General features: G+C 33.3%; 3 protein-coding genes and 2 long non-coding RNA genes across 6 annotated transcripts in view; all 5 read left to right on the top strand.

Annotated features, from left to right (window-relative positions):
- Positions 1 to 7,672: 7,672 nt before the first annotated feature.
- On the top strand, positions 7,673 to 9,458 carry LOC106409595. The gene is made up of 3 exons (XR_001282116.3): positions 7,673 to 8,419; positions 8,534 to 8,729; positions 8,815 to 9,458. It is a non-coding gene; the product is annotated as an uncharacterized LOC106409595 (long non-coding RNA).
- Positions 9,459 to 16,946: 7,488 nt separating this feature from the next.
- LOC106410433 (cytochrome P450 85A2) lies at positions 16,947 to 21,091 on the top strand. Its single transcript, XM_048762171.1, has 9 exons — positions 16,947 to 17,268; positions 17,368 to 17,692; positions 18,041 to 18,190; positions 18,265 to 18,510; positions 18,599 to 18,685; positions 18,779 to 18,857; positions 20,414 to 20,520; positions 20,622 to 20,746; positions 20,855 to 21,091. The coding sequence occupies exons 1-9, from the start codon at positions 17,078 to 17,080 to the stop codon at positions 20,940 to 20,942; spliced, it is 1,398 nt and encodes a 465-aa protein (XP_048618128.1). The 5' UTR covers positions 16,947 to 17,077; the 3' UTR covers positions 20,943 to 21,091.
- Positions 21,092 to 37,179: 16,088 nt separating this feature from the next.
- LOC106409783 (MYB-like transcription factor EOBII) lies at positions 37,180 to 39,361 on the top strand. The gene is given in 4 exon segments (XM_048762172.1): positions 37,180 to 37,679; positions 38,218 to 38,331; positions 38,334 to 38,346; positions 38,628 to 39,361. Coding segments are annotated over 4 exon segments (810 nt in total). The 5' UTR covers positions 37,180 to 37,504; the 3' UTR covers positions 39,136 to 39,361.
- A 206-nt stretch (positions 39,362 to 39,567) lies between these two features.
- On the top strand, positions 39,568 to 43,415 carry LOC106409193. 2 transcript variants are annotated; one of them, XR_001281965.3, is made up of 9 exons: positions 39,571 to 40,632; positions 40,753 to 40,861; positions 40,927 to 41,005; positions 41,095 to 41,212; positions 41,296 to 41,368; positions 41,476 to 41,600; positions 41,726 to 41,763; positions 41,835 to 41,977; positions 42,089 to 43,415. It is a non-coding gene; the product is annotated as an uncharacterized LOC106409193 (long non-coding RNA). The 2 variants fall into 2 exon arrangements; XR_007325934.1 differs by lacking the exon at positions 41,726 to 41,763 and having other exon boundaries at positions 39,568 to 40,632.
- Positions 43,416 to 67,270: 23,855 nt separating this feature from the next.
- The window catches only part of LOC106409590 (truncated transcription factor CAULIFLOWER A-like), a 5,664-nt gene continuing 845 nt past the window's right edge, over positions 67,271 to 72,089 (top strand). Inside the window, exons 1-7 of the mRNA XM_048762173.1 lie at positions 67,271 to 67,618; positions 67,796 to 67,982; positions 70,836 to 70,914; positions 71,036 to 71,100; positions 71,538 to 71,637; positions 71,807 to 71,848; positions 72,065 to 72,089. The exon at positions 72,065 to 72,089 is cut by the window's right edge and continues 17 nt beyond it. Of these exons, the coding sequence (XP_048618130.1) occupies positions 67,585 to 67,618; positions 67,796 to 67,982; positions 70,836 to 70,914; positions 71,036 to 71,100; positions 71,538 to 71,637; positions 71,807 to 71,848; positions 72,065 to 72,089 (532 nt within the window). The 5' untranslated portion in view covers positions 67,271 to 67,584. The remainder of the gene's footprint in view (positions 67,619 to 67,795; positions 67,983 to 70,835; positions 70,915 to 71,035; positions 71,101 to 71,537; positions 71,638 to 71,806; positions 71,849 to 72,064) is intronic.

A 72,089-nucleotide genomic window follows, 5' to 3' on the forward strand; every position in this document is an offset into this window, starting at 1 on the left:
TTTTTTTTTTGTCGGCTAACCAACTGTAGATAATAAAATAAAGTAAATTTTATTTTAGTTATTTACAACTACTATTTTATATTAAAATAATGGGAGAGATAGTATTTTGGTGGAATTACTGGTAACATATTAAGCCGTAAACTGTCAACTTGAATCTCTGATAGTTTTCTCGTGGATTTATAAAGTCTACGTACTTGCTTATAATTTAAAACAGAGACTAGTAAATTATTTAACATGCACACAGATGCATGAACAACACGAACACAACCAAAAGAACCAACCAATCAACAACAGACTTGGATGCGGAATATACATATAAATAGTTGAAGTTGGCCTTTTTTATGAAATCTTATTATGTACTTATAATAATAATACACGAACATAAATACTTTGAGAAATAATTTGAGAGAGAGAGAAAGCGATGGAGCATAAGGGGACAAAAAAAGAGGCCCTCGTGCAACTGGAGGATGGAGATTTTCAATGTACTATAGTCATCGCACTTTGGATTTAGTGACTCCATAAAATAATTTCCGAGTTCTTGAAAATAAGAATATTAATAATCCATTAATTCTCCTACTTCGATTTTCAGTGATGTGCAGATAAAAGCATATAGTATTTAAGGTGCGCGTGTGGGTGGACGTTCTTCCTCTGGTCTCCATCAATGCACACGTTCTTATAACTACTCACTCCGTTCCCGAAAATAAAATGTTTTAAATTTTTTACTTGTTTCACAAAGGTAAATTTTTTATATGTTTAAGCTATTTTTTTATGCTTTTAAGAAATATTAAATGAAAATATTTGAATTGATTAAATTTCATTGTTGAAAAATTATTGAAAAGTGTATAATAAAGTAAAAATAAAAATAAATTATAAATATTTATTGAATTCTTAATAAACTTGAACACTTTACAAAATCTTACTTTTGGAAACAGAGGTAGTATTTATTACTTTTATATGTTTTTTCTTGGTTCACTATTACTTGTATATGTATATATACTACTACTATTTCAGCTTCCATTGTCCAGGGGTATACATCAGTTTATCATGTCGAAGTCATTTGCATTCATTTACCTCCTCTCATTGGCTTGTATAGCCACCCTTTGTTACGTTCCTAGACGATATCCAGTAGTACACAAAAAATTATTTTATATTTTACTCTAAAATAGAATAATTTTATTATAGAGTTGAATTTGTTTCAATGGTTCATTCTATAATAGAATAAAATATAGAGTAATGTTGTCTTTTTACTCCAAATATAAAGTGAAAAAGTAATATTACTCTATATTTCACTCTATTATAGAGTGAACCATTAGAGCATATTCAGTTATATAATAGAATTACTCTATTTTAGCGTGAAATATAGAGAAATTTTTTGTGTCCCATTGGAGATGCTCTTAGCTTGTTAGGACTGTTACTTTCTTTTATTATGAAAATACTCATGTTAATTCTCAAGGAAAATTAAGAAGGGCTTGTATCCCAGTGGTTCCACTTCTCACAGACGACTACCAGAAGTCGCAGGTTCGATTCTCTGTCGGCGCGGTGGTACTATGACTCTCCAAAAAAATTCTAAGAGATTTTTCTGGATTTGGAACACTCCTTACGGTGGGATCTAGTCACTATAAAAAATTTATCCAAAACAGTTTCTCTTTAACATTTACACAAAAAAAAAAAAAATTCAAGGAAAAAATGCATTTTACATATGATCTCTTTTTCGGTATTCGAATTAAAGACACATAACATGATTTCATATCCTTATTGCCACACATACTGAATGTCGTGGGATTATCATGAAATGAATCATTTTAACTCTTCAAAGTCCGTCTAAACCACCAGTCTGATATTATTATTTGTAGAAAAATTAAATGTATGTGTCACCGCTCTTTGAAAATATATAATAATCAAAGAAAATAGTGGTATTATTGTTTTATCAATTTCGGATTAATTTTAGTTTTTCAATAAAAAATAAATCTTTTTCATATTCTCTTTAATTTTACTCTGCCTTGATCCTTGTTTCGTCTTGTTTTTCAAAACTGACTTTGGCCAATGCGAGACGATTCGCTCCTTTGTCTTAGAAGATCTCCAAAAGACACTCTATAACTTCAAATATGAAATTTTTTATTCTCAAAAAAAAAATTTCAAAACTTCAATTCAAATTGAAGTTTTGAAGAGTGAAACTCTATATTTGAAGTTTCACTACTGAAATTTGAAGTTTCATATTTTTATTTGCATTTTGGTCCCTATAATCACACATCACCTTTATGATTCATAAATATTTTTTCGTTTATTGTTTTAATCCTTAAAAAAGTTATATCTCATAAATATTTTAAATTTTATTTACAGATTTTAAATTTTACACATAAAATTAAATAAAATTTTAAAATAAGATTTAAAATATTTTAAGCTAAATTTAGACAACAATAATATACAAAAAAAAAACTTAACAAAAAGATTTTTAAAAATTACATGAAGACATAACAATTACACAAATTTAAATATTACAACAACACTAATAGTCAGGTAAGTTTGATCCGGAACTTTCAAATTTTCAAATATTGTCCAATTTTTTTGTGTAACTAAGATGGTTGTTGTTGTTGTTGTTTTTGATGTCTTTTTCGTACAATTATTTCTTGTTCATATCGAATATATTCACGAGTATTAATATCATCGTAAAGAAATTAGTCTTTTAGCAATATTTTATTTTCTCTTTTACTTTTTTGTTCTGATCTAATGTATTTAAAAGTATCAATATAACCCGATTTCAAAAACTTTTAGCTCGTAATCTACAAAGTAAAAATGAAGAGAGTCATTTTTACTTCGAAATGCACTAATAGATCATATATGCATTAGGAAAATCATTTTATGAAATAATAAGGTATTTTGTTTGAAGTTTAATATTAATTAAGTTTTTTTTATTTAAATTTTTATATTTAATAGAATATTTTATTAATTAATATTATTGTAATATGTTTATATTTGTGCTAATTATTTACAAAAATTTTATGAATTTAAATTAGTTATGACAAATATAAGGACTATATTATAAAATATAAATAGTTTTGAAGCTGAGTTTGAATATGTTTTGCTTTTAGAAAATAACATTTTTAAACTTTAAATATAGAGTTTTGAAAACTTAAAAATAAAGTTCATTTTTGGAAATGATCTTAGGGTATGCTTGAGCCATCGTCCATGACTTTCTTTTCCTTGTCGTTCTCTTTTCGCATGTTTGACTTCATATGTTCCTTGTTTAATATTCGACTTCGTCAGTCCTGGATGATTTTTATGGAATTATTTGTTATGTTTTTCGGGCTTTGAAGATGTACTTTTTGCTTAATCCGACTGCGCTATTCACTATGATAGGTATTTATTTTGAGTTTTCATTACCAGAGATCCGCTTGAAGTTTGGACTCATTGTTGCTTCGGAAATTTTATCATTGTGATTATCTATGTATGCTAGTTTTTTATCTTTTCAGTTTATACTTCTCAATAGTCATGTATTATGTCTTCAACGATCAACTCCAATTGGAAGTTGTTAATATGAGGTTTCAAACATACATATATATGTGTATATATATAAATATTTTAAAACTACGAGAAATCCAACCGAAAATATTTCTTTTAAAATATTTTCAGTTAGATTTTCCGTAATTTAGAAATACTATAATTAAAAAAGAAAGTAAGAAACTAAGAAAATAAGAGTAGATCAAAACGCTCCCAGACACGGGGCTCGAGGCACTCCATAAATCAATGTTCTCCGGCGCCGGCGATGCGTTTTCCCGTCGGCGCTGGCTACTCGTGGCGACGTCATCATCGACCTGTATCTCTCTACTCTCCTTTCGCTCCAGCTCTCGTGTTCTTTGCTGCTCAAGGTCACGTTATTTATCCATCGGGGCTCCGATGGTCTCCTCTAGGCCGAAGGTTTCTTCGACGCCGTTGTTCTACGGGGACTCCCGTTCTGTGAATTTATGTAGATCCTTTACCCGCCGTCTCACCCTTTACCGCCCGTCTCATCGTGGTCTCAGATCTGTAAGCTCAAACCGCAGATCCGTGTATTTCATCCTCCTCCTCTCGATGTCACTGCAGCTAGAAGATCCTCACCGACGTTCGCCTTCCATCTCTTCGCAAGCTCATTCTCAGACAACAACTTCTGATGTCTTGGCCGTTGTTAGTGGGATTCCACATAAAACGCGGTTTCTAGATCCGAAACTGTTCTAGTTTAGAGTCATGGGCTCGCCGTCCCTCATCTCCCTTACCACCGTCGCCGGTCACTCCCGGGAAATCGAAGAGACCTTCTCCACCGATGATATTGTTGCTGCTGTTCTTCCACAAGCACTCCACTCTTCCATAACCTTCGGCGATCTGATGTATTGTATTGGTGGGGTTCCACCTTTCTCTTGGCGACCAGATCTTAAAACTAAACAATGCATAAGGTTGAGCTCGCTTCATAACGCCCCCTCCATCTCCGTTCCGACGATACCTTTCCGCTCAGCCTCCTTTCTGGTAGCTGCTCTCGGGTTGAAATCAGACTCCTCACATCCGCCCCTCCAAGCTTCAAGAGCACCGGCAAGAAATAGAAAGATCTTTCATCATCAGGGTGTGCCTCCATCTGGTGCGACCCTCTCAGCTGTGCCGGTGACCCGCATCCCTCCCAACTCCGCCGCCAGTCACCGTGCTTCCTCCGCATCACTTTTCCATCAAGGTCACGATTCTACTTTTCTTAAGCTAGGCCTTCAGGTATTGAATTTCGGCTTGGTTAGCCCAATTGCTTTTAATTATAAATGGTCCAGTCCATTGCTTTCACAGCCCACAGTCTTGTGGGGGTTTTTAATCTCTTTGATTAATTGCCTGAAGACTTCCGATGGGTTCAACAGAGTTTTTACCGAAGCAGATTTACATACAACGCCCTATTTCTCTCGTGCGAAGAGTTTACTCTCTAATCATTTACCGGTGGGCTCACCAGGATCGCCTTCACCACCACTTGCATCAGTCCTCGTGAAGAAGTGAACCGTGCTATCCAATACCTCTTTGTTAAAGAGTGTTTCCCTTCCAAACATTAAATGGAAGTCTCCATCCATATCTATAACCGACTTGCTATCTTGTGGAGCGGTCCGTTCGGGGCCTGAAGATGCAGCGGACTTCGTCTCGACGATACTCCGAGGTGCGGATTGGGTGCTAACGTCACCTTTTCATGTGACTATCTCTCAGCTATCCAACTGTGTTGTGAAAGCCTTATCGACGCATTTAAGCTTGGTCTTGAATTCGCTGAAATCTTCTCATGAAAAACTATCTATTTTATCTGCTTTTGGCATTGTAGTTTATCTTTTTAATCAAAGAGGATGTTACATTCCCTCTTGTTATTGTAACCAAAACAATTGAGTTTGAATGAAAGTAAGCTGTGTTTCAAAAAAAAAAATACTATAATTAAATAAATATATATACATTTTTTTTTTGAAAATTTTATGTTGAGAAATCACCATTAAAATCGCTTTTATCTCATCGATTCATACATTGATCGGCAAAGATTAAAATTTTATGTAAGTTCTAATTAAATAAATATATATATATTTTTTCGAAAACTTTATGTCAAGAAATCACCATTAAAATTGATTTTATCTCGTCGATTCAAATTTTATGTAAGTTTTTTATACAGAAAACATAAAAAAACTTATTTGAATATTGTCGATATAATGATTCATTTCGAAGGATGACCAAGAAAAAAGACGGAAAGATGCTCAAGTTGCCACATCTCTCTAAAATGGAACGTACGTACGTGTTTTGAACTCCCACGCATTTGTTGGCTCTTGTGCAATAATTTCATTTCCTCACGTCAAATATATTTTGAAAACTACCAAATCAACCGACATATATATATTTCTTCTATATCAAACACAGACACTATTACGGATTATTCGAGTTTATACAATAATAACGGAATCAGTTAATACCACAAACAATTAAACAATAGACACACAAGCAAACAGCCCTATAAGATTCAAATTAATGTATTTGCCTTTAAAACTAAAGATAAATTAAAATATAAAATTATGAGTGATGAAACTAAAAAATAATAATCAAAATAGTGTATTAGTTTTTTTCTTAATACGTGTGAGAAACCTTAAACATCAAACATTTAAAAGAGACCATGATTTAACTCTTGGCTCTTTCAATAGGATTTGAAACCCCAAATCTATAAACGTATATTTTTTAGTGAAATTACATATTTTGTTCGTCGCAAAACCTGAAGGATTTAAATAATCAGCACATAATCAACATGCCGTAAAGTGAATTAATTTTGAAGAAATAAAGAAAAACTTAAAATATCAAAACACTAAAATGATGTGACATTTTAGTTGTGTAAAGAAATTTAATTTATTTTCAAAATCATCATCACATATAAGATAAAAATTAATATTATACAAATTGTATAATATAAACGAACTATAGACATAAATTATGCGGTAAGAATTATACGTACATGCAAATCGGTAAAGGTATGCGAGTGCCATGTCGTTTTCTAAGGATCTAACTTGGATACACGCTTGGTAAAGGATTTGAGTCGATAAGGACTTTATATAGAATACAGATACCGTGATTAGACGTATCATTTATCATAACAGACTTGGTGTTCACTTCGATCAAAAAAAAAAAGACTTGGTGTTCACTGATAATGTGTACGGACCCGCTCATGAGACCTAGTTGGCCACTTTTATTGTATTTTCCTAAATACCCCTTATATATAACTTAAAAATATATATATTTAAATAGTAACTTAAATATATATAACTTAAATAGTATTTCAAGAAGATGAAACCGACCGACAAGTAACTTAAACTCCAGTTTTTTTTTTTTTTTTAAATGAAATATAAACAAGATCTCATTTTTATATAAATGATAACTTAAAACATCTCTAAAATAAACTCTATAATTTCTATATTTGAATTTTAACAACTCAAAACTTTAAATTTGAAGTTTCGTATTTTTATCTGCATTTTGGTCTTTACAATTATATATCATATTTATAATTCTTAAATATTTTGTGTTTACCGTTCTAATCTTTAAAAATTTTATATCTCACAAATATTAATTTATTTTTATAAATCTAAGTTTTACACATAAAATTAAATAAAAAACTTTAAAAATATTTTAAACTATATTTAAAAAATAAAATATTACAGAAGAAACTTAATGAAATAAATTTAGAACGTACATGAAGACATAATTGATCATATGTTGAATAATGAGAATAATTGATTATATGTTGAATAATGAGAATACTCGATTTCAAAAAAATTTAGCTCATAATCTACAAATTAAAAATATAATATTTTTTTTATCTCGAAATGCACTAGTTGATCATATATGAGAGCATTATGAAGATTATTTATGAAATAATGTGATATATTGCCCGTTGGTTAATATATAATATTGTATTTCTATTTATAATTTTATATATTAATGTGACATTCTATTAATATTGAAGTAATATTTTATATATGTGCTAATTATTTATAATTGTTTTTACAAATTTAAGTTAATTGTGATATATATAAGGACCATAATATAAAATAAAAATAATTTTGGATTTTGATTTGGAGAAGAGCACATCTAAACTTCGAATATAAAAATTTGAAAACCTTAAAATAAGTTTTTAGAGATGCTCCTAGTTCCTCGTATGATTTGAACTCGAGACCGGTTTTACTTCAAGTTTTCTCTTATCACTAAAGTACTACTGTTTGATTCGTATTGTAAAATAAAATAATCCAAAACAATAACAAAAAAACAAAATTTTGACTAAGAAATATAAAAAGAATCACAGTTTTAAGTTTCTATCTATACTCTAACTAAAAGCATGTAACCAATAGAATCGAAGTTTTAAGTTTCTATCTATATTTTTAACTACAGTTGGATGTTCTGATATTCATTCGGGATCGGATCGGGTATTTCAAATTTTTGGTATCTCGGTGTAGGGGTATAGAACCCATTCAAGTATTTTTATATATTGGTCGGATTTGGATATATATAACTCGGGTTTGGGTAATTCGAGTTGGATTTGGTTATTTAAATTTACATAAAAATATGTGGGATAAACATAGCTCATGAATCAAAACAAAAAAATCTGAATCAAATAGTAATATGTAAATGGTAAGATAAAACAATATAATATTAAACAAACAATGACAAAATAGGTTATTAACCAAAGAACAAGACATCAAATACTCAAAGATCAATAGTAGTGCTTCACCAAATCAATCTTTTTTTTAAAAAGAATGTATCTTCCAGTAAAATGGAAAAGTGTGGAAAAAGTAAAGACGGAAGTACTAAATCTTTGGTATATATGGGATTGGGTTTAGACAAAACTATGAAAAAAATGAGTCTAAACTATTAAAGGTTTGGGTTATTATATGTATTTCAGATATTTCAGGTATATTGAGTATTATCCGAACGGGTTTCGGTATCCGATCTCCTCTAATACAATATTCATTCAGATATTTTTATAGATTTGGATTGGATTTGAATTTGTGTTTTTTTGGATAAGGTTTCGGGATCGTTTTTATCCTTGTTCAAAAAATCAGCCGCGGAGGCGATTACTCGACCGGTTAAACGTGATGCGGGTGGGCTCCGTGGCGAATTGAGTCACTTCGGTTGCATTACGCGGTGGGCCATGGAATTGACGTGGACGGCGTAGAATTAGAAAACGCGTTGCGTAATGGTGAAGAAACTTCCTCCAATTCGTATGTTTCCTTGCTATGATATTATCAACAACTTTTTCATTTTTCCAAACAGAACAAAGATTGGCTTTTTGTGGTTGCTTTGTAGAAATGGGTTGTCGAAAGGTTGAACCCTCGTTACAGATACATGGTGGTTGTGTTGGTGTAGCGAGAACAAATCAAAAGGCACGCCAAGTTCAAAGCACGCCAACTGTTCGATGAAATTCCTAAGAGAAGGTTCATATGATTGTAAACTGTAAAGATTATAATGCTTTGATGATCATGAGATGCGGAGACGTTAGTGGTGCGTTACCACAAAATCAAGTGAAGGTGTTTGGTTCCAAAGACATTGTTATTATGCTCATGAAGCTCTTCTTTGAGAATGGTGAAGTCAATTTAGAACTAAACCTGAGGAAATATATGATGGAGAAAGGGTATTGCCCTCATGGCCACGCATTGGAACTCTTTACCAGTGCATAGTGTGTTTGAAGAAAACACAATGATACTTTTAAGTGCTCAACGCAGACAATGGAGAGAGGAAGGTGAGTGAGTAAACCAGACTATTGTTCAAGTTGTATACATAATATTTGACTAAATATTGACAATATTGTAGTTTGCTCCTATATTTATAAATACGTGAATTTTAGTATCAATAATGTTTTATGCACAGGCATCTATTATACATAAAATTTTGTATTATACGTATAAATAGAGTATTATACATACAAAAATACAAAAAAATTTCCTCGCGTATTCTCCGATTTTTTTTCGATTTTTCAATAAATCGCTAGGTCGGAGTGAACCGCACGCGTAGCGCCTAGCAAGTTTCCGAACAAGGGTTTTTATATATCGCATGAACAGCCCAGACCTACTTCTAACTAGAAGCATGTAGCCCTACTGCTACTGACCGCTATCCGTTATGCACACACGTCGATGCCTCTACACCAGTTGTTTGTTTCTTTAATTAAAATCATTCATCGGTCCGAGACTCCAAGGTTTTAAGTGATGGAGAAAATGATTTTTCTTAAAATAGTACATCAAGCATATTGTTCCCAACCACTAGCTATTTAAAAAAAGAACCACTAAGCTATTTTCTTTTTAAAACGAATATCAATAAAATAATCCAATACAAAGTTATAGTAGTTTTGTACTTGGTTTTAAAAGCTACTGCCAAGATTAAAGTTTTGCACTTGTAAGTCGTTATGTTCCGATGAGAAGACGAAACAAAATCCTCAATCTGGTTTTGTTGTTATAGCGTGAAAACGTATTTTTATTGTTTTGGTGGAAAAATGTGATTATGCGGTTTTAGCGTGAAAACACGTTTTTGCGGTTTTGGCGCGAAAATACGGTTTTGCGGTTTTACCGTGAAAATACGTTTTTGCGGTTTTGGCGGGAAAGTGCGGATTTGCAATTTTGACAGAAAAATTCATTTTTTTTTGTTTTCGGCGTGAAAATGTTTTCGGTGTGAAAATGCGTTTTTGCAGTTTTGGTGGAAAATTTGTTTTTGCGATTTTTGCAGGAAAATGTGTTTTTACGGTTTTGTTATTTTCTAGTGAGTGACAATGATATTAGGTTTACGTTTGTAATTTGTATATTATATCAGGGGTATACTAAACATTTTATCTCCATGTTTTAGGTCTAAAACTATTTATAATAGCTTAAAACTCAAACCGAGTTGACCCGAAAAACCCGTATTTTACCAAAAAAACGAATGGGTAAAGTGATCTTGGTGTCGATCGCGGACGAGACCAGTCCGCGGCCAAACACGTTCCAAATGGTCACTCTCGGGCCGTAATCTGCGGACAATCTTCGCCCGCACCCATTGCCCGCGGTCTGTCCACTTCAGAATCGACCTCTCGGGTTGAAATTCACGGACTGCTCCTGTCCGCGGTTGACGTCCCTGGTTCATCCAGTCTTCAGCCAACCATGTCTACCGCCGACGGGATTGATCTGCGGCCATAGTCTGTGGTTGACCCATTTCTTTGGTCTTGGTCATTTTTCTTTTGCCCATAGTTCAATCTTCACTTCTTTTGATCTAAGATGGATCCAAACATCTCCAATAATTTCAAAAAGGATACTCCAACACCACTAGTAAAGACATATGCATAGAAATGCAATCTTATGATGCCTAAATGCTAAAATAAATGATAAATCTCTTATATATTAATTGAGAAAGATTACAACTTGTTTTTGTAGCCATGTGTCTATCACTTGGATGATTCTTAGGATCATTAGAAAATAAGTTGGTTCATCTATTATATGATAAGCTTTTTATTAAAATAACCATAAATTCATTATTCTTTATTATTTCCTTAAATAAAAGTTACGGACTTGTGTAATGTGGCTAAAATATATATGGCGATTAATCATTTTGAGTAATAAAGATTTGATAAAAATTAGTGTATCTTCTATCATATTTATTTAATTTTTAACCTATTAAAATAAATTAAACAGCCACAATAACCATATAATAAAAATTTAGATTTTTCTGTATATTTTATATTTTGAATTTTTTAAAAATGACTATAAATTACTAAAACTGTTAAAAGTCTCACATTCAAATTTTCTGATCCATGGTTTAAAATTTTTGTTATGACAAAATACAAAAAATTACAAAATTATATAATTAAAAAGCATAATTTAATTAATTATAAAGATTAATATATATATATATATACATCGTTTTAAACTAAACTATAAACTATATATAAAATACATAAATATTTTATTTTCGAAATTTATTTTGAAAAATGTTTTTGATAAAAGTTTTGAACGAACATTGACAACTTAAAATTTTAAAAATTATCAATTATTAAAACTATTGATCCCACAAATTTTTTTTGTTATGAGTTATTCAAAATTTTTGCTATAAAAAATACAAATGATCAGTAAAACCATATGAGTAGAAAACATCATTTAATAGACATTAATTTTAAAAATATACTATGTATGTTAATATCATTTAAATTTAATTACATATTCTATCATATTGAAAAATAAATTATTATTTGGATTAATAAAATTGATTTATATGTTTGCACCAATTTAATTATATATGTAATAGTTAATTACTTTTAATTATTCAATATATATTTATTATTTTATAATACGTAAAAATATATAATATATAATATAATTTATATATATAATATTCGTAATTTACTATGCATACTAAATGGATGGTTAGTTCAATGAAAAACACGAGATATCAAGTAATATGTTATAAATTTTAACGGTAGATTCCTTCATTGTGAAATTAAAGATTCCCATATTTATCAAACGTCATGGATGGACGATGACGTTGCATACACATGACTCTACATACAGTACTTTTTAAATAGATATGTGTATATTTACATCTTCATGATTTCAAGGCGGACCAAAATTCAAACCTGCAGTTAGAACAGTAGCAGGAATGTTGTAAAACCAATGCTCTCCCTCTCTGCTATTTTTTTTTTTTTTTTTTTTTTTTTTTTCCATCTGAAATTTTATTAAAAGGCAAAAGCCCAACTTCTAAAAGCCCAAAGCAATGGACTAACCAAAAAAAAACCCAACAACTAAAAACATGGTCTGCGGCCCACATCACCGATTCGGACAAACCGACGAAAACACGCGCAAACACGTGTTGAAGTTAGCGAAAGAAAGAGACACGTGTCAACCTCTAACAATTAGAGAAGACACGCGTCTCGCAACCACGCCGGACCACGCCGGAATCAGAGCCACCACTCGGAATTCAACCAGGACCTTAACCAGAGGCACCGAATCCATCTCCAACGACAGTATTGGAAGATTGCCGGAATCAGTTTCTTCAAGCGAACGTTTTGGAGAGTTCAATCGAAATCGAAAACGAAATCGAGATCGAGATCTCATCCAAGGTAAGGCCCACGCACACCACAAACTCGTCACTCACCTCGATCACACTCGAGGAGAACAAACGGAACCCAGACAAGGCCGGCTACACGCCGTCGAGAAGACCACCGTGTACCAGAGAAAGCCAGCCGCCATCGCCGGAGAAGAAGGCAAAGACGCTGGAGACAAAAGCCGGACGACCATCGAGAGTAACGACGCGACGCCGGAGACAGAACCGGCCGACCACCGAAGAAAAGGTGCGTCGCCGGAAACAAAAACCGATCTGGAAACTCTCTTATCTCTACTCCTTGTGAAAAATTAAATTTGGGAACAAGGAAAGTAATGAGAAAATCCTCTCTCTAAAAGAGAGGAGAGAGAGCCCCAAACTGAAATGGACTCCTCTGCTATTTTATTTATTTCACATATATATGAATACATATTATTTGTGTATATATAATATTCACGTGACTCGTGTCAAGAAAAGCAAAAAAATTACAGAAAATGGCATGAAATTTATCAATATATTTAATATACGGTAGAATACCCATTCAAATGATTTTCTTCCACGAAACTTTTATCCACAAAATCATATGTACAGTACAACTTTAAAAAAATACATTGAGTTATAATAAAACTATTTCATTTAAAGTAAAATTTTGATTTACACTATTTCATTTTAAGTAAATTTCTGATTTAGTTAATTTCAATAAATCAATAAAATATCATAATTTTGATATTATTATTTTATAACTTTTAATCGTAGATTTATTTTGTGATGATAACCATAATTTTAATGTTATTAATTATTCATTTGTTTTTTTCTAAATGAAGTTTTAGAATTTTTTATTTTATTTTGTTTTACTTGATATTTACAGAAATCGAGACACGCGATAATAAAAAATAATTTCTTTTATCTTTTTAGTTTGATCGGTCGTAATAAAGATATAGAATAAACTAATTAAATACAAAAGGTTAGAAAATGTGTTGTGTTAGTCTTCTATACATGTGCGTAAAGTTCTAAAGCGTCATCTAAATTAGAACAGATCACGTATCAATTTATATTTTTGGTGTCATGTAAATCAATTTTAAACAGTAAGAGTAACCATTAGCAAAAAGAGATATCAGTTTGCAAACAACATCAACGTTTTTATTTAAAACAATGGTATATATAATTATATACGTTAAATATATTTATATTCTCTACACAATAGTTATTTTATCACTAATAATTTATGACGTTTATGCTTTTTTGGGTAGTATAATTATTTATCAGAAACGAGACATCTGTGTATGTATGCATTTAACGTGACAGTAGTCATTTGAATATTTAACTAGTTGAGAAAATGTCGCTTGAATCTTCTTTTCTATTTTCTTATACTGATACTTTATTTGTTTGTCGATAAAAATTCTTGTATCAGTACCAGTCCTGATCAGTACTTCATTTTACATTACACTTCATTCCACATTCTGTACGGCGAGATAACTCAGTATGCTTGTGTAGTTGTGTTAATATAGGTACGAGCAATTAATTATAAGCGATTGGTTATATATCATCCATCACATTTCCATGTATAGGTGCTCTCAAAACTATTTAGTTTCTTTTGCATACTCTTTTATTCACATGGAGGAATGACAGTTGAAATGTGTCTCAGAGCGAGTAATTAATGTAAACTTCCATACGAAAACATAAGAACATACACGTGAACTTCTTGCAAGTTCTTTTAAGGAATAAATAGAATAAAATTGTTTTAGGTATTTTTTTTATTGTAGTGCTTTTGGTGTAAATTTGAATTTGAGTGGTGCCCATGTGCCTGTCCTCATCTCCCCCGAGTACCCTTTCATTCAGTTCTTCCTTTCTTTTATTTATTATCAACGGATAACAGAGTTTTTGATAAAAAAAAATTTCTCAAAAATATATTAATAAATAAGTACTACTTTTCTTCTACCATCATTTTTTACTCAACCCTACAACAATGTCGTATAATAAACATACTTATTAACTTAATCAAGAATGTGATACTAAAATCTTTAGAGTGTGGAGATAAAAATAATTTGACTTTCATTAGTTCAAGTGTCGACATAAATTACTATTATTTAAATTTACGATGGCATGTGAACCGTAGGTACATAATACCTATACCTTTTCATCCAAACTATATCGAAATCATTAACGTTTTTATTTATAATAAAACCCATAAAGATGCAACAATAAAGTAATAAACTACTCCCTCTGTTCCTGAAAGTAAGATTTTATAGAGTATACACACTTATTAAGAATTTAATAAATGTTTATAATTTAATTTATTTTTTACTTTATTATACACTTTGCAATAACTTTTCACCAATGAAATTTAATCAATTCAAATATTCTCAATTAATGTTCCTCAAAAGTATAAAAAAGTACCTTAAAAATATAGAAAATCTATCTTTGTGGAACAAGAAAAAAATCTAAAACATCTTAATTTCAGGAACGGAGGTAGTATAATTTACCTGAGAAGAAGAATCTTCCCTCACCCACTACCAAACAAGCATTCATGTCTGAGATCTTGAAGAATGAGTTGGTTGGTTAAGTTCTACTCTGTCTACAACCCTTTTTCCTAATCTAGACAATTCTTTAATGATCACCTTTTGATATTCAGCCAATAGGCTCTTAATCCTTACTCCGGCTACTTGAATAGCCTCTTTTAAGTCTAACGTCGTATTCGAAAACATGATTAAAAATAGAACTGGTGCAGAGTAAACTAATACGTATTTCAGAGGGAGAAATGCTATGTTATTCTTGTTTCTACATTCTAAGTGAAATTGGAAAAAAAAAAGAAGTTAAATTGGATCTTCTTTCATCAAATGTTACGCATGTGATAGCAGCAAGACCAAGATCTGATGGCGCTGAGTTAAAATTTTATAATTCTACTGTTGGTAGCATCCTCCTTAGCCCGAATAATATCTCCCTACAATCCTAGATGATAATTCTTTTGGATCATGAATATCTGATGATCGGCGGTAAGATTATATGGTGTTGTGAAGTATCTCTACTTGAGCTTTGTTTGGATCTACTTTTCTGAGGAGTATATATTTTTCCAAGAGAAGCTAGTTGGATTTTGTTGTTTGTGAAGCTTTTACCAGAATTTCGATTTGACGAAATTAAAATTTGGATGCAAAGTCAGTAATGGCTTAAACAAAAAAAAAGTGAAAAGAAAAATTAAGATTAACTAATAACAAAGAGTAGCCATATTTTAACTACTTCTAATATTAAAAAAAAAAAAAAAATTCGTGTTTACCACTTTTATGATGTCATTATTCATTTTTATGAAATATTTTCAAAACTATCTTCTTTATTAAGTGGCAAATACCATTGTTCTATATATATAAAATAAATAATTATTTAAAGAAATAAAAATAATAAAAAAATTATGTTTTCGAATTATACTTTTCAAATTCGAACTTTTTTATAATTTTTTTTTGAATTTTTTTTCAAAATTTCATTTTAAAAATCAAAAATTATGTTTGAAACTATTTTTTAAAAATTTATATATATTTTTATATATTTATTAAAATCCTAAATTTCACATTTCAAAAATCCTATCCCACCTTTCAACTCTAAATCCTAAGTATAGATTAGTTAATTCTAGGGATATAAATGTTTTTTACCCTTCATTAAATGTGAATGTAAAAGTGGTTAGCGTCAACATGAAAACTGGTAATATGAATGTGGTATTTGTGGCAATTTCTCAAAAGAAAATAATTATTATCTTTTTGATCTATTAACTATTATCATCATTATTATTATTGCAATAATATTTTTTTATTATCCCCATACTAGTAGTTGCTTACATATAATCTTACATAAATATTATTCAATTTATATTTTTAATAAAAAATTCTCTACTGATAGAAATATTTCAGTCATAAAATATAATTATTTACATATTTGAAATATATACACTAATATTATTATTTATTTGTAAAAATATCTTTATCACTAAATTTTGGATTTAATAGTCAATAAGAGTTTAAATTACTTAAGAAAAAGAAATTAAGCTCAACTAAATAAGAAAGAGTGACCTACTCTTTCCATTTTAAAAAAAGAATCATCTAATCAATTTTTTTGTAGTAGTAAAAATATCCCAGTCATAAACATAAATATTTGCTGTATTTTAAATTTCATGGTGATTTGCTAAATTATACCCAATATCATAAATATAAATATTTTCTATATTTTAATTTTCATGGTGATTTGCTTAAATTATACCCAATATTAATCCCAAAACAATAGTGATATCGTCTTCGGACCAACTTCTTAAACTAAGAAATCTTACAGTGTTAGTTAAAAATTAAAAGCCAACTACACCTCTCTCCCTCCCTCGTCCCCTTTAGGTGCCTATATAAACAATGACACACAGCCATCTAGTCCCAAACAAGATACCCTTAACCATCTCTCTCTTTCTCTCTAGCTACTACTGCTTCTGTTCGAAAACAGAGCTCACAAGAAAGAAAGAAAAAAGAGGAAACAAAAGGAAGAGAAGATGGGTATAATGATGATGATGTTTGGTCTTCTTATGATCATTGTATGCATCTGCTCCGCTCTTCTCCGATGGAACCAGATGCGATATTCCAAGAAAGGCCTTCCTCCTGGTACCATGGGCTGGCCAATTTTTGGTGAAACCACTGAGTTTCTCAAACAAGGACCAAGTTTCATGAAGAACCAGAGACTCAGGTACAAGTTTTTATTTGTTTAGCTAACTCTGCTCGTGGGCCAGTTGGTCATTTAGGTTTGCGAGAAACTAAAAATCTCATTTCTTTTGGATCAAATCAGATACGGGAGTTTCTTCAAATCTCACATTCTTGGCTGCCCTACAATAGTCTCAATGGACGCAGAACTCAACAGATACATTCTAATGAACGAGTCGAAAGGACTAGTCTCTGGCTACCCACAATCTATGCTTGATATCCTCGGGACAAGCAACATCGCTGCGGTTCACGGACCGAGCCACCGGCTCATGAGAGGCTCACTGATCTCTCTAACAAGCCCGGCTATGATGAAAGAACATCTCTTGCCTAAGATTGATGCATTCATGAGAAGTTATCTTTCTGGTTGGGATGCGTTCGAAACCGTTGATATCCAAGAAAAGACCAAACATGTACGTTCTTGCCTTTCTCTCTCTTTCTTCTTTCTTTGTTTTTAGACATTGAATCTGAATCTCTGGTCCCTTCCTTTATTAGGGATTTAATGTTTTTAATATGTCAAATTTATTTACTTTTGAAAAACTAAATAAATTAATAAATTTAGTTTTACTAAAATATTAATAAATTATAATAGTTTAAAGATTAATAAATTAATTTTTAATATAAGATAAATAATAATATTTTTTTGGTGATAAGAGACATTAAATAAGTACCCCTCTCTAATCAAATTTTTTGTTGGTTCAATTTCTTAACACGTATTAAGAAATACTTTTAATGAATTCATTTGTTTCTATTTTGTGCAGATGACATTTTTATCATCGTTGTTACAAATAGCAGAGACTTTGGAAAAACCAGAGGTTGAAGAATATAGAACTGAGTTCTTCAAGCTTGTTGAGGGAACTCTTTCGGTCCCAATCGACCTCCCAGGAACGCAATATCGTTGTGGAATCCAAGTAAAATACTCAGAATCTTAATATCAAAAAAAAAAAATTGTGAAAATATACTGACCTTTTTGGTTACTTCTCAGGCAAGAAACAATTTGGATAGGTTATTGACAAAGCTGATGCGAGAACGAAGAGAGTCAGGAGAAACTTATACAGATATGTTGGGTTACTTGATGAAGAAGGAAGATAACCGATACTTGTTAACTGATAAGGAGATAAGAGATCAAGTATTAACGATCTTGTATTCGGGTTATGAGACTGTCTCTGTAACTTCCATGATGGCTCTTAAGTATCTCCATGATCACCCTAAAGCTCTTGAAGAACTTAGAGTATGTTCCTCATAAACACAACTGGATTTTTTCGGGTTTCTGACGGTTTAATCCGGTTTGGTTATTGATTACTGGCTTTTGATTACAGAAAGAACATTTGGCTGTAAGAGACAGAAAACGACCTGACGAACCGCTTAATCTCGACGACATTAAGTCCATGAAATTCACACGAGCTGTGAGTATTTTCGTACACAAATTGAACCATTAATATCTATTGCTCTTGATTTTGACAATGTAATTTATTTATCCTTTGGACCATTTTTAATAGGTGATCTTTGAGACATCAAGATTGGCAACGGTTGTTAATGGTGTCTTGAGAAAAACTACTCACGACTTGGAACTCAACGGTAAGAAACTAGTACTGTATTATCTATACTATTAAAGCAGGATCCTATTGTCATAATTACCTTAGGGGCATGTTTCCTTCACTAACATTGCATGTTTCATTAAGGGCAATTAAGTAATATTAATAACAAATCTATATTGGGTCATTATTTTTGGATCCAGCCCAAATCAAATCTCTCTTGGGCCATTTGGGCCTATTAAAAAATCAGATTCAATTCTCACCTTTTTTTTTCCTTTGGACCATTGAGTCCAAGTTCAAATAATTTTTTTTCAACTATTCTTAATTATTATTTTTTTCTTTTCTTAATATAATTTAAGCATTCATAAAAATAATTGAATTTTTTTATTGAAAAGTATAAATCTTTATTAAAAGTATATAATTTTTTAATTAAAATATTAACCCCATAATAAAATTAATTTATCAGAGTTATACCAACTTAATTCATTAAAAAAATAAAGTTTAATTTTTTTAACATAAATAGTCATTTAAAATGAAATACGATAAATAAAGATAAAAATTTTAAGTCTTTTATAAAATAAAACACAAATATATGAAAATGTGACATTTACTAAATATTTGTCAATTGAAAAAAAAAAACAAAAATAAACCCGCGCTTTGAAAGCGCGGGTCAAAATCTAGTCTATACTATTAAAGCAAGATCCTATTGTCTTTTTTACCTTAGCATGCTCTTTCTTTATTAACATTGCATGTTTCATTAAGGGCAATCAAGTAATATTAATAACACATCTATATTAGGCCATTATTTTTGGATCCAGTCCACTATCCACATCAGATCTCTCTTGGGCCATTTGGGCCGATTAAGAAATCAGATCCAATTCTCACATTTTTTTTCCTTTGGGCCATTGAGTCCAAGTTCAAATAATTTTTTTTTTCAACCATTCTTAATTAATTTTTTTTCTTTTCTTAATATAATTTAAGCATTCATAAAAAAAATTGATTTTTTCATTGAAAAGTATAAATCTTTATTAAAAGTATATAATTATTTTTATTAAATATATTAACCACATAATAAAATTAATTCATCAGAGTTATACCAACTTAATTCATTAAAAAAATAAAGTTTAATTTTTTAAACATAAATAGTCATTTAAAATGAAACACGATAAAGAAAGATAAAAAGTTTAAGTCTTTTATAAAATAAAACACAAATATATGAAATATGACGCTAAATATTTGTCAATTGAAAAAAAAGGAAAATAAATCCGCGCTGGTCAAAATCTAGTAATTCAGTTGAAACTGAAGATTTTTTTTTATCATTATTAGTTTTCTTTATGTGCGTGTGTGTGTGAGAGAGAAAAATGTGGTCATGTGGACCTTACACTACATCAATTATTTACAAATATAAACCATAAACCAACCAGTCCAGCAAAGCAATCATCTCCCCGTGACCCCCCCCCCCCCCCCCCCCCCCCCCCCCCCCCCCCCATGGTTTTAGTTCAATTATTTTGACAGAGGAGAAGATCAACCTTTAATTTTGCAATCTTGATGAAATATATGTATTAGTACTTAATAGGTGTCATTTAAATATATTTGCAGGGTATTTAATCCCAAAAGGTTGGAGAATTTACGTCTACACAAGAGAGATTAATTATGATACATCTCTGTATGAAGATCCAATGATCTTTAACCCATGGAGATGGATGGTTAGTATTTGCAACTCTGTTTCTTTTTGGTACTCTTGTGTTTTGTTATTTAGAAACTTGAGGCTCACATAGAGGGTTTCTTTGGGTATTTAAATATGCAGGAAAAAAAAATGGAATCAATGAGCTATTTCTTACTCTTTGGAGGTGGAGCAAGACATTGCCCTGGAAAGGAACTAGGAATTTCTGAAGTCTCGAGCTTCATTCACTACTTTGTTACGAGATACAAGTATGTTCTTAATTAATCCATGTCTCTTTAATGTGCAAAGATCTGATTTGTTTGTTGTTGTCGTGATTGATGATTTGAGATCTTAATGTTTTGATTTTCCTTGTGCAGATGGGAGGAGAAAGGAGGAGAGAAACTAGTGGTATTTCCCAGAGTTTCTGCACCAAAAGGATACCATCTTAGGGTTTCACCTTACTGACTTTTGTTTGACCTAATATTCAAGTTATGTATATATAATCAGTTAAGTCTTTTTGTTAGGGTTAATTAGCCTATTTTTACCTCTCAAGAGATGGACTGTGTACAGAGAGAGAGAAAGGGAGAAAAATGGAATATATAGAAAATAATACTCTCTCTGTTTTTTAATATAAGTCGTTTAGAGAGATTTTTTTGTTCTAAATTATATGACATTTTTAGTTTTCTATGTAAAATTATTAACGCTTAATGTCATACGACCAATGATAATATACTTTATATTTTATTATTGGTTGATTTATGGTTAGGTAAATAATTAATGATGTTTTTGTTTAGAAAATATAAAAACTTAATGATTTCTTAATCTATGTGCATAATTCTAAAACGAATTATATTAAAAAACGGAAGGAGTATATTTTTAAAATGTTGAGCTCAGTCTCTAATCTTGTAATTAAGTTTTTGCATTTCATAAATATTGTCTGAATAACTGAATCATGATCAGTTTTATTATAATAACAATTATTGCTTTACTATTTTTCTGATGTTCAACTAGTGTTTTCAAAATCTGAACCTCACTTGTTCTTGGAAGTTGGAACACGATAAGTGCCGGCCCTGATGAGAAGCACACCAAGCACCAACTTCCAGTCCATCCAAAAAACTTGAAAAAATCAGCTTTTTTAAAATTTTATATATATATGGTACTTTAGTAAAAAAATATACAAAATAGGCCAAATTTTAGAAAAATGTTTGTGGTCTTTCCCATGTTAGGAATATACTTATGATTTACAAACGGTAAAAATAACAGAGACATTGTTGATGAAGAAAGTATACATAATTAGGACTTCGAAATTTCTTTGCTGACAAAAAACAAAATTAGGACCTCGAAAGGTTTTGATAATGACAACTAGATATATAATTATTTAATCAGTTATTGAACATATGAAATTAGTAATCATTTATTTATAAGAATACGATGATCTAAGGAAAATGTTAAGGGGATTAACATTTAGGATTATGTAAATCTAACTGGCTAGTAATTTTATGCACATGTTTAAGCCCAACATAGCCCACAATAGTTATTGACGAAATTTCAACATGAGAATTTATATTTATTAAAAAGCCTACAACCCAGGTTAGTCAACTACATAAGATGACCCAACTAACGATATGAAGTCAGCCTACTTAAGTTTCACAGTATATGAGCAGTCACTAATTCGTTAGGTCCGATCCTTCTTTTCTCAGAAGCTCCAATTTTCACTATGAAATAACGTGAACCCCGTATATCCGTGTAAAGAGAGAGAGAGATAGAGAGAGAGAGAGAGAGAGAGAGAGAGAGAGAGAGTCAAGTGATGAGTTCAAAGTTCTATTTATTTATAAAACCTAGAGAGCATTGATCGATGTCTCACTCCATATGCCTAGAACCAAGTATATTTGAGAATATTTTTCCTAGATATTTATTCAATTCTTGAGACGTTCTTGATCAGATGCATATTTAAGTGATGTGCACACTTTAACTTGCGCATCGATTGCTCTCAATCTCACTTATTTAGTAATCGAAAGAAAGAAAATCAATACATGATTTACGAGTTCCCTAGACTGAGGTACATCTGGGAAAATCTCAATTGATCCACGATGCTGTTACTAATACTTAACAACAAAAGATTACAAAATTTAAATGCATGCATATTGAATGCTTATTATAGTTTGTAATCATACGTAGCTCTGGAAAAAGATGGTTCTTTTGTCAGCTCATTAGCTCGGATGTCTCTCATGCTGATAGGTGCCACAAGGTGTTTGTGAGGAAGAACAAAGGAAGAGTTGAGAAACAGAGTAGGGATGACATGGCTAGAAGTGTTGGCGCGGAAGGTTTTAAATCAAAAGAGTAAAGTGAACCTTTTATTTCGGAGGGAGGCTTTGCCGTTAGAGGTTGCGAGGGAGCTAAGAGAAGCTGAAGTTGTTTAAATAAAAATTGTTCATGAATCATTTCTTTTATGCTTTGATTGTTGTAAGTTCATAGACGCTATGAGTCTTGAGCTCTCGATCATTATGAGATCGATGATCTGAGTTTGTATTCGTCATGAGAGTACTTGCTTAGTTCATACATCAAAGTGTAATTTGATTTAATTGATTCTTAATACCAAGGAGCTCTTATTCTATGAGTTTCGTAGATTTAAACTCTATCAGTGGTGCTGTGAAAAGTTTGAGCATAGCGACGACGATGACACTGAAACCAACAACGTTACAAGCAGGGTATGTTGACGATTCCGATGATGCGGAGATGGAGTGGAAGACGCAAGTCTACGATTTAGCTAAGACTGTTAGTCGATTGACGAAGGAGAATGCGACAACAAATTCGACGGTAGCTTCGCTACAATCGACGATGACGGAGCTGAATTCATCGGTACAAGCGATGATGAAATCGATGGGAAAGATGCCGCTTCAAGAGACGGTTCCACAGTCCACATTGATGAATGATACACCTCAGGTACATCCTTCTTTTGTGAACAACATGGAAGTATTCCGCTAGGTTATCGAACTGAGTGATTGAATCCAGCAAATCGTGAGACTATGTTAAAGAAAGTTGAGATGCCGTGTTGTGATGGTTCTGATTGGATTGGGGATATCAAATATTTCTATGCTCTGGGAAGATACAGTGATGAGGCAAAGATGGATTTAGTTCCATTATGCTTGCAAGGAGCTTTGAAGAAGTGGTTTGGCTGGGTGAGACGTCGGGGAAGATTTCGTAGTTGGACGGATTTTAAGCAGCAACTGATGATCAGATTCTCCGAATCCATTGATGAGGAACCTGAGAAGAGATTGTTTGCTCTTAAACAAACATGAAGCGTAACGAAGTATGTTTTAGAGTTTGGAACACTTTCAGCTCAAGTACCAGGATTATCTGATCACTTGTTGGAGCGCATATTCTATAATGGGTTGGGTACAGAGATGAAGGAGGTGATAAGGATGAAGGATCCTCAAGGGTTACAAAACTATATCTCAGCTGTCTTACGGATGGAGACAAGTATGTTTTGCAAGGTGGTCAGTTAGGCAGCTACGCCAGAGAGTAGGAATCAAAAACGCCATAACACAGGCGAGAGATCTGTGAGAACAGTGACGAAGTGGAAAAACAATGACAAGACTAAAGGCGATCACTTACATAATAAGGAGAACATTACACCGGGTCAAGCATATAAGAGGCCGAGGCAGAAACATTCTGATGTTGAATTGGATGCGATGAGACGAGATAAAGTTTATTTCAAATGCAAGGCGCCATGGTCAAGAGCTCACGCAAGTGTCTTCCCTAATAAAGAGTTACAGATCTTATCTTTGCTCAATGTTGGGAAGTTGAAGTTTTGGATCAAGAAGACGAAGCAATGTTAGCTGAGAACGAACAAGAATTGATGACTTTGTCTTATAATTATTTTCTTAGGATTTCTTCTCCAAAGACAACTAAAATGAGAGGGAGAATTAATCAAAAGGAGATAATTGTCATGCTCGATAGCGGAGTCTCACAACTTTATTTCACCATCAGTTGTAGAAAAGCTACATTTGAAAGTTTCTGCAGCTTGTAGCTTAGATGTGCTGTTAGGGAATGGAGTTACTGTGAAAGCTTTTGGAGTGTGCCTAGCAGGTAACTTTGTTCTCAATGATTCAATTTTCACATCAGATTTTATGTCCTTAGAACTGGGAAGTGTTGATGTCATTTTAGGTGTGCAATGGCTGGAAACGTTAGGCAGATGTGAGGTTGACTGAGAGAGCAGGAACTCACATTTGTTTATCGGGGGAAAATGGTGACTTTGCTAGGCGATCATGGGTTGCATAACACCAAGTTTTCTCTAAAGTCATTGTCTCCTACTTACTGCGGTAGTGATACTAGAAGAGAAGTGCAGTTCTCTACTGCGGTAGTGACATCTGTAGTACCAGAGATTACTGAAGAACTCCAAAGGCTCTTGGAGAAGTTTGTTGATATTTTTGCTATACCAGAAGTCTTACCTCTTGTTAGAGGTCAAGAACTCCAAAGGCTCTTGTACAAGGGGTATCTGCGGTTTCAGTTCATCCGTATAGGTATCCTCATGCAAGAAAGTGGTGATGGAACAGATGGTCAGCGAGATGTTACAAACTGGCATTATACGTCCAAGCGTCAGCCAATTTTCAAACTATGTGTTGCTAGTTAAGAAGAAAGATGGAGGGTTTCAATTTTGAGTTGACTACAGAGCTTTAAACAGATCAACGGTACCAAATAAGTATCATATACCAATCATACATCAATTACTTGATGAGTTGCATGGAGCAGCTGTATTTTCAAAGCTGGATTGGAGGTCGGGTAATCATCAAATCAGAATGAAGGAGGAAGACATTGAGAAGGCAGCTTTTAGAACAGTGGAGGGCCATTACGAATTTTTAGTTATGCCGTTTGGCTTAACTAATGCTCCAGCCACATTTCAAGCTCTTATGAACAAGATCTTTACACCATTCTTGCGAGACTTTGTATTGGTTTTCTTTGATGATATACTGGTGTATAGCTAAACGATGGAGTTGCATTTACTACATTTGGCACAAGTGTTAACAGTTTTGCGAGATCATAAGTTGTTTGCCAACAAAAAGAAATGCACTTTTGGAGTGAAGCAAGTTGAATATCTCAGCCATAGCATTTCTTAAGAAGGAGTAGGAACATATACTCACAAGACAGAAACAATGGATAGGTGGCCAATTTCTAAATTGGTTAAACAGTTGCGAGGGTTCCTTGGTTTAACATGATATTATAGGCGGTTTGTGAAGAATTATGGTGTTATTGCTAGAGCCTTAACTTCATTACCGAATAAGGATCAATCCATTTGGTCTGCAGAGGCACTAAAATCGTTTCTGGAGTTGAAGAAAGCGATGAAATCTGCTCATATTTAGGTCTTACCAGATTTTCAGAAGATATTTGTAGTGGAGACATATGCATCAGGTTACGGTGTGGGTGCGGTACTGATGTAGGACAGAAGACCAACCACATTTTCTAGTCATGCATTGACTGACAGAGAACGTTTGAAACCAGGTTATGAAAAAGAGTTAATGGTTGTGGTTATGGCAGTGAGAAAATGGAAGCATTATCTCTTGGGAAAACGATTTCAGGTTCACACAGATCAAAGGAGTATAAAATATCTTTTGGAACATAAAGAAGTCAACATGGAGTATTAACGGTGGCTAACAAGATTGTTGGGTTTTGATTTTGAGATATTTTATAAACCAGGCTATGAAAATAAAGTAGCTGATGGCTTGTCGAGGAGTATGATCAACGCATCTATGTTATTCGCATTGACAGTTCCTATGGTATTACAGTGGGAGGATTTGTACAAGGAGATAGCTGAAGAGAAAGAGATTCAAGAAGTTCTTCTTCAATTGCAGAATAAGACATTATCTTCTTCGAAGTTTACAGTTATTGATGGAAGACTATGGTCAAAACAAAGATTGGTTATTTCTCAGCATTCGAAGTTCATTCCATTAATTTTGAGCGAATGTCATGACAACAAGATTGGTGGTCATTCAGGTGTTTTGAAGACAATTCATAGAGTTCAATGATCATTTACTTGGAAGGGGATTAAACAGAGGATTCAAGATTATGTAGCTGCATGTGATGTGTGTCAAACACATAAACATTCTACGTTGTCACCGGCTGGTTTACTTCAACCACTTCCTATTCCAAATCGAGTATGGGAGGATATTAATATGGACTTTATAGAAGGATTGATAGGTTGAGTAAATCAGCTCACTTTTTGATTCTTAGACATCCTTTTAATTACTTCCGCTGATGTAGCCAAGAAGTTTGTGTCTGAAATTGTGCGTCTTCATAGCTATCCGGAAAGTATTTTGTCGGACCGAGACAGGTTGTTCTTAAGTAATTTGTGGAAGGAATGCTTCAAGTTAGCAGGTACTAAGCTCAAGTACATTACATCTTTCCATCCTCAAACTGATGGACAATCAGAAGTCCTGAATCGTTGTCTCGAAACATATCTTCGTTGCTTTGTTTCATTGCATCCACGGACATGGTCTCAGTTTCTTTGTTGGGCAGAATTTTGGTATAATACCTCCTATCATATAACTTTATGTGGGACGCCTTTCAAAGTGTTGTATGGTAGGGACCCTCCAAAGTTACTGAAGTATGAACATGGTTCGACGAAGAATTTTGATTTGGAGGAATCTTTAAAGCAACGGGATGCTACTTTGCTTCAGTTGAAGAGATGTTTGGTCCGAGCTCAAGAAGTGATGAAAAGTCAAGCTGATAAACACAAACAAGATGTTGAACTGCAGGTGGGAGAGATGGTTTATCTGAAATTGCGACCTTATAGACAGCAATCAGTCGTTACAAGGTTTTGTCAAAAGTTGGCAGCGAAATTCTATGGACCTTACATGATTTTGGAACGTATTGGGAAAGCGGCTTACCGTTTGGAGTTACCACAAGGTTCTAAAATCCATCCGGTTTTTCATATATCTCAGACCAAGAAGGTCGTGGGCCAGCATTTTTAGGCTACTCATTTACCACCAGTTTGTTTGGATGAGGCGTCTGTTGACTTGATTCCAAAGGAGGTGTTAGCAAAACGTATTACATTGGATGGTGATACTGAATTTTTGGTTCACTGGAAAGGGAAACCAGAGATAGATGATTCATGGATGTCTTTAGTGGAGTTTGAAGAGCGTTTTCCTTATTACAAGCTTGAGGGCAAGCTTGGTTTCGATAGGCGAGGTATCGATAGGTGCCACAAGGTGTTTGTGAGGAAGAACAAAGGAAAAGTTGAGAAACATAGTAGGGATGACGTGGCTAGAAGTGTTGGCGCGGAAGGTTTTAAATCAAAAGAGTAAAGTGAACCTTTTATCTCGGAGGGAGGCTTTGCCGTTAGAGGTTGCGAGGGAGCTAAGAAAAGCTGAAGTCGTTTAAATAAAGATTGTTCATGAATCATTTCTTTTATGCTTTGATTGTTGTAAGTTCATAGACGCTATGAGTCTTAAGCTCTAGATCGTTATGAGATCGATGATCTGAGTTTGTATTCGTCATGAGAGTATTTGTTTAGTTCATACATCAAAGTGTAATTCAATTTCATTGATTCTTAATACCAAGGAGTTCTTATTCTCTGAGTTTCGTAGATCTAAACTCTATCACATTGATGATAGGAGTTTTCAAGGCTCCTAATCAAATGTTGTAGTATAAAAGATTGTCGAACCAATCCTAGGTGATTCTACAGCAAAGGGAATGCAAGTTCATGCTTAAGCTAAGTGCAATCCGGTTTTAAAGATTGTATGAACTAAGAACTAATAAGATAATGCAATAAAGTAATGATCTTTCTTTCTCAATATGAAGCAAGATGACTCATGTTGCTAGGCATTGATCTTGGATGATGTAGATCCAATCTAAGGGTGGCAAGCTATCAATCAAACACTTTCCTTATGCCTAGACACTAAGCTAAACAAGCTCTATCTCTAGATGAATGTTCTTTTGGTAAAGCAACTCAAGCATCTAATCTCTTAGGTTGAATGTTACTAAAGCAAACATGGATAACAAGTCTAATAGCAATCTTAACTCCTTTAACAACTAATCTCTTAGGTAAAGCAAGCTAAAAGCATTGAAGAGCTGGTTAAGGCATTTCATCATACACCTTGTGGGTAGGAAATGCCTAGAGATCTATTTTAGTATGATCAAGACTAATATAGCATTGAGAACCCTCAACAAGCATGGAAACAAGTAGATCTAACACTAAACACCCTAGATCTTCTCTAATCACCCTTAATCACCCTAGGTCGGCGCGGGTACACTGGGTCGCTCCACGTATTTTCCTTCACGTCTCCAAATCGCGCGCGGGCACGTGACGTCGCTCCCACAGGTCGCTCTACATCTGGAGCGGGTTAATCACCTCGCTGTGGTACGTCGCTCTGATATGCTTGCTTCTCGTCATCAAACTGCGCGCGGGCACGGAACGTCGCTCCACCAGGTCGCTCCACATAGTGAAAGTTGTCGACAAGAGGTTTTGGCTCGGAGCGGGTGCTTCACCCCGGTGAAGAGGTCGCGCTGTCTTCGTTTCACCTGGAGCGAGTGTCGTAGGTCGCTCCCGTAACCCGCTCTGGTGCTCTGCTCGCTCAAACAACACTTTCCACTCCCTTTTGATCCCAAATGCTTCCAAGTACCTCTAAGAACTCCAATGGAAACTCCAAGACCTGATAAAGACTTATGCAATGCAAAAAGGAGACTAAAATGCATGATCCCTAATCTAAATGATCAAAACATGCAAGAATAGAGAGTTAAAACAATGTAAATATGCAAGATATCAACTCCTCCAAACTTGTTCTTTACTTGTCCTCAAGTGACTTTGTAAGAACTCATAAAGGAGAGAAGTTTGAAGATGGGAACTCATAGCCAAAAGTAACACTTCATAGCACTCAACTTAACATCCTAAAGAAACATAGCAAATAGCATGAACATCTTCCTTATTATACTCTAGCTTCTCTAGGTCTATCCATACTCTTTTGCCTCTACTCAAGTTGTAATACTCATCACCAACAAGTTCCTTCAACCAGCTCTCACATTGATTCACACACACACAAGGTGAATTCTCACAAATGGGCACATGATCTCAATCATTCGGCTAGGTAAGCAATGATCTAATATGAATGAAGAGAGGGGTTCAAATGTTTTCATTTAAAGGTGGTTATCACTCAAAACAAAGAGCTTGATCATTATGCAAAATTTACCTAAGATTAGAAGCAACTCATGCATACATAGATTCATTCTCATCATTCTACTTCATTCCTAAGTGATTACAAATTCTACACCATCTTCATTCATCCCATAGCCCAAAATGAAAAACACTCACATCACTCACCCAATGAACAACATTCTTTTCCTAAGACTCAACCACTAAGGACCTCTTATTCACTTTTCACTTTTCTAAGCTCTAACACTTTTTATTATCCCTTCCCCACTATCTTATTGAATTTTTTTTTTTTATATATTTTTTTAGAGGGGGAAAGTCTCAAATAATACAATCAAGAGATTTCTTATCTTTCTATTCTAGGTCCCTAGGGCTTTTCTTTCTCATGACAATCTTTTGTTCATCAATCTCAACTTTATCTCCACGTATTTTGCTTCACGTCTCCAAATCGCGCGCGGGCACGTGACGTCGCTCCCCCAGGTCGCTCTACATCTGGAGCGGATTAATCACCTCGCTGTGGTACGTCGCTCTGATATGCTTGCTTCTCGTCTTCAAACTGCGCGCGAGCACGGGACGTCGCTCCACCAGGTCGCTCCACATAGTGAAAGTTGTCGACAAGAGGTTGGGCTCGGAGCGGGTGCTTCACCCCGGTGCAAGAGGTCGCGCTGTCTTCGTTTCACCTGGAGCGAGTGTCGTAGGTCGCTCCCTTAACCCGCTCTGGTGCTCTGCTTGCTCAAACAACACTTTCCACTCCCTTTTTGATTCCAAATGCTTCCGAGTACCTCTGAGAACTCCAATGGAAACTCCAAGACCTGATAAAAACTTATGCAATGCAAAAAGGAGAGTAAAATGTATGATTCCTAATTTAAATGATCAAAACATGTAAAAATAGGGAGTTAAAAAAATGTAAATATACAATATATCACACATGCACGCTAAATTTTCATCGGACGCCGACTTCTTACAATTGATTCTATGTACCTACTAGCACGAGCTTCATTTATTACATATTTTGGCCAAAAATTCTTCAAAATTTTCCATAGGCCTATTGTTATAATATCAAGATTATAAGCTCCACCTGTGTTTCTTTATATAAGGTTCGAGGATTTTGTAACTCACATTTCTTTATATTTTATTTTTCAAAAAGTGGCCATTTTTCTGTTTGCTTCTAGTCTTAGAAATACCAGGACTGGCTCTGCCCACTTGTGATTCTAGTGTATATGTACGTAACTAGTTCACGGTATATGGCACTTAGAATCAGCTGGTACATATTGATTTTATAAGCACTACTTCACGATGCTACGAGTTATGATGATGACTCATACACATTGTATAGAATAGTACATGAAGGCTATAAATGGAAATGAAAAATAACTTTCGTTTGATAAATTCTTGTTTTTAATTGAAATAAGTAACTGGACTAGATATACATAATTTTTTTTTGTCAACAGATACATAATTATTAATAGAAAAAACACAACCAAATGATCTACAAAACATTAATAACATAAATGAAGGGTCGAAGACACGTCATCCTACAAAGATTTGCAGTCAAATAGAATACCCGTGAGTCTTCACGCCTAAATTATTCACAACTTCACACTAATCTAACTGTATATGTGTACATTCTCTTGTTTTCAACTTTGTTTAATCGTTCTTATACTTTAATAATTGAGACATTAGACCCAATAATTAATAAATATTTCTCTTAGACGTCACACGTTAGCAACAAAATTTCAAACTTCTTTAGATGGGTCGTACACCTCATTCACCATAATTTCTATTAGTTTATTTTAGTAAAATATATACTTTTCGTTTGTTTTATAAATTACTGCATTTAGTTATGTTGTGGTCCTTCTCCTTCATGTGGGGGAAAATGATCAAAACATCTTCTTATTTAAATGTATGAGGTGTCGACCAACTCTTCAATCTTATGATGTCACAAAAATGATTTGAGGCTTCTTAATCTATAACTATAACATTCATAATTTTGTGGTGTATGCTGTTCTTGATTATACCAATACCGCTAGCTCTAAATATTTCCCGGCATTTTACGTATTTTTGCTCGATGATTTAGCATTTAAACATAAATGAAAATTTTACTTGTTAATATAAACTCAAAGAATACTGATAATATTTTTTCTTCAAAAGCTTATACGTCTTAATCTTGAAAGGTTGTATTTCGTTTATCAAATTCCTAGTTAATATATATTTACAATGGTAAAAATAATATTGAATATAGTTGAACTGAAACCATAAAACAAACATCTAGAGAGTGTTGAAACATGAAAAACAACTAACCTATATATAATCTATTAAAACAGAAGTACATTTAATATTTAACCCTTATATTTTCATAATATTTACAAGGGGATGCCACTGATTTGAATGATTATTTGTTTCCTATATTAAAGGTGTTTGGTTAATTTAAATACAATCCATTACGAGACTCTAATAGCTAAGATACATGTTGGATTTGTTTCAATTAGTAATTAATTTTATTTTTCAAATATAAACCCCCAATATGGCTAACGTTACCAATATTGAAAATCAATTTATTAGTAATTATTTGAAAATAAATGAACATTAATTATCTTACCAAAAGATTCCTAAAAAGTCGACAATCACTTATTAAAGTAAAATATTTTTCTTCGAAAATAATGTAATATTCTTTTTTTCAAATAAATCATACCAAATACTATAAATTACTTTACTGGTAATTATTTTAAAATATAATGTAACATTGACAATCACTTATAGTATTTGGTAGGATTTATTTAAGAACAGAATGTTACATTATACTTATTCTCCAGGATTGATAATCTTTTCAAATATGATATAAATTAACATTAAAACAAAAAAATATCAAAAACTTATTGTGTCACTATCATTTCTATTTCCTAAAAAAAATACATATATTAATCTATTAAAATAGAAGTACATTTAATACTTAACCCTTATCTTTTCATAATATTTACAAGGGGATGCCACTGATTTGAATGATTATTTGTTTTCTACATTAAATGTGTTTGGTTAATTTAAATACAATCCATTACGAGACTCTAATAGCTAACACACGTGTTGGATTTGTTTCAATTAGTAATTAATTTTTTTTTTCAAATATAAACCCCCAATATGGCTAACATTACCAATATTGAAAATCAATTTATTAGTAACTAGGGCCGGCCCGCCCTACGGACGGGAAGTTATAATAAAAGTGATTTTATAATAATTTATGAAGTAATTTAAAATTATGATAGATTAAAAAATATTATAAACGAAAAAATAATGAAAGACTTATGAGATCATTATAATTATTTTTTTTGTTTTGAATTATAATGACAGTAAATTTCACTATTCTCTGATAAATAACATTATATTTTTAATATTTATTTTAATTCAAATGTTTTGTTTTATAATATTCTTAATTAAATTAACTTATTTAAGGTTTTTTTTTTGCGAATATGACTTTGAAGTCATTCCTAAAGTAATTCATGCTTTTTTTTTTGTGATGTAATTGTATATTCCATTTGTATGTGTGTTTTGTAAAATTTTGTTAAGATAAGTATATAATAATGTTTATGGTTTTGAGAATTTTAGGGTGTTGAAGGATTATTTATGTTAAGATTAGTTATATTTGAGTTAAAATGTTTTAATGAGAGGGTTCATTGAATGATTTAATGTGATAGTCAATGAGGATGCATGAATCCAACCGACTTTCATAACAGTTCCAAAATTCAACCAAGGGTAGAAGAAGTGGAATCGAACAGCCAAATACGACGCCTTCCAACTGACCTTGATCGGAGCCTTCCAACTGCCCTTGATCGGAATTCAGCGTGGTCGGTGCAGCAAATCTTCATTGGCCGTAGATTTGAACCGGAGTTGTTAAAACACAGCAGATCTGTCTTTCGTTCGTCGACATTATTTTTGGAGAAGAAGTCATCTCATGTAGGACCCCCTCATGTGTTACCCTAGAGCCCAGAAACCCAATTATGTTAAGCCTAAAACACTGATCTGAAATATTTATTAACAAAAAGAGAAAAGCCCATTAATAATTGTGATTAAGTGAAACGGTGAGTATCATCCAACCCGGACACGTGTCGGCCTGTCAGGAACCGACTTTATGACGTGGCGCAACAGGAGTGAGGCGAACATATTTTTATATATATAGATTATTTGAAAATAAATGAACATTAATCATCTTACCAAAAGATTCCTAAAAAGTCCACAATCACTTATTAAAGTAAAATATTTTTCTTCGAAAATAATGTAATATTCTTTTTTCAAATAAATCATACCAAATACTATAAATTACTTTATTGGTAATTATTTTAAAATATAATGTAACATTGACAATCACTTATAGTATTTGGTAGGATTTATTTAAAAACAGAATTTTACATTATACTTATTCTCCAGGATTGGTAATCTTTTCAAATATGATATAAATTAACATTGAAACAAAAAAATATTAAATACTTATTGTATCACTATCATTTCTCTTTCCTAAAAAAATACATTCAATACAAAACAAAGTTAATAATGATATAATAAAAAACAAAACAACATTCAAAGCTATATGAGACAATAATTATTGTTTAAGATAATACTAAATTAGTTTGATCAAATCTGCTATAAAATTAGTATGTTCAGATCCATATTAAACAAATACTTAATATTGGTAATTTAAAAAAAAAACATATATTAAATCATATTAAAAAATAAACAATATAAAAACTAAATAGAACACCCGTGCGATCAAAATCTAGTATAAGATTATGTTTGATAATAAATAATATTTCTGATAGACAAAAAACATGCAAAGTATCAACGCCAACTTTGCTACGTTTAACTTAATATATTAAAATGAGATATATGTATAATCCAAAACATAGGTACTTATATTACGTTTAACACAATATTAGCATATCCATAACATGTTATCTATAGTAGACTATTTTTTTTTAATGAAATTTCAAATTTATTGATCAATCAAAAATAAGCATTTACAAAGAATATCCATAACATATTATCTATAGTAGACTATGTTTTATTTTAATAACTACTGTTTTACAAACAAAAAATTCTGAAAATAAAAGAAAATAACAATAAACCGAACCTAAATTCGATTTAAACACACTGATAAATTTTAATCATGAAATGAAATTTTCTACTTTATTTAATATTAAAACATCAAATAACATTTTATCATCGATGCATAGCACAAAAAAACCATATATAGATTAAGGGTCTGATACGCAGCGGTTGAGGTTGTGGATGCGGGAGTTTGCGGAAGCAGATAGTTGCGTTTTCAAGTGTTATTAAGTATTTTTATGACTGACAAAACATTTAGAAATTATTGCGTCTGTGGATCATTTTTGATTGGTTTACCCACAAATGCAAAAATTAATTAATAAAAAAATATTTAATGGACAAAAAAAATAATTACAAAATGATTATTATTATTATTATTTTATTTTTTGACAGCAAGAAATTTACAGACTCATGATTATTTTAAAACCCAATAATAAATTATAAATATAAAAATTCTATTTATAAATCATATTATTATAATAAATATAAAACTATATTTATAAAATCATAGTATTAAACTTATATATATATTAGTATTTATATCATCTCAATTTTTAAAACTTATTTAAAATTATTTATTTATATTTATATAACTTTTACCAAAAAAATGAAAAATTATTCTCCCGCAATCATCCGCAACCGCAAACGGTAGCTGAAACCAATTTTTAATTTTCAGAGGTTAGGAACGGAGTAAAGCGGTTTGTAGCGTTGTTTTGTAATTGTTGTAAAAACTCTAACAACCACTACTAACCGCAAAAACTGCATTTACGGATGGTAGCAGAAAAAGCAATCATACCCTAAATTCCAAGATCAAAAACTAGCTAGGCTAGTCCAGGTCCGGGCTTTAATAAAGGTTCGGTGATGCAGAATTAGTTCAGCACGACATCACTAAGTTAAAAAGGTTTGATATATAGCTAACATACAAAAAAAAAGGTTTGATAAAAAAAGAAAATACATCACGGTAGTTTTTTCACAAAAAAAAAACATACCGATTGAAGTTGAAGCGCCTAAAAGATTATTTTCTCAACCAAATCTTTATCATATACCATTAAAAGAAAAAAAATAAATATAAAAGAACAAGTTGCTATTGGTAGCCGAATAAATTATTTTCTCTTTGAAAATTGATAGTGTTATTAGTAGTAATAAGCAATCTAAGTAAAAAAAATTATATATATATATATATATATATATATATATGATGGGGTCCATAACTATGTACCAATACATGATAATTTTCTAGAAGCTTTTTAATCTTAAAACGAATTTTAATTATTTCTTTTAACTATATATAGAAGTATTTGTTTTCAAGAGATATAGTTCAAAAACTTTTTCGAGTTGGATCATGTCCTAGACATCTTTGCTTTTTGACACTTGATACGCTAGATCTTCTAGATTTACACCGGTTTATCCATTTTTTCCATTCGAAACATATATATGCACGTAAATTGGAGTGATTAATTATTATTGTCCATACTTGTTGCCTTTTTTTGTGTCCATACGTGTACAGTCCTTGTCAGAATAGCTTTATAAATATTGTTTTATAGCAAAAATGATCCTAGTTTCTTTTTTTTTTTCGACCAAATGATCCTAGTTTCTTACGTCATCAAAGATTTGTCTTTGATGCTTATCGAACACCATCGGCCTAAATTCTACTTTGAAAAACGAAAGCTGCATGAAAAAATGAAAATTATTCTAATCATAATTTATCAAATGAAATCTAAAACCACAACTAAGATCATACAATAATTAAAATCTAGAATTCTGATAATTTAACTTTTTATGAAACCATCTTTAAGTTTGCGATCAAGGATTCAAGGGAAGTTGCAATCTTCAAAAAATATATATAAAAATTAAGTGTTATATTGGTTTAACCAATTCAAGAAAACCCTAGCATTACCATAAATGTTGATATGTATGGCCGAAAGGCCACATGGATACAAGGTGAGTCATCGATACTTTATTGTCTGAAGGGAATTTTCTGATTTTCCTATTGCCCGAATTAGTATACACTTCATTATGCCCATTATTTCGAGCATATTTTCTAATTTATTAATAAACTAATCAAGAATTACTCTTAAAGCATGTCTTTTCATTATTTTATCTAGCAGGTGTTGAGGTTTTACTGGCTCAGAAGTTATTTTCCAGAAATAAAGACAACCCACTAGTATTTTCTAATATATATTTCCCCAAGAACTGAATCCTGAAGAAAGTTATGCTTCTATGATGATGTCTTTTAAGTGTCCAAAGACAAAACATTGTTGTTCAAGAATACTTTTTTTTAGCGAGAGCATTCCGTTAACTTAACTTTTTCAAAAAAAAAGAATACTTTTTTAGTGATGACGAATAAATATATATATAGTACGGATCTATGTATGGATTTGGTAATAGGGTACTTGTAAAATCTTAATTGGGTAAGAAAAATAGTGAGCTGGTTCTCATTATGTGTCAACACTTGTTCGAAGAATAGAGGTTTACAAAGATTGTTTTCGTGATTGAGGAACTCAAGTTAAAATTTATATAATTAAGAAGGCTAATGATAGACCATACATTCACATATGCTACATGATTAACTATAGGGTCTTAAACTAAAGTAAATGAAAATAAAATATATAGAATAAACTCCCATAAAATGTAAGAAGTGACTGTTCTTAAGCGCATATATATATATACACACATGTTCAACCACAACCATCAACATAGTATAGCAGATTAAGCGCCCTCTTACGTGCACAAATATACACATAAGTTGTAGTATTGGTTGTGTGTGAAAGAGTCTGAGAATTCAAGAGATATGCTTGACTGGGGAGTTGATCAAGTCCATCACCGAAACCATGATCTTTATCAACAACAACAGCAACAACAAGGATGTAGAAAGGGACCATGGACACCTGAAGAAGACAAACTTCTTGTTGAGTATGTTACTTCGAATGGGGAAGGAAGATGGAGCTCGGTTGCTAAGTGTGCAGGTAAACTATTTTGATTTTACCATGGTTACATATATATTTGCTTTTTTATGTACATGTTACTCATATAATCTTCATTGTTGCTATATCAAAAGCTCTTATGACCATAAATAAAAGACAAGTGGGAGATCATATTAATGGGGTATAGTTGACTTAATGAAGCTCTTGATAATATATGCTTGATGTTTCTTTTGTCGTTTTTAATGTATAAGCAGTCTCATACTTTTCATGGTTAGCAATAAGACAATGTCATGGTGGAATAAGCTTTTAGGGTTTATTTTTCTCGAAATCAAAAGATGATCTTATGATTCCTTGTTTTATGGAGTTGACTTCGATTAGTTTGGGAACATTTTAGATATAGCACTTTTTTTATTCGAACATGTTGGTCGAGATGCTGTTAAAATATGAAACATTCATATACTATATCTATAATATAGATAAAGATCATCAAGTTGTATTAAATTGGACATATTCATGTTTTGTCAAACGCATTCTTAGTGCTCTTTTTAATACTTTTGTTTGTCATGGAATTGTAAATTAGGGTTGAATAGAAGTGGCAAAAGCTGTAGACTAAGGTGGGTGAACTACTTAAGGCCAGGGCTTAAGAGAGGACAAATCACTCCTCAAGAAGAAGGAATCATCCTAGAACTTCATTCCTTTGGGGTAACAAGTAAGCTCCTTTCTTCTTTGAAAATGCTAATTAAATCGAGATGCTAAAGGCAAACTTTTATAGCTAGTAGTACATACTAGTTATCTAACAACATGAGTGATATAGAATACTATGATTTATTTTACTGTAGTATGCATGATTCATTAATGCGTTGTTTGATCCCCTTTATTATCGTACATTTGTAGTTGTATTAGTATATTTATACATACACTCACTTCTGTACGGATGCAAACACTTCATGGGCATGCATTTACAAATAGTTTTCGAAAAATTATATATAGGTGGTCAACAATCGCAAGATATTTACCAGGACGAACAGATAATGAAATCAAGAACTATTGGAGAACCCATTACAAGAAGAAAGAAAAATCTTTTTCGAAGCAAGAAAAAGTCAAAAGATCCCGGAAACAGCTAGATCTGAAACCCAAACCACAACAGCAACCTCATCAGCAGAATCAATCGTCTCACTTTGTGTCTGAAGACCACATGAATCTCGACAACGAGCAAAACACTTTCTCTTACCAGACTGGTGTCTTCAGTGACCAATTTCATATGCCTCAAGTTGTTGCAGCAACCTCAAGCGACCACTCCATGATGGATGAAGGTAACTTGTGGGGCAGCTTGTGGAGTCTAGACGACCATGATCCACACCATTTTGGTGGTTTCTCGGAACAGAGAACAGCTGCTAACGTTTCTGAGAAGTTTAACGGCTGCGGAATTGATGCTCCGTTCTGTGGATCATGGGATTATAGTTATAATGGATTTAACACTGGAGGCTATAATTATTAATTAGTATGTACGGAGATATGAAGAAAGCTGCGTCTTCGCACGGTTTACTAGAAGAAAGAAAGATCTCGATTTGTATTTACTAACCTTCGTAGTGCCTTACTAAATTGACCGGACTAGTGAGGCTAATAAAATTGTTTGAAATAATTATATGTCTCCACAAATCTACTTTTTTTTCTTTTGTAAAAGCTTTATGAAATCAAGTCTCCTGATTTATCGTTTCAAACTATTTAGTATTGACTCTGGTTTCTCTTTTAGCGAGTAAGCTTCCGGCGTCTAGCTTACTTAAGGGGGGGGGGGGGGGGGGGGGGGGGGGGGGGGGCGAGTATTGAGAGCGGTGACAGGTCAAGTGGAACTCGGTTAATTAGGATTCAGTTTCTCTTAGATATAAAGACAGTGAGTCTATCAAAACTATACTAGAGATACGGTTCGGTTTTCATATAAATGTTTTGAGAGTATTGAGAGCGGTGACAGGTCAACTGGAACATTTCGAGGCTCTATGGAACTAAAATAAGTCAGTAACTTTGATTTTCAAATAAATTTAGGTATTAGTTAGTTTTTTCGGTTATCTATTAATTAGGATTCAGTTTCTCTTAGATATAAAGACAATGAGTATGAAAACTATACTAAAAATACGGTTCGGTTTTCATATAAATTTTTTGAGAGTATTGAGAGCGGTGACAGGTCAACTGGAACATTTCGAGGTTCTATGGAACTGAAATAAGTCAATAACTTTAATTTCAAATAAATTTAGGTATTAATCAGTTTTTCGGTTATCTATTAATTAGGATTCAGTTTCTCTCAGATATAAAGACAGTGAGTCTATCAAAACTATACTAAAGATACGGTTCGGTTTTCATATAAATGTAAATGTTTTCAGTAAGGTTAAATTAATGAATCAATGAAACAACAGATGAAATCAATTTTATACAATAAAGTTGGCTTGACTCTCTCTTCGTACGTCCACGTCAGCATGGAAGGAGGGCTTTTGCCGACAGATGTCACTTTTTTTAATATTTTCCGCGAAGCTTTTATGGTTTGTTTCCGTGGGCTATTCTGTCAACATTTGAAGTTAGCCCATCTTCTTTTAGGGTTTGGCCCATCTTCTTTTGAAATCTATTTTTTGCCATCTGGTTCTCTTTCTCCTCCTTCGCTCTGCGTTTTCTAAAATCTCAGAAACCAGCTTCAGCTACGTAACGTCCTCCTTTTTCTCCTTGAATCGGATTCCCCTTTAATCTCATCATTTACGTCTCACCCACTACTCATCCCGAATTAAACATCATCATTATTATCAAACGTAACTGATTCAAGCTCTTCCCTATAAATTGGTTCTTATCTAATTGATCAAGAGAAGGGATCTCTACGCACAGTTCAACGAAATCTCAAAGTAAAAAACTTCATCAAGCTTTGATTCCACCAATGGCCGCTTCCGCTACTTGCTAACTTGAGAGTCGGCTGTTCCAACACCGCTGAGACGACATGCTTTTTTTGGATGAGCAGGTAAATCTTCATTTATCTATATTTTTACACAAATTAAGAGTCAAGAGTTACTATCTATCTCCTATTTTCATCTGCAAGTTTCATTATACTTCGTCCTTACAAACAGAGATTGCAGTGCAGTAACAGTGTCCTCTCCGATCTGAAGTCCGGTCGTGCTTCTCATGACTTTTGACAATTTCTTCTAGGAAAGTCCAAGAAAGACAAAACAACGACTATAAACCTTATATGGGTATTTCTCATTATTATAGATTTCTTCTTCTTTTCAGTTTCTCAAGATTTTGTATTTTTGCGTAGATGTTAGTGAGAAGAGTTCTAACTACTGTATGTTAAGATAAGCACAAGAAATGGAGGACTCCAGAAATGTCTGAAACCAGTATGTTTCTTACGGGTTTTGATTTTTGTAAGCTTTCATCTTTTAATATAGTGGATCATATCTTTTGTTTTGGCGTGACACTTTGATAGGACAAAGACGAAAATGATATTATAGAGACGGAATGAGATTCGTTACATTGAGAATAAATAATATTAACATTGCTCAAACTCTAAGTTGAGAGTTTCATACAGACCAGACCCTAAGTTGGTATGTTACTTTGCTTAAGTTTTATGAAGAATTTGATATGCTTATCAAGTCTAAGTTGTTCACCAGTTATGCTTTTGATGTAGGTTTCTCACTTGCTACAATCAGGAAAAATGTAGCTCAAGGAATTCATACCCAATTCAAACAACGCTTGATCATGTGAGAATAACTAGAACCTTTCATGTTTATGTGTTTAATGTTTACTATCTACTGAAATGTTTATACACTCACATAATCCCATGAATATAAAATTTCACATAAGGCAGATACACAAGACCATATTTGGCAGGAGGAGATCAAGGAGTTGTGTTTTTGGTCATTTTATGTAAATCACATATTTGCAACACACCAAGAGCTATAGGTCACAACTATACACTACAAAATCACTGAGGTATATGGTCATCAAAACTAACCTTTTATGTAATTTGAATTCTGGATTAGAGATTTTATTTAAATTAAAGCTTCTTTCGATTCATATGCATTACCTTAGAAGATGTTCATTTTTTTTTGTTGCAGCTAATCCATCCTAAGTCTGATATTATGCTCTATTCCACGTAAGAATAAGAAATATAAAATGTTGTAGATAATATGTTACATAATATGTTTTTTTTTTCCTTTTCTCCAGATTCCACCTTTCACCTTTTCTTGCTATAAGCTTTAATCAAGCTGGTTTGTAATGGCTCTTTTAGTCACTTTGCAAGCAAAAATCTGGTACAGGTTCTGCGACACTATACGTTGAGAGAAAATAGAAGAAATATGTAGACTTGTGTAAGACACTGAGAGCTGTTGAGTTATATATTAAAAAAAATATTATCTGTATCCGCCTCCTGTCCCCTTACGGCCCCGCCATTAATATCTGCTCCTTTTTTGTATGAACAGAGAAATGGAGGTTAACATGTGAGTGGAGATCAGAAAGGAGACAGCTTCTCAAAGGTTGTTGAGCTCTTGCCTGATATCAACACTCTAATGATTTATCAGATTGACATTTCTGCTCCTGCATAGTACCTGCAGCATTTGAGATGATCACAATCGTGATTTATCAAGACATTACAGGCCCCACGCAGGTGAAGAAGCTCCGATAGGTTCTTCAGCAGAACACAAGTCTTAGAGAAGTCAGGCGCTAAATAACTGGGCTAAAGACAAAGCAATTGTGTATGTTTCAACTGAACTTTTCAAGAACAAGAGCTTGCCGAGTTTGTATGTTGATGGAAGCCGGTTCCGGAGCGGTGGCGTAGAGGGTTTCCTTTGCCCGATTTGAAACCCGCCAGAGTCAAAACAAAAAGTTGCTCCGAGACATCATCATAGTGAGGGAGCAAATGTACAGAGCAAATTTAAGGAATAACAAGCCAGAAGTAGTTGTCACAACAATGACCTTGAGAACTATTGCAGGACGTGCTACTAGAAGCATATGCGGAAGTTCTGGGCTTCAATCTGAACACAACATTGCTACCATTTCCCTGCAACATCTCACATACCTATTTCAACACTTTTGCTTTTACTAATTTCAAATAAACTAATTTTCGTCAGCTTTGTATCCTAAGGAATAGTGTTAGTTAACTATGTACCAAATTACAGACTGAAATTGTGAGGCTAAGTGGTCTTCAAAGAGAAAATACATAAACAATATTTTTTTAAAAAAATAACGAATCTTGAGTCAGAAATACACTTGAAATGAAGCACGTCTAATAAAAGAAACACTATTATCAATTTAATTAGACAACAGCTTCCTCTGACCAATCGACGTTCACTTGGCAAGCACAAACCCTTTCTGAAAAAATGTGAAAAATAAAAATAAATCCAATAGGATAAAACTACAGTGTTATTAGGCATTTAAATTTGAAGCAATCAACCACTACATAGAAAACATAACTAATGTATGCTTTTAATTCATCCTGAAACCATGAATGCAATCATAAAGGAATTTTTCCAATACATATATCCCATTTTCTGTACCGAAAAATAATAAAATGATGTTACTTAACATATTATAGGGATACAAAAGAAAAATTAGCATGCCATCCCAACTATATTGCAAACATATGGGACAACTGATGTTATTATGTTAAGTAAGAGATGTTCGATTATGTTGCCTAACTAATTAACTAACCCAGCAAAATACAACAACCCAAAAATAACATATCACCATACATCCATGTCCATGAAAATTAAGAAAACATAAATAAAACATATATCACAGCTCCGCAATGAAAACAATAATCAAACATGAACCAGTGAATTCCAAGTATTATACAATGCAAGTCAAACAACCCCAAAAACTTGGTAACTTAATGTAATGACATCTGTTTCTCAAAAAAAAAAAATTGTAATGACATCTTAGACATGCAAAGTGCACTTAGAAATAATGATTTCACATAAAATTTAGCTAACTTTTTTGAAACCAAAATTGATATCAAAAATAACGTCTAACAAATGTATATAACACCGCGCGGACGAACCACTAGTTTACAATATTTTGATGTCAAACGGGATGGTTCGTGTTTATAACTCATCTCATGGTATAGTTTTTATTTTGAATCGCAATGAGCCGGCCCGTTAGGACCGCCCTCCATATATTAATATCCACTCCGTCCTCTTAAATCCAACAGTTTCATGAGCCGGTCCGTGGGCTTACTAGTGAAATGAAATGTTCATGTTCATGTCTCAGCCACAACTTTTGAAATGTCCATGTTCTTTTTGACCTGTAATTTCAGTATTTTTACGGTAAAATTTGTTATTTTCTTTATTTTAGCAAAATAATGCCGTTTTAATTTCCGTTAAAAACTAAATATCGGTTTAGTGAAAGTTAAAATTGATTAAATTTGTACTTACTTAATTCGATCAACACAAGTTTATATATTTTTAGATTGGTGAAGAGTTTGTGTGTGTGTTTTTTTTAATTGAAGTGTGTCAGTTTGGTATTTTTTGACCATTTTCTCATCTTATTAGTTTTAATATAGAATACGATTTTTTTCTTTTGAAATTGAGTTTTGTTTTTTCCTGTTTTTGAAGATTAGAAGCACAACAGCTTAAACAAAGCTGCACAATCAAATGTGAATTCCACTGTATATCATAATAGGGTGACAATTCCATATTGGAAATAGTTAACTTTTGGGTCTCTATAGGTGTTTTGCAATTTATTAACACACCAATAAGTACATAAAATAAAAAAAATTAAGAACATCGAATCAACTTATAAGGAACTAATAAACATAGTTACAATAATAAATTCATTTATAATGATTTTTTATTATATCTTTTATGACATTCTCAACCCAATTTTTTATTATATCTTCTATGACATTCTCAACTCAATGCTAAGGGATGAAATAGCCAGAAGCAGATCCATCATAATAAGAAATAACAAATATAAACCTATTACTAAAAACTTAGTTTTAAAAAAAACTTTTTTATCTTTTCAAATTTTTTCTCCCAGGCACTTTTACCGAGGTTAGCGCTTAACCGCAAGGTGGTAGAAAGTAAATCTGGAAACAGTCCATTAACGGCTAGACTTAGCTCAACTTTTTCAAATTCCTTTCCTGGTTAGGAGTATCTGCTGGTCCGAACGGAGCCTTGCCGGAAAATTCACCGGGTTCTTTCTCCGACCAGGACCGCCGTTCTGTCTCATCCTCACACCGGAGCTGCTCTGCCGTCGTATGTCGAAGCTAGTGTTGGACCTCTCGCGTTCGGGTTGTTCGGACATCAAGAGAAATAACTCCACTGAAGCAAGCCACCATGTCGTCAAATCTGTATACTGGGGAATCCTGGTATCAGATAACTGGTTCCTTGTACTCTGCGTAGGGAGTTTTCACGAGTCACACAAAGGCATCGTTTTACCACGTTTATTAGGGGAATCCCTCAGCGGAAGTTAAAAAAGGAAACCAAAAGCTATAACAACTTGACCGTCTAGTAAGAAGAAAAGCTCTTCTCAGTTATGGCACACCGAAGACTTTCGGCGGCTGAGAAAGAAAGGGCATGGAACTGGGAGAGCACCAACCTCCCCGTACAGCCCACGTCAGAGTCCCGTAACCAGACAATACCTAACTACTGCGCAAACACTCGTTGACCCTTATAGGGAGAGTCACAAATAAATCAGTCCAAAAAGTATGGTCACTAATCCCTTTCTTCACAGAGTATTGGAAGACGGAATTTAAACCAGTGGGAGCGGATTTGAAAAACGACATGTTTCAGTTCCAGTTTGAACTGGAATCAGACTTGCTAGCAGTGCTGGAACAGAGACCATATCATTATGCCAGATGGCTCATCATCATACAAAGATGGGAACCGACAGTTTCCCCCACTTTCCCGTCTTTAATCCCTTTTTGGATAAAAGTGCAGGGCTTGCCCATTCATCTATGGATGGAGGAAACATTAGAATGTATTGGCAAAGACATCGGGCTATATGAGAAAGCGGAAATCACCAGTCTCTCAGCTAGGATGCGTGTTCATGTCAAAGGATTACTACCACTGATCACCACCTCAGTTGTTGAATATCCTAATGGTGATGCAGTTGTTGAATATCTTAATGGTGATGAGGTCATAACAAGGTTGGTCTACGAACGATTGGATAAGCACTGTATTAAGTGCTTATGGCTAGATCACGAGCTGAAGGAATGCCTGGTGGCAAGAACGGAAGAAAAAGCGCTAAAGGCCTCCCAAGAAGCCAATGAAGACAGACCCGCTTACAAATCAGTGCATGAATCTGGGTCCATTAGAGGAGCATCTTTAGCATCGGCCCCCTACATTCAGAGGAGAGGAAAAGGGGAGATCAGAAGCCAGGGGGCTTTCCAATTCTCAGCGGTAAAAATGCGCCTGAACAAACTAGAAGATACAACAACGAACCTCAACATAGGCAGCAACACAGAGAGTATAAACCGCAGTCCAAAACTTGGCAAGAAAGAGGAACATTGCGTAGGACATACAACTCTAGTGAGAGATCGAGACATGATATCATAAGATCAGCTCGCCCCTCTCGCGAGCACTCTCACCCATATCAAAGAAACCTCCCAGGCCCCCCCCCGCAAGAAGCGACTATCGAGAAGTGCAAGGAAGGATACCAGAGGTGAGGGATTCTGGGTCTAGCATCTCTAAGAACAATCCGGAAAATGATAAAAGGGGGACTCCCCTTCTCGAAGATGATTTCTCAACAATTCCACATGAGACACTAAATAAGGCTAGAGTAGAAGTGAGAGATGTCATGCTCCAATATACCAAGTGTGCTGACCCTACTGAGCGAGAAGCACGTAAAGAACGAGTGAGACAGGCTGAGGAAAGGGGTCAGATGGGAGATGCGGCTCTGCAGCTAGCTAGATCTGCCCTAGTGATGAAAGTTGTAGAGCAGGAGGTAGCTCCTAATGGAACCCCTGAGAGACTTCCAGCTTCCCAAAGGCTATGCCCCAACACCCATGATGAAATTGTTAGGCCAGAGCAGAGCATGTCTGATCATAATTCGAACTCCCGAGAAAGACTCCCTGCTTCTTCCCGTCTGGGAGAAAAGAAGTCTCCTACAAGCCTGCCAAGAAGGCCAGTAACGTCAAGATTAGAACCAGTGGAAATTCTGGTTAATGTTACACTAGTGGAGGAAGCTGCGATTGTTAAGAGGAAACCGGGACGTCCACCGGGAAGGAGAAAGGTAGCAGCTAGCCCGAAAACAGCCCGGAGCTCGTTAGCGAAGAAGAGGAAATCTGGAACTGCTCCTTCTTGCAGGAAGCAATTGAATACAGTGGAAGTTCGAGCAGCAAAAAAAAAAGCCTCAAGAAATACGAAGGGGGGAAACGTCAAGGCCAATCGCCTCAGGGGGAAATTCCCATTCATCAGATCTTGTACCCCTCAGTAGAATGATTCCCAAGTCTAGTAGGAGGAAGATGGATTTTTGAATCCCGTCTGCACCCGCTCCTTAGCAATAGGGAGCTGGAACTGTCAGGGTTGGGGAATCCCCGGACAGTTCGTCGTCTCAAGGAACTCTCTAAGAAGTTTCGGCCTGACATTTTGTTCCTATGTGAGACCAAAAATCCTCATGAAGTGGTACTTCAAAAGTGTGAGCAGCTTAGTTATGAGGATCATCACCTCGTCACTCCGACATGCCACAAAGCGGGAGGGCTGGCTCTTTTTTGGAATCAATCTTTGAAACTCTCGGTGTTGTCTTCTAACGCGGATGTAATAGATACAATGATTGAACATGAAGAAAATTTTTTTTATGCTAGTTTCGTATATGCCAGCACAGACAGAACTAAACGAAACCAACTGTGGGACGCTCTCCTTGTGACCGCAGAGTCTAGAGATGCGCCATGGTTTGTGACTGGGGACTTCAATGATATACTTAATAGCGAAGAGAAGACAGGAGGTACGGACAGATCATAAGGATCTTTTTCAGACCTTCGTACTTTCTTCTCGGAAGGTGACCTCTATGATCTTCACCACTCGGGTGATCCACTGTCATGGAGAGGACAGAGAGGAACCCATCTTGTTCGGTGTAGACTGGATCGGGCTGTGGCGAATAGTTCTTGGGCGGAAAACTACCCGACGGCACGTTGCCAATATCTTGAGTATGAAGGCTCGGACCATAAACCGTTAATGTCCTTCCTAGACCCGACAATAATGAAGCGTAAGGGTTTATTCTGCTATGATAGGAGGCTCAATTCTAATGACGAAGCGAAGCAAGTTATATGGGACTCTTGGGCACATGCCTCAGATGCACTCGTCATGGAAAGATTAGCATCCACAAGGCAAGCAATATCAGAATGGAATAAATCGCAACAACGTAACAGCAGAGTTCTCATCGAACAGCTGAAGGGGGAACTAGAAGATGCTCTGATCAGTACTCGCAATTATACGGCGCTGATCCATGATATTAACGCCAAACTCAACAGTGCATATCTGGCGGAGGAAGCTTTTTGGAAACAGCGGAGTCGCTTGCTCTAGCTTTAACTTGGGGACATGAACTCAGGTTTCTTCCATGCGACAACTAAGAATAGACGCCGGGCAAACGCATTTACAGTTCTAGAAGATAGTGAGGGTAAGGCGGTGTATAAGTAAGAGGAGATTTCAGCGACCGTGGTGGATTACTTCGAAAAACTTTATTCCACGGAGCCTGGGGATAGAGAGGACACGGTCCGACACGCCTTACGCCCGATTATCACTCCGGAGGATAATGAAGCATTAACAGCAATCCCCTCAGCCTCTGAGATAAAGGAAGCGGTAATGGCAGTAAAGGGAGAGAAAGCACCGGGTCCGGATGGATTTTCGGCTAGCTTTTACCATACGCATTGGGATAGTATTGGACAGGACCTGGTGGAAGAGATATAGAACGCCTTTCGGACAGGGATTCTCCCTAGAGGAATTAACGCGACTCATGTCTGTCTCATACCAAAAGTGAAGAGCCCGCAGCGTATCTCGGAGTATAGACCAATTTCCTTGTGCAATGTCTACTACAAGATATATTCCAAGATTCTCCAACATCGCCTACAGCCACTGCTGGAGAAGAATATTTCTGAAAATCAATCCACCTTCATCCCGGGCAGAGCGATCAGCGACAATATTCTTATCACCCACGAAGTTTTCCACACGCTAAAGACGTCTAAGGCTGAGCAAAGCGTGTCAATGGCGGTAAAGACGGATATGAGTAAAGCCTACGATAGACTTGAATGAGACTTTATTTCTCATGTGCTTGAGAGACTCGGATTTAGCCATACCTGGATTGGCTTGATCATGCAGTGTATCTCAACAGTTACATACTCCTTCCTCATCAACGGTTCGCCTAGAGGATTGGTTACACCGAGCAGAGGGATCCGCCAAGGCGACCCCCTCTCTCCCTACATATTTATCTTGTGTAGTGAAGTGCTCTCGGGTCTTTGTAACAGAGCACAAGAGGAAGGGTTCATCCAGGGATTTCAAGTGGCAAGGGGGAGTCCAGAGCGTGCTCTCTCCGATTCATTCGCACGCAATGACGTGCTTCAAACTCCCAATCTCTCTCTGTAAAAGGATTCATTCTGCACTGACCAGGTTTTATTGGGATGATCGTAAAGGGCTGCGGAAGTTGGCTTGGATAGCTTGGGAAAAATTGACTCTATCAAAGAACAACGGTGGCCTCGGGATTAGAGATATTCAAGCGTTCAACAACGCATTTTTAGCTAAGCTCAGTTGGCGCCTGCTGAAGCAACCAGAAGGATTGTTGGGGAGAGTATTGCTGAGCAAGTACTGTCTGGAGGGCAACCTTCTAAGATGTATCCCTCCCAACACAGCTTCTCATGGGTAGCAGAGTATACTTGTAGGAAGGGATTTACTACTGGAGAACTTGGGATGGGTTGTAGGGGATGGCGCTTCAATCCGGATCTGGGAGGATCCATGGTTGAGCCTAAACTCCCCCACTAGATCCATGGGCCCAGCTACAAAAGACTCAGCTTTGTTAATCGTTCGAGATCTCATTCACGAGGGCTCAGGGGAATGAAATAGGAACCTCATCCAAGCCTTATTACCTTTTGAAGAAGAACGCATTTTGCGGCTTAAACCAAGTTCAAAAGGGGCTCCCGACGTTCTTAAATGGCTTGGAGAGAAGCAGGGAGAATATTCAGTGAAAACAGGGTATCATATTGCAATGGCAGAGGCAGAGGCAACGGCTGAGATACTTGAAGATGAAGCTTCCCCTGAATTTAACTGGCGAAAAACGATATGGAATCTGAAATTAGCGCCCAAGGTCAAGATGTTTGCTTGGAAATGCTTGAAAGGCATTGTACCGGTAGGGGAAAGACTGCTGGCTAGACACATCAACGTGGACCCGACGTGCAAACGATGCGGAAGCTCTGAATCTATCAATCATCTTCTTTTTCACTGTCCTTTCGCAAGAGCGGTGTGGAACTCATCCCCTCTTGATGGAAGCGTTGAAGTTAGCGGATTGACAGATTTGAGAGCGGATTGGAATTATATACATGGACAAAAATGCCTTCCTCCGACGGGGCTCACAAAGTCTCCACTAGTTCCTTGGATCATGTGGTCATTTGGAAAGGACGCAACAAGCTAAAGTTTGAAAACCTTGCTGGGAGTCCAGTGGAGACGCTAACGCAAGAAATCATTGCAGTGAAAGAATGGGAGAATGCACAGGAACATGAGGAGAGGGGCCACCACGTCCGTTATCAAGAGCCACTACTGCAGGTTGCCACAGTCGTTAGGTCAGATGCTTCTTGGCTGGGATCTAATTTGAACGCAGGGATGAGTTGGATTGTGATGAATGCGGAACAGAGGACCATTGGAAAGAGAGGAGCAAGCTTTACTGCCTCAGTGCTTATTGCAGAGGGTAGAGGCGATACTGGAATGTAGAGCTCGCGGTCTCAAAGAGGTACGTTTTGAATCGGACTCGGTTCAGCTGATTAGGGCTATCAACTTGAGAAGCCCAAACTTGGAGATCTATGGCATAGTAGAAGATATCATTCTCATGTCTGCGTATTTTGATGTTGTTGTTTTTGTTTGGATTCCCCGAAAGAGAAACTGTGAGGCAGACGGTATTGCAAAAAAAGCGTTGGCTTTGTATAAACAAGAAGTGGGTGAGGCTGAGTTATTGCCCTCACCAAACTAATTTACGAATGAAGTTTTAGTTGTGACAAAAAAAAAACCCATTACTAAGGCCGAACATAAAAAAAGTTAAAACTAATTATAATGCTACCATTAGCATCTAATATATACAAGAAGGAATTTAGGTTGATGGAAGGACTAAAAATTATCGATATAGACAGACGAACAAACTTCATTCTCCCCAGCATTATTGGCACTATAAAAAAAATATTAAAGCATTTCCAATGTAAAATATCATTTAAAAAAATAGAGTAACTTTATAATAGAATAAAATTTTACTTTAATTCTACCCTATTTTAGATTCTTTTAAAATATAGTAATTCTACAATATAATTAAGTTTTACTCTAATTTTAATCCATTTTGGTGTGGAAAATAAAGTAAAGAACAAAATATAAATGTATTATTCTATTTCTATAGTAAATTCATTTTATTCCATTATAAAGTGAAAAATAAAATAGAGTTAAATAATATTTCAATTTAAATTTTATTTTAGAGTAAAAACAAGAATATGGTTAAAGATGTTCTTACCAAATATCCTCATATACACGCTAGTTACATGTTTAACAAAATTGGGATGAAGTTGTGATTGTAAGTAAAACTGAAATTAAATTTGTTATTGGTCACAGTAATTCTCTAGATTTTTGACGTGATGTTAACCATCCTTTATTGTATGGAATTAACAATTTAAAATTTATATCAAACAAAACATCAATATGAAAATGTTTGTTTTGGCCATAACCACCAACTGAATTATGAGCAAGATAATGTACCTAATACGTTGAGCTATTTTTTCGTTAAAATCAGTTAGAGCGCTCCCTTAAAATCATTGTTCATACTATTTGTATTATTATAGTCTTGTCCTTATATTTTTTATAAGACAATCCATATTTTACAAATTAATTATCAATATATTTAGACTTTTATAAAGAAGATGCGTCTTTTATACTAAGAGACCAAATTTCTCTGTGATCCATTTTTTTACAATATATTTCACAACATATTTCAGAAAAATAATTATTTATCTTGTTTTAAATAAAAATTACCTATAGTTTCTACATAAATTAATATTATAAACAAGGACATTAAGAAATATTAAAAACATGGTCGATCATTTTATTTTAATCAGACATACATAAACCTTAATATGATATCATATCTGATCTAAAAATCAAAATGAATAGTTAGAAAATCAAATCATCTCAATCATGAGAAATGATCTTTCGTAAGAAAAGCAATAAAATTAAACGATATATAAAAGTATGGACCAATCTATTTATTCACAATTAACCTTTAAAGAAATCTATAAAACTTTATTTTCATAAAATATGAAAGTATTAGGGGTTTTCCATTAAAAAGTGTTATATGAACATATTAAGAGCTTGTTTCAAAAAAAAAAAAAAAAAAAACATACTAAGACCATCTCCTTCTCAGAGATGAATATGGGTATCTCTCCACTGCTATTTTATAAAACAATTAAAAATAAGTGAGATAAAACAAAAAATATTTTAAAATAGAACTTTTCAGAACTTGTGTAGAACCTCTACTGCTTACTTCTGTTTACTATTGTTTTTTTTTTCTTTTTTAAATTTAAATTTAATTACTCAATTAAATTACAATAAAAGAATAATAACTTATGAGTCAGATACTGAGTTATGGTTGTGTTCTAACTCCGTGTTACTAAAAAAGAACATACTAGCTCTCAAAAAGTTGGTTCTTACAATTCCCCTAGTATGTAATTTGATATATGGATGTTGATGCATTTGTAAGTTTGCCAATCGTTTCAACAGTTTATTACTTTATTTTTAATTTGTGGTCATTCTACCCACTTGGATGTTGATGCATCTGTGCTCATTTTCCAAAAGAGGGTTCGATTAATAATTATTCTGATGGATGCTCAAAAGGGAAAAAAGAAAAGAAAAGAAAGGTTGATGGTGCAAACTGGAGCATGCAAGAATGGTGCCAATTATATGCACAGCATCTTCCCTTATCCTCAACTATCTTTCTTTAACTTCCTTTCATTTCAGAAAACTATCTTTCTTTAATATGTTTTAAGAATCTTATCATGCTTTAATTATTATTAGTGGACTCTTCTTGTTTTCTAGAACAATTGTATTATTAAAGATGTTCTATTGCTTTTATCTCTTTCCATTGATTTTAAAATAACTTAACCCTCGTAAAAGTGTCCGGTATAACCACAGAAAAATCGCAGCCATAGAATTAAAAATTCTGGCTGGGTAAAACAAATTTTTGTAGAAAAGAATATGTTAAGTTATTTTAAAATCAAGGGAAAGAGATATGGCCACAATCATGGCTAGAAAAAACTTGAGGAGAAAGAAGAGCAGAGAATAAGAAAGATAGCGTTCGTGAGAGGAGATGAAAGACGCGAAGAAAGAGATAAAATAAAACCAAATCAATCTGATCTGTTGGACCAGATCTTATCAACGGTTAAGATTAAACAATGGTGAACCATAATATCATTGTTTTTATGGATTTTGACCGTGATATAAATCCAATTTTAGAGTTTTTATTTTAGGTTTAGAGTTATTTTTAAAATCTTTACAGGTTTAAATACATTTTGGAACATTTTGGAGATTCTAGATAACTTTGTATTATGAAGAGAGGTAATGCTGAAAATATAAAGTCAGATACCGTATTTTCACTTGGTGTCGATCGACATAATTGAGGGTGTCGTGTCGGTTGACACTCACCCTGACCAAATAAACCGACGTGCTTTAATGAAGTTTTAAATAATTATAGGAAAGCCTAAAAATCTTATCAGTATTTGCAAAAGAGTCTCAAACGTCTTTAGACCTATATATAATCTATTCTTAAACCATTGTTTAGGCTATGTTTTATTTTACTGTTAGAAAGCTTTGGAAGGACAAATCAGAACTCCTACAGAGTTAGATTTCGAACTCAAGTATCTCTTACTCTTATCTTCATGCAATTTATTCAGATTGTGATTTGTGTTTCATTGATCATGTCTGAATAAATCACCATTTTTTTTTTTTTTGGAACGCAAATTCATAAGTAAATCACCAATTATATTTAAGATTTTCAAAGGACTGATAAATTGTTAGAATGAATTGTTAGGGTTATCATTATTCTTCATCTTGATTGTTCTAAATACTAAATTTGGATTGACAACCTAAAATATAGACCTTAGGATAACGGGTAGATGCAAAAACATTATTGATTGTCTGATTTAATTGATTGATTTAAATACATATATGCAAAGATATTTGATTTATGAATTTAGTGAACTTATCAAACTTGATCTTAATGCTTGTCTGAACTGATTGAATATGCAAAAAAAAAAATAAGATTTGGGATTCTAAATGTTAGACATTGATAATCTCTGCAAAAAGTTGATTTATTTGATTGATGTGATTTTAGTTCTAGAATTTTTCTTCATAAACCATGATAATTGTTTGATCTGCAATTCTGATTTCATGTGAATTTTTCTAAGTAGCGTATTTCTCCATATTTTACCCGTTTAATTTACTGATGTTTATTGCTTTCTATTTGCTTGGCTAGCTTAATTCGAATACTAAAACCTATTGTGTAAATCGAGTCTCTGTGAATTTGATTCGAAAGTGCTACATCGCATTCTAAAATTGTAGAGTAGCGCTCAAGGTAAATTTGAGCATATCAAACCACACCCTTGTAAATGAATTAATAAGAAACAAACTCTCTGTTTTTGAATAAAAACTCATGTATAAATGATTTAAATGTTTGTAAATAAGGTTAAGATTTAGGGTTAAGATTTAAAAATATAAAATAATTGAATGTATAATCTTTATACTTTAGGGTTTGGTGTATAATGTTTGGGGTTTATATTTAAGATTGATAATTATATTTTATAATTTAGGATTATATTTATGGTTTTGTAGTTTATGATTTGATTTTAATAATTATAAGTTTAAAATATAAGGGTTGATGTTTATGATTTTTTTTTTTTGAAAAATTAGGTTTGGGGTTTAGGATATATGGTTTAATTTAGTGGTTAATTTATTTTTGAAATGGGGAATTTAAAATTTGAAGTGTTACATATAGGTTGGGATATATATTATATGAATTAGATTTTATTTAAAATTTAAGGTTTAATATTTATGATATAGGGTTTAAAGTATGTGGTTTAGGATTTATGTTTAAGATTAAGTATGTGGTTTCAGATTAAGTTTTTTACAAGATTAAGTTTATAGTCTCATGTTTTAGATTGGAGTTTAAGTTTAAAAATATTATAGTTGGAGTTTGTATTTAGGATATAGGGTTTGAGGTATGTAGTTTAGCGTTTAGATTAAGAATGAAATTTAAGGAAATATTATTCTGATTAAAAGTTAGAAAATATCATATTTAGAGACTGGTTTTAGTATTTAGGATATATGTTTTAAGTTTGAAGTTTGGGGTTGAAGGTATATAAAAAACTAAAATAGCCATTAAAATTATGTAGCAAAAACGTGGCTACCAAATTGTAGCTACGTAATTAACGTGACACTTTCGTGGCTAGACGTGTATTCACTGTTATTTCGTAACTAAATTGTAGCTAGTTTTATGTCCTAGCCAGATCATAGCTATCTTAGTCATGTGTCACGTTTCAACATGGTTTTATGTTATTCTGATTTTTTGAATTGTGGATGATTAGGTAAAAACATAGTTTTTTAAATTTAGCTACGAATTTTTCGTGGCAATGCCGTAGTTATTTCAAAGATTTTTACTGGTGTAAATCTCCGTGTACTAGGAGAAAATCACTTTTGTTTGGTAAATAAAAATTAAAAGTTAAAAAAAAACTTAAATATGAATTTAAAAATTATAATTTATCTATTCACATAATTACTGAACAAACCTTAAATACATTTATTGATTTCAATTGAATTTTACTTTCTATTTTTTTTTCAAGTTCAGTTTCATATTTTCTCAACACTTTTAATTTGACGAGTTTGAGTTCATATTTTCAATCCTGGTAAGTTTCCTATTTATTTTCTTACATACATGGCCGGGTTCTATCCAAATATTATTTCATATAATAAGATTAAAAATCAGATTAATCTCTATTGAAACCAAACTTATGATTGCAACTCAACAATCAAGAACTCAAACTTAAACTCTTTTATTAATCTTAAAGCTCTAGAAACAATTTTCAAAAACTAAAGCTTATATTCTCACAAGTTATGCTACAAGATTGACATCTCCTTATATAGCACATATAAGTTTCTAAACTTATTAGGTAATATATCTTGTAGAAAACTCTCAATCTATCTTATTCCTAACCTCATTAGGATTAACTTATAATTCAAGTTAACTAACTACAAGCTTAGGTCAACAATCTCCCCCTTAAGCTTGACATCACCAACTTTCACATCTTGAACTCCAATGAAGGTTCTCATCTCCTTAAACTTAATCCTCCCAAGAGCTTTAGTCAAGATATCAGCCTTCTGCTCCTTGCCAGCTACATGATTCACGGCTACAAGCCCTTCTTCTACACATTCTCTGATGAAATGAATTCGTTTGTGTATATGCTTGCTTCTTCCATGAAAGACCAGATTCTTTGTCAAAGGAATCGCGGATTTGTTATCAATAAGGATCAATGCCTTCTTGGAATCACTCTTGGAATCATTCGCAATCTCTCCTAGAAGCTCTTGCAACCAGATAGCTTGCTTAGCAGCCTCTGTCGCTGCCATAAACTCAGCCTCACAGGAAGAGAGAGCTACAATCTCTTGCTTTGTTGAACACCATGAGACCGGACACTCATTAAGATAAAAGATGTGACCCGTTGTGCTTCTACCATCATCTGGGTCTACATTGTAGCTGCTGTCACTGTATCCCACAAGTCCTCTCTCATTCTCTCGTTTGTAGAACAGACCAAGTGAACAACTCCCTCGTAAGTACCTGAGAACTTGGTTCAACGCCGTCGCATGTGACTCTTTAGGCTGGCGCATATAGCGGCTTAGAACCCCTATGCAGTAAGCAAGATCAGGACGTGTATGAATCAAATACCGAAGACATCCAATGTTCCTTCTAAACTCCTTCTCATTAACATCTTCCTCTTCTTCTACTTTAGATAGTTTTAAGTCGGGATCCATTGGTACCTGAACTGCATTGCACTCATGCATATCTGCATCTTCTAAGATCTTAGCCGCATATCTTTCTTGTTTTAATACAATGCCAGCTTTAGATTGAATCACTTCAATCCCGAGGTAGTAAGTAAGCTGTCCAAGATCAGTCATCTCAAACTTAGTCGCCATCTCTGCTTTAAATTCTTGTATAACATCCATGCTTGAACCAGTGACTAAGAGATCATCCACATAAACAGCTACTAGAAGTTGATGCACATTCGCTTATTTTCTAAACAATGACGGCTCCTTAGAACACTTACTGAAGTTTAGCTCTTTTAGTATTGACTTTAGCTTAATATTCCAAGCCCTTGGTGCTTGTTTCAAACCACATAGAGCTTTATGTAACCTATAAACCTTCTCTTCACTTCTGTTTACTTTGAAGCCCTCAGGTTGTGAAACATAAACTTCTTCAATCAAATCTCCATGAAGGAAGGCCGTCTTTACATCAAGATGATGAATCTCCCATCCATTAGACGCTGCCAAAGCCATGATCACATGAACAGTTTCTATCCTTGCAACCGGAGAAAATACTTCATCAAAATCGACACCATAACGTTGCACATAATCCTTGGCTACAAGTCTAGCCTTGTATTTGCTTATACTCCCATCCGCATTGCGTTTTACTTTAAATACCCACTTTAATCCAATGGCTTTACACCCTACAGGAAGCTCCACGAGCGTCCATGTCTTGTTCTTCTTTATGGATATGATCTCATCCTCACACGCATCTCTCCATACTTTCTCTTCTTTTACCTCATTCCAGTCCCAAGGCTCTTCATTAATAAGGAGAAGAAGTCTCTCTGTCTCGATAACTTCGGACATTAGGACATAATCATCCAAGTAACTCGGCTTTGTGCTGATTCTTGTTGATCTCCTTGGCAAGCTTTCAAGATCCTCTGTTTCCTCTGTTTCCTATGTTTCCTCTGCTTCACTATCTTCTTCTTCCTTATTTTGATTGCCTTCTTCAGTCTCAACTTTAGCTTCTACATCTTTACCATAAACAGATAACGTGACGTCGAAGCTTACCTTAGATGTATCATCTCCGGCCTTGTTCCATCTCCAAGCCTTGTCTTCAGTAAAGATCACGTCTCGGCAGATCACTATCCTACGCTTCTTAGGATCATACAAACGATAAGCCTTTGAACCTGGTTCAACTCCGAGATGTACTAGTTCCCTCGACCTATCATCTAGCTTCTTGAGGTGTGGAGTATCCTTCTTTGTATAACAAACACAACCAAATACTCGTAGATGCCCCACATTAGGCTTCTTCTTCTTAAAGCATTCATATGGGCTCACATCCTTTAGCGTTCGTGTAGCAACCCTATTGATCAAATAGGTTGAGTGTCTCACAGCTTTTCCTCACAAATAGTTTGGTATCTTCATGTGTTTCATGATACTCCTGGTCATCTTCATTAGCGTCATGTTTCGTCTCTCCATGACCTCATTCTGTTGTGGTGAGTATGGAGCCGTTAAGTGACGGTTTACTCCGTTATTATCACAGAAGGTTTGAAACTCTTGAGACGTGAACTCTCCTCCTCTATCTATGCGTAATGTTTTGATGGTAGCTCTATTTTCTTGCTCAATAAGTCGTTTAAAATGCTTAAAACGATCAAAGGCTTAACTCTTTTCCTTTAGATGAATCGTCCACATGTATCTCGAGTGATCATCGATCAAAACAAATATATACCTGCTTCCTCCGGCAGTTGATGGGAAATAGGTCCACAGAGATCACCATGAAGTAGTTCGAGAATATGTGTTGCGCGATAAGCTGTTGATTTGGGGAAAGAAGCTCTCGTTTGTTTCCCCATGAGACATGACGCACACGTTTCTTTCTCAACACCGAAACTTGGCATACCAGTGACCATCTCTTTGTTCATCATTGTCTTCATAGCATATATACCAACATGCCCAAGACGAGAATGCCATAAGGCCGAGTCACTGACCTTCTCTAGTTGAAGACACTTTGTACTCTCAACTTCCATTGTGACTTTGTACAAACGGTTTCTTGACCTTACTGACTTGACTAACAGGTTTCCTTCACGATCATGGAGCGTTAGATAGTCATCTCTCATCCTGACATCATAACCTGATTCCATAGCCTGACCAAGAATAATTATATTGCTCTTTAACTCTGGTATAAAGTATACATCAGCCAAAAACTTTCGTTTCCCGCCTTTAGTGATGAATAGAATTGAGCCCTTTCCTTTGATGTCGATCCGTGAGTCATCACCAAAATATACATTCCCTGTAATCTTCTCGTTCATAGACGTAAAGTAGCCTCGATTACCAGTCATGTGGTTGCTAGACCCATTGTCCAAATACCAAACATTATCGGCTCCTGATTGTGTCTCAAATTTGCTTGGCGTCACTTTATCCTCATTAAGATAGACTAACTCATGCATCATCAGCTCCTCAGCTTCGTGTGTGCTATCATTCTCATTCTTCTGCGTTTCTTGGAGTTTAACCAACCGGTCGGGACAATCGTAGACATAATGACCGGTCTTGTCGCAACGATAACATACAACGTGAGATGCATCTCTTCCTTGTGTCCAATATTGCTACCGTTATAGCGTCCTCTTCCTCTTCTGTTATAACGACCACCTTGACCTCCTCTTCCTCTTCCGTAGCCTTCTTGTGATCCTTTGCCCTCGCTGTTAGCATATAAAAGCTTTCCTTGATCCTATGGTTCTTCTTCAACTTTAATTCTCTCTTCATAGGCCTTTAACCTCCCCACAATATCCTCAAAGCTTGTTGTGTTTAGGTCAAGGACTTGTTCTAGCGCAGCTATGATATGAATGTAATTCTTCTTTGGAAGACTGCTTAGAAACTTCTTCACAAGCTTTGATTCTTCAAGGACTTCACCTAAAGTTGCAGATTTTGAGGATATCTCCACAAGTTTACCATAGAACTCATCTACAGTTTATGTATCCTTCATCTTCATGCGATTAAACTCATCCATAAATGTCTGCAATCTCGCCTCTCAGACCCTATCAGCTCCTACGTTTCTAGTTTTGATCGCATCCCATACTCCTTTTGCGGTTTTTAAGTTACCAACTTGCAGGACTAGGGTTTCAGGAATTGATTGAAATAGGAATTCTCGAGCTATATCACTTTTGTCGCTATCATCAGTTCCCGGTTCGATCGATTCCCAAACCTTATGCACTTAAGTAAGACATTCAGTTGCATGCTCTATACTGTGTAGTTGGTGGTGGTAATAGCTGAAGGACCGCTTGTCTTTGTTTGAACGTAGTGACCGTCAAGTTTCCCATGTTTCTCTCTTCTATTTGTCGAACGGTTTGATTTCAATATAAAAGCTCTGATACCACGTATTGAAACCAAACTTATGATTGCAACTCAACAATTAAGAACTCAAACTCAAACTCTTTTATTAATCTCAAAGCTCTAGAAACAATTTTCAAAAACTAAAGCTTATATTCTCACAAGTTATGCTACAAGATTAACATCTCCTTATATAGCACATATAAGTTCTTAAACTCATTAGGTAATATATCTGGTAGATAACTCTCAATGTATCTTATTCCTAACCTCATTAGGATTAACTTATAACTCAAGTTAACTAACTACAAGCTTAGGTCAACAATCTCAAAATTTTGTTGTTATCAGTCAACGTTGTGGGACTGTATGGTTCAGATTGCACAATACAACTCGTTCTTGGATCTTTATAGCTAATTTAAACTCTCATTTACAAATATATGTAGATTAGTGAGTAGAGATTTATATATTTGTGGTAGGGACGGTTTTGCTTTTCGAAAATGTTAGGAACTCCATAACAAAAATAAAATTTAGGGCACATTAACTGATCTATTCCGTATGTGTCGATTTATTTTAAGTTGTAGATTCATATAACTTATCATGAAAAGAACTTATATGTAAAACGTAAAGAACATTGGGAATAAAAAAAAGCTATGTCCCTAAATCTCATCAAAGGGTCAATTGCAATATACAAACTACTTGTCTTAAATAAAAGAAAAAAAAACTACTTGTCTTCGAAATTGCAACATCGTGTAAGAGTTCCCCTTTGGCCTACATTTGTGGTACCACATCTACTTGATTCTTCAAATATATATGTATATTATATATACACTAGTTGTTCCCAAGGAGCATGTCATCCATCATCCTAGTAACCATGTCTTATAATCCCACTAATTGAAAACACATCTATTTCGTATTTTATGATAGAACATTTTCTACTTTTCTTTGTCTGACAAAAAATAAGTTATCTTTGAAATTGTTTACTACTCGGACCGCGAAATCGGATGGTCCCCAACCTTTGATAGCTCAGCGTGAGATTTGAATATTAGGGTTTAGTACAATTTGGACGCCTAATTCATGCATCATGGTCCCCATAATCTTTGATATATAAGTTGGTAATAGTACACCATCTTTCGGCAATTGGTAATGGTACACATTTATAGCTTAATATATGTATTTTCGAAAGAAAAAAGTGAGTAAATATTATTATATTTTAGTGCAATGGACCACAATTGAATGTGACCCATGAAAGGTCTATCGCGCTCAAGTTTTTATTACTAATCTAGTACTAAATCGCATTAACCCAAACTAACATATTATTAATTTGGAATGGATCAAACGTTCAGAATATATATACATAGACATAGGCGATCGCATTTATATATATATTTGCACAACATATGTACTCGTAAGGGGTTGTACATGTATAAATATTGTGCCATGCATTCGTATACGTACATCTATATAAAAGTACGTGCCTTAATATACATTTGGTATGGCAATGACCATAGTTTGCCTTCAATGCGACGGTCAATCGACGATTATAACTAGAGCCGGATCTAGAAAGACTATTAACCGGGGACACTATATTAGAAACTACAAAAAAAAATATTTTTGACGGGTCATTTTTACAGTTTTCTTCACTAATCTAATTATATTTGATAAATTAATTTAAATTACCAAAGAAAACATGAAAACAGTACGGGACACATGACCCTGTACTGCCGTACATGCGTCCGCCCCTGATTGTAACATAAGCCCAATTTGGTATAATATAATCACTAATAAAACATCATATATACTTCAAATTTGTATTAAATATAAAAATATTTTATATTTTGAAAGATAATAAAATTCTAAAACATCTTATTATATAATGTAACACACGACATATTTTAAAATGTATTTAATTTACTAAATTAGGTTATAGTTTAAATTTTTATTTGTACCCATTACTTAAACGAGATGTCCATTCATAAAGTAAACCTCTACCAATAACCCAATAAATAGTTACATAGTTGATATTTTCTTAGTTTTACCTTCAAATATTTACATATATCTATCTGATTCACTCAGAGCATTTCCAACACATAACATTGTATTAGTGTCACTATCACACAATTTATTTATAAACGATTAATCTGGGGGTATTCAAGCATATGAAAAAGCCCAAAATCATACTATTTTAGTGTAGTTTCAATGTTGAAATATTATTCTCCAACCGCAACACCAAACTTTATACTAAACACTATTTTATACTATTATATTATTAAATTACAATTTTTGTAATTATTTAATGTTTGAAATATACGTAACTATTACTATGTAATTATATTACATAAAACACATTACAATATGAACATTTTAAAACAAATTATTTACTGTTTAAATATATAATAATATTAAAATAAATTATTCCAATATATATAATATTTTATCATAATTACTTAATTTACTATTTCATATGAATTTATTTTCTTATTTTCATTTATTTAATTATTTATTTATTAAAATAAGGAAATAGTGTTTAATATTATGAATAGTATAACAATAAATTTGGTATAATATTATAATGTTCCATTAAAATAGTGTGACTTTTAATGTCGGTTTGGAAAGTTTTTAATCTGAAAATCATAATAAAATAGAGTTTTGCATTGGAGAAAACCTTTATAGGTGATGATCTATTGTAACATGAACTACTTATGCTGAGTTTTTTTTTGTTAATAATAATATTATTTGCTTAAAGTCTATAAAAATCTACTAAATTTAGGGAAAAAAGAACTAGTCAGGTTATTATTTTTCGTTAATAAGAGTAACTAGATAGTCTAGACTTATTTACTTCACATAATTCTTCTAGGTTTTACCATTTTAGGCTTCTACATGCATTTTCAGATCTGTCAAATGTATACATGCAACTGTCCTATATATGCTAGCATATTTATTGGTGTGGTTAAGTATATTGCGTCGTTATAGAAAATTTATATCTTTTTTTTTAATGACTAGGAAATTTTTGATCCAAAAGTATGTACTTCTCTATACGACGAAATCCAAACCATATTAAATTAATTCTCATTAGAAGAATAGACATGTCCCAAAAGAATCAAACCTGCGATTTTTTCTATTATAAATGATCTACCAAATTGGTCTTTGATTTTTATTTTAGATTTAATTTGGATATGTTTCTTGCTATCCTATTTTAAAGAGGTGCAGTTGTGCAACTAAAACACAATGTTCTTAGAACATTTGTAATGTACATCTTTATAAATCCTAAAATAAATTTTTTTATTACAGTGATTTTTCTCTAATATATGCTTTTATAATAGATTTCCTATATTTTTAGGAAAAATTACGGGGGATTTGCCAAATATGACTCAAAACTTGACTTTGATTGCAAAAGTATACTCAAACTCGAATCAAATGCAAAACTAACCTAAAAGCCTTGTGAAATTACAGCCAGCCCCTTGTGACCAAAGAAAAAAACATAAGCCATTTTTACGAATATAGCATTAGTAAGTCGTCTGAATCGTCTGAGATGCTGGAAGTCATCCAGAAGACTTAAGTTGTTTGATGTAGTTGATCTTAAAAATAATTTATAAATTTTTAAAAAAATATTTTGACAAATGAAAAATTAAAATCATGTAATTATAAACAGTTTTAAGTAATGTAAAATAAGATATAATAAAATTAAATAGTTTTCAGCATAGATGAGTGTAAGTAATTAATCATGATATTCTTTGGTTTTATGGTTTGACAACATATGTTGTAGTATTGTATGTATTCTTAGAGTTAGATTTTGGAAAGCTTGAATATTTTTTTAAGAAATTAAATTTTTACCTATAAGTGTTTATTTTTGTCTATAGTAAACACTTTTGAAGTTTAATTTGATTTTATGAAGTGTTTAGTTAGTTAATTAAGTTTAGGGGTTATGTTTAGGGTTTAGATGACTAACTTGTAATTCGCCTGGTGAATAATTTAAACCACACGACTTACATGCAAGTCGTCCAAATATTCCCGCCTAATTTTTTTTTAAATTATTTTCCCGCTTAAATAATTTAAACCAAACGACTTACTTGTAAGTCGTGTAGGAACTCTTCTATTTTAGTTTCCCGCTAAAAATATTAAAGTCTTCTGAGTGACTTACAAATAATCGTCTGAATCAAAAATATTTAACCTAATTGAATTTTTGTCTCCCTATATAAATTTTTTTTTACACATTCTCTCTCATTCTCTCAAATGGCTGCAACAAAAATGTAATGTTCATCATTCTAAAACTCTTCAACCTCTCTCTAATCTCTTTAAACTCATAAACAGTAAACTTTATATCAATTTTTTGTTTATGTCTCATGTCTTTCTCACTAATTTATCTTGTTTTTGCAGGTTTTTCATCACATGGTTCTCATTTTCCACTCATTTAAAGGTAGATCTATCAATTTTAGATATGTATTTTTGTGTGTTCTATAAATGTATATTTATCTAATCTTCCACTCATTTTCTCTGTTTTTAAGCCATTTGAACGTTTTTTGATATGCAAGTTTTTCAAATCTGGATTTGATATGCAGGTTTTTCAGATCTGGAAGACTTCTGGGACGACTTACCTGTTAGTCGTCTAAAATATAATGCGCTAGACGACTTCCAGGAAGTCGTCCAGACGACTTCCAGGAAGTCTTCTGGCGAAGTCTTCTTCCATATCAAGTGGAGTCCAAGCCTGTCTTTGTAGAGGAATGATCTATAATAGTTTTGTTTGTGGTCTATTTTTTGATTTGCATGTCTACTCTTTTAGTTGTGAATTTTTTGTAAAATCAGTAATAATTTTTTCCAAGATGTAATATATGTGCTAACAATGTGTTTACACATTTACAAATCAATGAAATAATATACTTCAATAGCCATTTTCTTATCTTTAGATCTCCCATATGCAATAATAAACTCCAATGACCTTCTTCTCATCTTAATAAACAAGAATGTTGGTAGCCTCATATTGATACATCATTTTAAGAAGCATTTTAACCTTTCTTCCAACTCATAACAATAATCATCATTGGTGTCTATAACAATAATACTTAAGAGATGAAAACAAACAATAGTAATTAGTCAAAGCATATCACATTTTTTACAAGTTTGTGTTGAAAAACTCAGTCAAATTTAGTAAAATTAAGGGAGAAACACATATTTTGAAAATATGAGTTTTACATATCTTGAAGATACTTATCACTCTTAAATATACAAGTTATTCAAAAACTAGTGTAGAAGACTTCCACACTATAATTAATGTGAATGTTGGTAACCTCATAAATATCACCAATTAAGTTATAAATTTCATTCAGTAGCCCTAATATTGACTAATATACATGAATTAACAAAAATATTAAAAGTCTTTATAGGTTTAGAGAAAATGAAAGTTTATTAAACATTGACGTATACGACTTTCATGGAGGTCGTCTAGGAAGTCATCCATTTATGTTAGTTTTGCAATTGATTTTTAACTTAGACGACTTACAGGTTAGTCGTCCACCTTTGTTTGATAAAAAAAATCGAGACGACTTACATGTAAGTCTTCTAGGGAAAACGTGTTAGTTTTGCATTTGACCGGAATGTGTCAGAAATTTAACTTTTCTTGGACGTCCAGTAGAAAATTAAAAAAATTAATATTTTGTTTTTTCTAGACGACTAACTTGTAAGTCGTCTTAGGTTAGTTTTGCAATTGAATTATTAAACAAAAAAATTGTTTTTTCTAGACGACTTACACGTTAGTCGTCTCGAGTTTTTTTCCTAGACGACTAACCTGTAAGTCGTCCAAGATAAGCAAGGTTTGACCAGAATCTTAGAATAAAATCCTGGACGACTTACATGTAAGTCGTCGGACGGACGACTTTCGTGTAAGTCGTCTAGAAAAAAATAATATATATTTTTTTTAATTTTCTACTAGACGACTAATTTGTAAGTCGTCCAGGAAAAGTCAAATTTCTGACACATTCCGGTCAAATGCAAAACTAACCCGTTTTGCCTAGATGACTTACGCGTAAGTCGTCTCGATTTTTTTTTATCAAACAAAGGAGGACGACTAACCTGTAAGTCGTCTAGAAAAATTAAATTAAAAGTCAATTGCAAAACTAATCTCTGCATTGACCAGACGACTTCCAGGTAAGTCGTCTGCAGCCAGAAGACTTACCAGTAAGTCGTCTGGACGAACAAATCTGGAAAAAATCTCAATTTCATAGTTTCAACCAGTGAGGTAACTTGTTTAGCACACATAAGTCTTTTCCAAGCACTCAGAATCTCAAACATAAGTCTTTTCCAAGCACCCAGAATCTCAAACAAAAGTGACCCACCAAGAATCACAAGCTTCAATGGCTCTATGAACCATAAAAAATTTAGAATCAAAATCTTGAGATTTTTTTGGATGAATATGGAGAGAAAGTGAAAGAAAAATTGTTTTTAGTTGATAAGAATTGAGAAATAATAAGTGTAAATCGATTTGAGGTGCATTAAGAGTTTTAAATTGGTTGTTCATGCTGGTTGATGTATTGATGACAATGACAATCTTGTAAATACATGAAGATGATGAGGTTGAGAGAGTAAAAATGTCATTTTGAAAAGAAAAAAAAAGCTAATGGCATTTTCGTAAATAATGTGAACTTGTGGGGTGAATATGGCAAAAGAAAAATTCTAAAAAAACATAGATTAGTTTTGTGGTTGACTTCATGTTTTGAGTCAATTTTGCAAAAACCCCGAAAATTATAGAGCAATGCTACTTTTCCTCTATATCTAGGGATGAGAATAGAATTTCTCGATATTTTCTCAAAAAATCTTTCATAGATTCATATGTTAGAGAAAATTCAATTTTATAAGTTTTTTTATTTTTAAAAAGATAAAAAAATAAATATAGAGGTGAGTTGGAGATTTTCTTAGTCATTGGCAAACTTCTATATTCTGTTATGAAATATAAATGTTTAAATATTACGTGAACCCTTAGATCAATACATATATATATATATATAACGTAAACCATTCTGAACAAAAAGAAATTGTAAGTTGTTAGTTGATCTTCTCATATATGTATTAATCTTTTCTTTTTATTCCATTTAAGGGATTGTAAATATTGTCGTTAATGCAAATGATTTGTTTTCATGTGGAGGTTAACATTGTGATAGGTCAAGTTATTTATTAATATTTCATCTTCTTATCTATTCATATATTTTATACCATATGGTCAAAAGATCCAATGGATTGACAGCATTTGTTGATAGAACTTTGATCTTGATAATTACAGGTTTTATATTGAATTGGAACTGGCCAATCTCCGTACAATTAAAACCAGTAATTAATAATAGTGAAGACTATTTCGGACACATCTAGACAATTTTTGTGCTTCCACTTTCCCTAATTGTATCAGTTGATACTTTCTCTCCTTTTTTTTCCTTCAGATGCCTTTGTGTGTATATAGCATATTTATGCAGAGTAAGTTCACACAAAAATAAACTTACATAAACCCCTTGCGTATTTTTTTTTTCTTACTCTACTTTTCTTCTTTATAAGAGAGAATCTAGGGTTTTTGGCCTTCTTATTTCTTTTGCTGGTCAAGATTACAAGGTCTTCTTTTTAACTTTATTTGTTTTCTTGAGGAAATTTTTGAAGAAATGGGAAGGGGAAGGGTTCAGTTACGGCGGATCGAGAACAAGATAAGGAGACAAGTGACATTTTCAAAGCGAAGAACGGGTTTGGTGAAGAAAGTTCAAGAGATCTCAGTGTTATGTGATGCTGATGTTGCTTTGATTGTCTTCTCTCCAAAAGGCAAGCTCTTCGAGTACTCTGCTGGTTCCAGGTTTGAATTTCTTCCTAGACTAATTAATTTACTTCGAACCTTATTTTACCATCTGCTTACTTTTTTAAGACCGCATATAATATTCTTTTCTATCTACACATATATCAGCTTATATTTCATGTTTTGACAGACTGAGGCAAGTGGTAGGTTCTAGCTAGTGGAGATTAATATGAACTTTGGCTGAGATAACTTGATTAAATAGATGAGTTTATAGCTAGCTATGTGTGTGAGAGACATTAATGCACATATTTGCTTCTCTGCTTAATTAGTTTTTGCATCTCTAAGTTAGGGAAGAACATAAAAAGTGAAATATATATCCTATATAAATCAATGAACAGAAGTGAGTATATAGTTTTTCTTTTGTGATTAAACCATAAGTTTGAGAACATGCAGTTCCTTTGATTATATGAATATCCAGAAACATATGGTGGAGAATGTAATAACTGTAAACATAGATAAGTTTACTTCTATTAATTCACGTGTGAGTTTTTGTTCTTCAACCTTATGGAAAATGAGATTTTATAGGAAAAAAATAGGCTAAAGAGCAAATTTGATTTAAAATCTGCAAATGGTTTTTTTTTAGTTCACACCTGTAGGGTTTGGACCAATGAGAGATCTAATGTTTAATTAAAGGTAGATTACTAAGGTTATTACGATCATGTTAGATCGAAGTTTTCTTATTGGGTTTTCTGCGTTTTATTGAAGTTTTTGGTTTTCTGCGATAGATTGAAGTTTATTTTATTAAATTTGTTATCGTTATTTTATCTGACTATTCAGTATATCAAAAAATGAACAGAATTGTTAAATTGTAAGCAGGGGCGGATCTACGGCCATGGTAGGTGGGGCACGTGCCCCATACTATGTTAGAGAACTTTTAATTGGTTGATGTGTTATGGATTTACTTGTTAAGCTTCCTATAGATCGTGCTCCATGTAATCTGTTTTTACGGTAATGCATGGTTTTGATGTTCTCTGCACCTTCTTTTTTTCATTTTAACTTTTTCGTTTTCTTTTTATTTTCCATGTCTATTTATTGCTCAAAATATCTAATTTCCTTTTCTACTCCTTTGTAAAGTAGTTGTGTGTTTAATTTTCTTTATGACCGATTGTAAGCTGTATTTTATTCGTCTGTATTTTTTGTATCCAATTATTGTTTAGATTTTTCTATAAAGGCCACAAGAAATAGAAATCCTTGAATGAGCATAAAAATCAAAATAATAATTAAAAACATTGGAATCCTGGAATGACCCTCATACTTTAACAATATTACCGGTAGATTAACAAATAATTTTTGAAAATAAAAATCAATAATACTTAAGTTTGAAAGCTTTTTTTTTGTGCGCTAACAAAACGATATTGTTCCATAATCACATTCTAAAATATATTACATCCGTTTCATAATAGATGATCTTTAATTAAGAAAGTTTTTGGTGATTCAAATATATGATGATTTCATATTTTAATATAATTTTTAACTTTGTTAAAAAATTTGTCACCAATAATATTTTTTAGTTTATTTTGTAACTGATTAAATAATTTTTAATTTATATTTTAATATACTTTTTAGGTTAAAATCAAAATTTTAATAATTGTGCATTAACCTAAACTTCATATATTTTGAAACAAAAGAATTATTAGTAAGTTATTAGTTTGGATATTTCATTATGATAAAAAAAATGTTTGTGCCACATACCAATATTTTTTCCGGATCCGCCCCTGATTGTAAGTCCTTTTTGAATCAGTCTGGCGATCTGACATAATCTAGCTAAGCTCAAATTAGAAGGGTAATTGTCCAAGGAGAACACTAGAAATAAAATAAAATACGAAGAGACATATTATGATGACACCTTACAAATTTTCGCAATGTCCTAGGTTCATGTAAATTATAATAGATCTCATCTTTTGATACACGCTATCATTCATTAGTGTAAATGAACTGCCAGTAAAAGAAGTAATCCTACTAAATATAGGAAGAACATATTATATAAAATTTGGTGCAATTGGGATGGATTTCATACTGAAAGTATCTAAATGTACACAAAATTACTAAATAGAGAAACCAAATCTACTATAAATAGCGTGTGCTTTCAGTCATGAGTGTAGTAGTAAACATGAAAGTAGATTTCATTACGTGGTACTGTATTGATAACCTTTATGATATACAGTGAAATGTTGTTGGAAGCATGACAAGCCTTTGTCATGGAGCTTTGTGCCTTGCTTTGTCTTTTTCCTGGTTCAACCTAGAATTAACCTCGATCTTCACATGAAAATATATACACCCCGATGATGTTACTTTTATAGCTTCTGAGCATTAAGTAGTATGTCCAAGAATAAGTATTCTTGCAAAAATGTTGCAAGATTTTTTTTTGAAGTTTGATTTAATTATTGTTTTAGTCTAAGGAATACTGTAAAATAGTGATAAAATCCCGTGTGTGGTACAGTTGTATTGAGTATAAGGAAGGACATACTAAACTCGTTTGATTTCACTTTGATTAAACTCTGCGTGTAGGCTACATAGTCACTTATGCCTAGGATTTGAGTCTTTACCCACAGTAGGTTTGTGAGAAACCCTTTACTGAAGGTCATGTTCTCTCTTCAATTTAGTAGGGCGCTTCGACGAATATAAATATCCTGTTCTAAATCCATACATATATAGTATTTAGAATGTATGAAATGTAGATATGAATGTTCTCAATATATAGCACTAACCATTATATGTGTGATGCATATGATCTAGAAATGTCTATATGTACACACTAAAGTAAAAAAAAATAATTATTCATCATGTTCAGTATGATGTATGATGATAGTATGTACATCAAGTATTCATTCAAGTTTAATTAAACGATGTTAGCATGGAAAGCATTCTTGATCGATATGAGAGATGTTCATTCGCCGGTCAAAATATTCCTACACCAAGTTTGGAGTCACAGGTTTAAGCACATAAATATATATTACATTTTTGTTTGATAAGTATTACATATGTATGATGAACAATTGTTTGTTCCAAATTTTGCTAACTATTGTTTGTCTAATTTTTGTTGTTGTTCGTAGGGTGAGTGCTCAACAGAATGTTCGAAGCTCTTGAGGATGATTGATGCTATGAAAAGAAGCTTAAGGTTGGAATTTTTTTAAAAAATATTTAGCTCAGGTTCATCCATATATAAATTACACATGTTATTGAAACCAAATTACACTTGTTGATCTTCTTCTTATTTGATTTCAACCTGGCTCTGATACCAATTATTGAAACCAAATAATATGATCGTAACTCAACGATCAAAAACTCAAGAATTCAAACTCAAATTTCTTATTGCTTAAAAAAACTTATCACAAAACTAAAGCTCACAAATCTCAAGCTTTATCACATCATAACATCTCTTTATATAGTTAACCTAATTTCTTAAACTCATTAGTAAACACAATAGGATAATTTCCTAAACTCATTAGGACAACTTTATGTTAACTTCAAGCTTAAGTCAACACATGTTTCTAATATTATACAATATAATAAAATGCATCTTCATTGATTAATTTGTTTACTTCACATAACAAGGCACTTGAAAGGAGAAGAGGTTGATGCTCTAAGTATCAGAGAGCTCCAGGGTCTGGAAGTGCAACTTGATACTTCCCTCAAGAGAATTCGCTCAAGAAAGGTTATTTATCTGTATCCATAAAAGCATTATCTTTCATCTTGTATGCATGGATCATTTGTACAAAAGTGCGTCTAATAATGTTCAGTATACATGTGTATGCATTTATTTACACATAAATATAGATATACAATATCTAATTATGTAGCTTTGTTTTGGTTTGGGAGTACAGAACCAGCTCATGGTAGAGTCCATAACGCAGCTCCAGAAAAAGGTAATATACTGGTTTACAGAAAATAAGTCTATGTTATCTGTTTGTACCAAGCAAACGTCTTTGAGTACCTGCCGGTATTTTCTTGGCTATTTGGTTTGTACAAATCAAATTGCTTGGACTATATATGAGAAACAAGAATCCAGATTTAAGATCTAGAGCACTTGAGCTCCAACGAATTTAATATATATAACTCTGTGCGATCTTTTGCTGGCATAGGAGAAGGAACTCAAAGAACTGAAGA

This window comes from Brassica napus, chromosome C7 (assembly GCF_020379485.1).
Source record: "Brassica napus cultivar Da-Ae chromosome C7, Da-Ae, whole genome shotgun sequence".
Classification (NCBI taxonomy): domain Eukaryota; kingdom Viridiplantae; phylum Streptophyta; class Magnoliopsida; order Brassicales; family Brassicaceae; genus Brassica; species Brassica napus.

What these genes read in the sequence shown, in the direction of transcription:
- LOC106410433 (XM_048762171.1), top strand. Translation starts at nt 17,078, where the DNA reads ATGGGTATAATGATGATGATGTTTGGTCTTCTTATGATCATTGTATGC. An exon ending in CCATGAAATTCACACGAGCT is followed by an intron (nt 18,686 to 18,778) that starts GTGAGTATTTTC and finishes CATTTTTAATAG; the next exon opens with GTGATCTTTGAGACATCAAG. An exon ending in TCACGACTTGGAACTCAACG is followed by an intron (nt 18,858 to 20,413) that starts GTAAGAAACTAG and finishes ATATATTTGCAG; the next exon opens with GGTATTTAATCCCAAAAGGT.